Below are 72,089 nucleotides of genomic sequence, written 5' to 3'. Positions count from 1 at the left end.
CTCAAGAGATAAAAGTCTGATATTTGTGACTTGTTTGATTTAGTTCTTGATCTACTTTTAGGAGTTGGGTGAAAATCTGATGTAGTTTTAGTGTAAAGAATTAGATAATGGATAGATAGATAGATAGATAGATAGATAGATAGATAGATAGAAGATAGATAGATAGATAGATAGATAGATAGATAGATAGATAGATAGACAGATAGATAGATATAGATAGGAGATAGATAGATAGACAGATAGATAGATAGATAGATAGATAGATAGATAGATAGATAGAAGATAGATAGATAGATAGATAGATAGATAGATAGATAGATAGAGATAGGAGATAGATAGAAGATAGATAGGAGATAGATAGAAGATAGATAGATAGATAGATAGATAGATAGATAGATAGATAAATAGATAGATAATAGATGTACAAGAGATTATAGAGAAACATGTCATCTCCTCATCTTCTCTATGGTTAGGCAAAAAAAATCTTTAAAAATAATTGAATAAAAATGTAGAACGTTTCTTACTCTGCAGACAATAGATTATACATTTGTGTACAAAAGACTCCATCTCTCCTATATACATTTTACCAGTTGGATGGTATACAAAGTCTGTACAGGAAAGAACTGCATCTACACAACCATGTTTGGCGATTGTCAGTGTCTCACTCCAGGAGTTCTATAACATAAAAAGATTATAAAGTAACCACAAAGGCTACAAACATCAATTTAAAGGGGTTGTCCTTTTCCCATCTGTTTTGTTAGATGGGTGATTTATCAACCATGGTGTAAAGTGAAACTGGCTCAGTTGCCCCTAGCAACCAATCAGATTCCACCTTTTGTTCCTCACAGACTCTTTGGAAAATGAAAGGTGGAATCTGATTGGTTGCTAGGGGCAACTGAGCCTGTTTCACTTTACACCATGTTTGATAAATCTCCCATCTAACAAAACAAAGAGTTTTAAGAAAGTGATAACAAGTGTTGAATTCCCCAGCTGAATTCAGCGCCTCCCCAGGGGGAATGAAGCATTACACACCTCAATGGCCAATGCATGTAATGTCGAGTCCTCCAGAGGAAGAGACAGTCTTTGTAGCGGACATCCACTAAGACAGTGGACTCTTAAATTATTATGTAGTTGAAAGTATAATTTTTTTCTAGATTTGAGGCTCCCAAATACTTCCCATTTATGATAGTAGTTTATTATAGTTCTTTGCACTGTTACTACTATGGCGACTGGCGACTACTATGGCAATTTGTGGGGGTGCCAGATGTCGGACCCCTGCTGATCAAATATTGATTGTATTCGTTGGACTTGTAAAAGGACAGATAAACTATTAATTTATATCTTATGTAGAGAAAGTTTGCAGTGAATTCCTGCTTTGTTCCCGTGAAGTACCTGCCCTTGGCAGCAGCCGCCTGACACTAGTCACTCCAGTTCAGTTTGCTGTAATATCCCCAAGTCCTTTTCCTAGACTCCTTCCCTTCCTGATTCAGTCTATATATGAGACTCTATGGTTGTTGTCCAGAATGCTGCGACAATATCACACAAAGTCATATCGTTCTAAAGAATAAATTTAATAATAACCAAGTACGAGGCATTAGCCTATGATTCTGTACATATTGACCCCACATCAAACTCAACACGAGGAGTGTAAGAGTCAAGTACCCCAAGAGAGGAGGCGACGACAGCTTACATACATTGGGCGCGCAGTCATGTGACCTCACCACCTGTAAACAGGGGCGAGCACTCTAACATATCTATAAGGCGCGACCCTGCCTGAACCTCTCTGCGCAGGCATATGTTACCGGTAAGTGCCTGATCTGGATTCACGAGGCCTCTGTCTCATCTTCTGATTAGGGAGTGAGCCGGCATATTCAATCTGTGTTGGATTATTCCCTTTTGATCAGCGTAACGTGTCAGGATGGATCCCTGAGGAGGAGACGCTGCGGACCTCATCTACGCAGGGGGTGACCCCGGCTACGTGAAATTAAGATGCAACTGAGCATCAGTGTATTAGTGACGACATTAGCAGCTCCGAGGGCTGTAAATCATCTCTACACCCCCCACCCCCACCACCATTCATAAAGTCAGGCTAATATCTGACTGCTGAGATAAGTGGAGAGATCACCACTCACTTACTGATGGATGATCTTGGGGACGCCAGTAAATGGCCGTAAGGCCTTTCACTGCCATGATTAGTGGCGGGCTGAGTGATGTCTGGTAGGGCTGCGTTCATACATCTATAGGGCTGTATCATGTTTCCGACTGTTCCATAGAAGTGGATTGTCGATAAAGGGGTCGCCCTTAAAGGGGGGACTCATATTCATAATTTGTATCAAGTAGTTGGGGCATTGAGCATCTATCTGCCCATTCATTTCAATGGACATTGTGTAAATCTTCATCTCACCTCTGATGGCGCTGCAGCCTAACTAAACACTTTCTGGAAGTCCCGTTTCATATTACAGATGATCTCTGAGGGTCCCTGCTAAGGGCAACCTGTGAACAGCTTATCATTGGGGGGGTTCCCTCCAAGTCTATAAGGATTTCATCTTCAACATCTGACGCAACTTTTTTTTTTCCTTCAAATAAAGTTCTCCTTTGGAAAAGGTGATAGATAACATATCTGTTGGTGATATGTTGCATATGTAACATGTTAACACAGCCTAAGGCTATGTTCGCACTATGTATATTTTCGTAAAACTACTGCCGTTGTTGTCAATTGCAACAACAGCCGTGAATAATACGAAAATATTTGTTGCCGTCTATGGAATCCACCCTGGCTGTGATCCCTAGCGGCACAGCGAGAAACTGACATGTCAGTTTTTTGAGGCCGCTATTCATTGAATAGCAGCCGCAGAAAACCCTGTCAGTGCACACAATGGAGCGAACGGCTCCGGCCGCAAGCTCCATAGTGTGCTGTGGGGAGTTCTGAAGCGGACGCACACGGATTAGCCCGCATCAGAACTAAGCGGCGCTAAAGATCATCCGACCGGTACTGCAGTAGCGGCTGGGATGATCTTTTCTGATTTCAGCTGTTCCATGACGTCACGGAACGGCCGGTCTCTTACAAGGTCTAAACATGGCCTAAGATTAGATGAGATCTTCCCAAATGTACCCAGAATATCATTGGCTGGAAGTCTCCCTATAAGTATATAATTGGTGAAAACAATCCACTTTGCCCTTTAGTCCATAAAGAGTATTTACATCAGAAACGCTGTTGCAGGTGCAGATGCCAGCATGGCGATCAGGTAGACCAGTAACAGCTGTTTCACACTCTGACGTGCTTCTTCAGACCCGGCCTTCACTGTTCACGTCACTGTTGAAATACCTTCTATCATTGGATAATTTGGCTCATTGTTTATGTAACATAAGGAGGAACATCTCACCTCCATCTCCGGTTTTATAACTTAGCGAGGACATTTTCCGTCAGACAGGTCAAATTCAAAAATTGTAGAAAAATACAAAAAATACGGGAGGGTAAATTATTTTGCTGTATTTGAGATGTATTGTAATGGTGGCATTGCATTAGTTGATGGTTTCCTAGCTCTCTACCTTGATGAAAAAAATATTTTTATTCAAATGGAGAATTAATGGATTTCAGACCACAGTGGCTGTGCAAGAAAGCTCAGCACTCCATTTATTGCTGGGCAATTGCTTCCCTGTTCTTGGGATCTCAGTAGTCTTGGGATTCCAGCAACCTATGGATAGGGGATAACAAGCTGAGATGGGAATAACCCTTTTTAAATGCGTGTTAATCATGTACAGTGGTGCCTTGGATTACGAGCATAATTCGTTCCGGGGCTGTGCTTGTAATCCAAATCCACTCTTAAACCAAAGCAAATTTTCCCACAAGAAATCATTGATATGCAGACAATTGGTTCCACACCCCAAATATAATGATTTATTATTCTGAATAACATGTAAAACAGATGAAACAAACATTTAGAAACAGCTGAATATGTGATATTATAAGTTACTGTACAGGAATGGAGAGGATGGGAAACACAAGAGCTGAGAGAGACTGCAGGGGGCATGAAGGAATGAGCAGGGCAGATGTGGGCACATACATGCAGCACTCTCTGTCCGGGGAGAGAGGGGTTACAGCTATGAAGAGATCCCCTCCACAGTCCTGTCCCCTGATGTGAGCCGCAGCCTGAAGTGGATCTGCTATGATTTGGAAGGTGAGGGAGACTTCCTGGGTCAGAGTACAGTGCTGTAGACCACACTATGCAGACCATGCCCCTCCTCCACTCGCCCTCCAACCCAGTACAGGGAGCTCTTAAACCAAAGCAATGCTCTTAAACCAAGTCACAATTTTGAAAAACTCTGACCTCTTAAACCAAAACGCTCTTAAACCAAGGCACCACTGTATTATCTATTGGGGATATGCTGGGAAAGCTGACAGCGGTTGTCTGGCGGTGGTGGTGTGGAAAACCATTGTTGGCTAATGTAGGTAGGATGCATTATGGTTATTCGGCAATAGTGGCTGTTTTAATTATATGGTAATGTGGTAAATATTGTTGAGCGGAACCAGAACGTTTGGCATTTGACTTACCGCAGATGTAAAACTTGGAGTCTTTGATAGAAACATGGATACAGCCTATGGCTGCTCAACACTAGTGGTAAATCATGACGGTCTATTACTGTAGTGGCCTATTATGGTTTTATTGTTCGTATGGTAGTGGTGTAATGCTTGTAGGGTGGTAACATAATGAAAGGGATTCATGTTAAAATGGTGGTGATGCTGGTAATACCATGTACTGGATGGAGGTTGGTCGATATGGTGTAAAGAGTTAATGGTGGTCCTATGTGGTAATCCTGGTAGTGGTGTGTTAATGAGGCAATGGTGGTAGAAGTGTGGTTGTTCACTACGATGCTGGTGTATTGGATGGTGTTTAACCAATGTCATGTAAAAATGTTGATGGTGGTCTGATATGGTGATCCTAGTATTGGTGTGTCTGTGAGGCAGCTGTGCTACTAGTGTGACTTAACTTTGATAGGGGTGTATTTGATAATGTTTATCCAGTGTGATGGTAGCATGCTGATGGTGGTCTAATGGTAATACTCCGAGCTGTGTAATGGGGAGGTGACAGTGGTGGCTTCCTGTGGAAGATTGTGGGGCCCCAGTCAGATGTTATGGTGTTGGGGATTTGCTGGTTTCCTACTTCTGCCCCTACATGAAACCAGTTTTTATTACTTCAAACTGTCTCCCATTAAATAGGCAAAAAGTGCTAAACAAAGTGCAACCAATGTGCAGAGAATTGAACGTGAAATAATCAATCATTTTAAAGGGGACCTATTGACTTCTTCTAACCCTTAGGGCAAAACCTCAGATGTCTCCATCTTAAGGGGATCTAGCCTAAAAGTTTGCCCCTCTTCTTGTACTTCTTCATGATTCCAGCATGGAGTCTGGGCTCCTCGTAAAAAGTAATGACATCTGAGGCTGACGTCATCATGTCGCACAAGGTAATAGTTATTGTAACATTCATCAATCACATCGCCATTAAGTAGATAAATCTATAAATGATTAGAGGCAGTGAGAGATGGAAGCCGGCACACACACACACAATACAACGGGACAGATATATGTTCTCTGTATGACATCTACCTGTATTTTCTACAGATTCACATTATAATGAACAGTAGCTACTATCCCTAGTAACCACCTTGTGTAGCATGGGCATCAGCTAGATGGGCCAGGAGTGATCCTATAAGATCCTGGTAGGTGTCACAGGTATTGGGGGCCCATGCTGACTACATCCCACAGATTCTGGATTGAGGTGGTCCCACAGATACTCAGTTCGGTTCAAGTCTAGGGCTAGTGGCCAGGGTACTTGGAAGTCTTGTTGGAAGATCCCATCCTCCCAGGGACAACATGCAGCATGTATGGGTGTACATGATCTACAAGGATGGAAGCCCATCCTAATTGGCTTAGATAATGCCATGTGATAATACCAACAGTGGTTTCAGGGTGTTGGTCCTCTGATATTTCTCACCCGAATCGCCAACATCCATTCATTCCATTAAGCAGAGAAAGTGACTCATCGGAAAAGACAACCCCTTACCAATCAGTGGCTGTCCAATTCCGATACTATAGTGAAAATGTAAGCTTTGTAAGGTTAAGTGTCCATCCGTCTGCTCTGGAGCGCCATAGGGTTCTCTGACCTGTTGTGTCAGACATGTTTGGCAGCCCCCTGGTTCATTCTGGCACTGTAGCGTGTCGGTCTGCCTTGGCGCACCTTCATAGTAAACACTCACCCTCCACATTATGGTACTGTACATGGTGTTCTGCAGGTTTCGTAGAAAACCTTGTTCCCAATTACTGACGCCAGTAAAAGGGTCGCTGAGTGGCCAACAAAAAAGAAAATGCTCATCGTATTGTTTAGGCAGCTGAAAAAATATCGGTTTGCTGGTTGCAATTCAGCCACGTTAATAGGAGATGTGCAGCAAACAATAATAAAAATCAACTCCTGCTGCAACCTTCACTTGTTCATTGCCAACAATTGGGACAGGTAAATGGCGCTGTCAACAAACTGTTTATTCTTCTCTTGTCAAAGATGCTTGAGGGCTTAATTTTTTGTGGAAAAGCGCTAGTTTCTATTGATATTGTGTTCGGATACATGTGACTTTTTGATTGCTTTGTTTTCCCATTTTTTGGAAGGTAAAATTAAAAAAACACAGCAGTTCTGGCCTCAATTTAAAAATTTTTTTTTACAGTGTCCAGTGCACTGGACAAGTGATCAATTACATGGTTGTTATGGGTGTTTAATCAATTCATGTTTAATTTAAATGTATTATTGTTATATATATGTATATATATATATATATATATATATATATATATAAATATTTTATATATATATATATATATATATATATATATCAGTGGGTGATGGATTTTGTATTTAAAATTATATTTCTTATGGCAGACCTTGGGGTCATCACAAACACCCCTCTGCCAGGGGAACCCCTTGGCACTCGTCAATAATGTTGCCGGGCTGCTGATGTGGTAACAGAGCCCAGCAGATCTATTACATGCCATGGTCATGATTTAACACTGGCATTTTATGGGTTTCCCCAGTCCTGGTACTTAGGGTATGTTCACGCTGAGTAAAAGTGGTGGGCTCCGACACAGAATTCCGCCTGTTTTACTTTGTGTAAACAGGCCCTTAGTGTGAAGGCCTTGCTGCCATGTTGACAGCCGAGTCCCTGCAGTCCCGTCGTGAAAACACATATGTCTGGTCGTTAAAGAGTTAACAATCGGACCGATGTTAGTAGTCAATAAGAAACTCACCAATTGGTACTTCTACTACTGTACATCTTATAGAGATATAGGTATTCCATATGCCCCCATATGGAATTGGAGGCCTTTGAAAGTATAGTATGGATTATGTATGGATTTATATGGGTGCTGTATTCTAGATACAGTATATACAGATCCATAATCTTGTTGTGTGCATGGGCCCTTACTGTCTGGCTCCTACAGTCGAGGACTAGTCTTAATTCTAGAACCAGATGTCCTCAGACACGTATTCTCCAATATTCAAGCTCCTCAACTGCATCCAATAACTATAACTCTTTAGGTCGCTACTACTGCAACTAGTTGAACACATATTTGCATTACTGAGATGGGACCCACCAGAAGCAATGACCCTAAGGACCCGTTCTCCATCTATGATAAATGTTATCACAGGACACATCATCAATAAAGTCTAATAGGTTATTTGTGAATCATTCCATAAGCATGAGACCCTGGTGGGCTATGCCCATTATTCTCCTATGCTGTATATTCCTATGTGGACAATCATTGATCTCCATCCCCAGGAGAACGGTTTGCACTCTGAATTCATTTGCTATATGTACAGTAACTACCATGTGTACAAGGGTCCTCATCGTCTTGTCTCACTGCACGTTCTAATAGGCACAAAGCATATGTCTCTCATTGTCACATAGCCCTTCTCTCCGGCACTCCTCATTAAGGCGTCATTGTCTCTCTGGCTCCACCATAGGTTATGTCCATTGTGTGCGCGATCAAGGTTACAGCGATCATCTGATTCTTCTCCATGGGGCATATATATTACGTGGCCACTTCTCAATACAATTATGTACAAGCCTTTGTTGTCAGCCTTGGTGTAGCCTTGTTCATAATCCTTGGAAACAAAGTCTTATTCAGCTCTAGGGAAGCCTTCACCTGACAATGCTATACAGTGAAGGAATGCAAGCCAAGCATTGACAGGGGTGCACAGGATTAGAAAAACATAACGCCACAGATTGGATCAATCCTTAAAGGTTTCTGCCCTTCCTATGGATGGAGGAAAGTGGGGGGAGAGATTTTCTCTTCTATTCAACCAAATAAAATTGCTGCATTGCACAGACAACACATAAGATCATTTCTGTGTAATGCCTTACTTCACCTGTTGAGGCACTGCAGGGAAAGTGAACACCAAGGGGGAGATTTATCAAACATGCTGTAAAGTGAAACTGGCTCAGTTGCCCCTAGTAACCAAGCAGATTCCACTTCTCATTCCTCACAGACTCTTTGGAAAATGAAAGGTGGAATCTGATTGGTTGCTAGGGGCAACTGAGCCAGTTTCACTTTACACCATGTTTGCTGAATCTCCCCCTTAGTGTCAGTATTCCCTGCAGGATACAGCTGATTACTGGGGGTCCTAGGGCACCTTGGAGATCTAAAGGTCCCCATACATTTTCAATAAATAATCTTCGAACAATGGTTCGGCTATCAGATATATCTCCTGCTGCTTCCAGTCCTCCCCATACACAGGGACTTTTATTGTGGCCGAGCATTCCTGTGTTCACTCTAGGAGGGGTAAACTGCAGTAAGAGAGCTCTCGCTGTGGCTTTTCTCTCCCAGAACAAAGAGGTTGGGTTAGATTTTCCATGTCACCAGAGTCCTATCATCACCGGCATCATGTGTTGGTTGTTCTGGGGAGCCCTATACACCTCAGATTGACAGCCCCTGTAAGCAGCTGGCTTGGTTGACAAAAGAATAGGGTGTATGGGGATCCTTACAATCACAACTCGGTGAGACGTATCATTGTTCCATCAAAGACATTGTATGAATCTATTAGACAATTAAAGGGGTTGTCCAATGATACAAACATTGTGGCATAATGTAAAAAAAAAAAAAAAAAAAGTCATACTCACTTGCCCCAATCCCCCACCATATCAGCCTGAATGGTCCCCAGTCCCAGCTGAGTGACGCTTCCTGCTTTTGTACCAACATGTAAGAAATGACTGTTTAGCCAATCACTGGCCTTTTTATTGACCCTCCTTGGACAGTGATTGCTTGAGGATTTTCTAAAGAAAGGAGTTAATTGGCCGAGGATTTTCTGAGCCAGAAGGCTAATTTCCTGAGGGGTGGGGCTTAACCAAAGAGGCGGATCTTATGCAGACATGGGAAAGTGGGGGAGGCTCCTGCTGCTGCCAAGCGTCTTAAAGCTAGATATAGGATAAAAAGGGGGACATGGATGATCTCTGGGGACATTGGGGGAGATTTATCAAACATGGTGTAAAGTGAAACTGGCTCAGTTGCCCCTAGCAACCAATCAGATTCCATCTTTCATTTTCCAAAGAGCCTGTGAGGAATAAAAGGTGGAATCTGATTAGGCCGTGACTGGGATCGTGCAACCAGATACCACCTGTAGATTACACCTATTGCAAGTGTATGGGGTCCTGCTGTGATCCATAAATGACCACAACTGTGACCTCACAGTCTCTAGAAATTCATCATTCACTACCGCTTTGGGCCTACAACGTGACCCCATCCACTTGCATCTACAAATTGACATGGCGGTATCTGATCACATATCAGCCCAGTTAGCCCAGTGCTGATGCTGGTATTGTATTGGTATAACATAGCTTTATGCATATCGCTATTATTGGGTCACTGAATGGTGGTATTATTAAGCACTATATTGTATTATGGCATGCTTAGGCGCTGTACAGTGTATACAGTGAGTTGTGTCATCGTATAACTTTATTACTTAGGCAAGGTTATGGAAGTGGTAATCATATGGAAATGATACATGGACACCACACTATATGGCTCCTATAGCTTGTGTATATTATGTGTATGTCATCTGTATGTATGTATTGTAATATGTGTATATACACCACATATATATATAGTGTGCTCTGTATTATATTCTAACGATCCCTTGGAGGTTCTTCACTTCTGCTTGCTCATTCTTTTCTATATCCTGCTCAAGGTCTCTTCCAATGGTTTTGTGCTGTCTCCATTCACTATCCATACTATAAAGACAATGGAAGGTTCAAGGATACAGAGATGACACACACAGACCCCTGTATTATAGCCGCATCCTGTTCTATTGTGTCATCTCTTCTCGTCCGTGCGACTCTCATCAATAATGGGGGATACAGGTAGAAGAATAACGCCTCTCTTCCATCCCGCCTGTCATTGCTGCCCTTTAAATTGTCCTGTTAACAGTTTTTTTCTGAATATTTAAACCTAATATCATGTAAAATGTCTTGTTATTGAGGAATACACTGTCATCGGAGCTTTCACATACTTGATGCCGTATTACAAGATCAGGTTATGGTGTCCTTAAACGCAATAGAAACATAAGTGGCTGAGACGCTTGTTTGTTCATCGTCAGAATTGTTAAAGGGGTACTCCGGCGAAAATCTTTTCCTTTCACATCAACTGGTTTCAGAAAACTATATAGATTTGTAATTTACTTCTGCTTAAAAAATCTTCAGTCTTTTAGTACTTATTAGCTGCTGTATGTCCTGCAGGAAGTGGTGTATTCTTTCCACACTGTCTGACACAGTGCTCTCTGCTGCCACCTCTGTCCATGTCAGGAACTGTGCAGAGAAGTAGCAAATTCCCATAGAAAACCTCTCCTGCTCTGGACAGTTCCTGACATGGACAGAGGTGGCAGCAGAGAGCACTGGGTCAGACTGAAAAGAATACACCACTTCCTGCAGGGCATACAAAAGCTGATAAGTATGGGAAGACTTAAGATTTTTAAATTGAAGTAATTATAAGTATATATAACTTTCTAAAACCAGATGATTTGGAAGAAAAAAAAAAATTCACCAAAGAAGCCCTTTAACACTGTCTCCTAATTATAGAATGGATGCAGTTTATGGAGACTGAATACAACTGCCTTATAGTGCACATATAATGATGCTATACAAATACCCAAATATGCTATAAATCCGGTCATCTTCTAGAGATATGTAACAAGGCTCACTGGATCTAGAAGCATGCAGAATATAGCTACTATACAGCTATATAAGCGCTGTGGAATCTGTTGGCGCTATACAAATAAATATTATTATTATACAGCAAATAAATAGTATTGCTATGCAATAGCAACTGAAAAACTCAAGGCTTTCAATTGCTGCTGTTAAGGGGTTGTCCAGGATAACAAAAACATACTTGCTGAGTCAAGTTGCAATACCACTTGCAACCTGGTCACACAGGTGGCACTGTTTTTGGAAGAAAGGAGCTATTTATTTAGTTGTTTTTTCTTTTAAATCCTGGATATCCCCTCTAACTCGTGACCACTTGGAGAAGTCAGAATTCTCAATTTCTCAGTTAATCCAATGCACTTTAACAAATAGGAAAGTCCTTGCTATACAGGTTTCTATATACAAGCTTCCTCAGTTATTCCTATGTACAGAGCAGAGGAGAGTCTTTCACATTCCTTCCCTTTCATCATAGAAGTTTTACTTTTTTGCAACATATATATTATTCTTCTCTAGTGGCACAATTGGCTGTAGCACAACCCAACCTTGGAAGTTTCCATTGAATTGGGCTGCGCTGTGGTTCCTTACATAGCCGGTTGTTGGGAGCGCTGCTGTACGGGGAACAACTACAAAGACTCAGCTGATCAGTCCCTTCACTTTCAAGATGGTTGGGGTCCATCACTTGGACCCCACGGATCATAAACTAATGAGATATGCTAGCATGAAACATGACCTTGTACAACACCATATCACCCGTGCACTGATCAGGCCACAGTGTGAGTACAGTGCAGATTCATGTTCTTTACATTTCCTGAAGAGCCAAAATGTAAGAAGAAGTGGGGGCAGTGGGGACTGGGAACCATCAGAACATGAGCTGTGAAGGATCAGGGCAGATGAGTATGCCTGCACCATCAGAACAGCAGCTGTGAAGGATCAGGGCAGGTGAGTATGCCTGCACCATCAGAACATCAGCTGTGGAGGAACAGTGCAGGTGAGTATGCCTGCACCATCAGAACAGCAGCTGTGAAGGATCAGGGCAGGTGAGTATGCCTGCACCATCAGAACAGCAGCTGTGAAGGATCAGGGCAGGTGAGTATGCCTGCACCATCAGAACAGCAGCTGTGAAGGATCAGGGCAGGTGAGTATGCCTGCTACCATCAGAACATCAGCTGTGGAGGAACAGTGCAGGTGAGTATGCCTGCACCATCAGAACATCAGCTGTGGAGAAACAGGGCAGGTGAGTATGCCTGCACCATCAGAACATCAGCTGTGGAGGAACAGTGCAGGTGAGTATGCCTGCACCATCAGAACATCAGCTGTGGAGAAACAGGGCAGGTGAGTATGCCTGCACCATCAGAACATCAGCTGTGGAGGATCGGAGCAGGTGAGTATGCCTGCACCATCAGAACAGCAGCTGTGAAGGATCAGGGCAGGTGAGTATGCCTGCACCATCAGAACATCAGCTGTGGAGGATCGGAGCAGGTGAGTATGCCTGCACCATCAGAACAGCAGCTGTGAAGGATCAGGGCAGGTGAGTATGCCTGCTACCATCAGAACAGCAGCTGTGAAGGATCAGGGCAGGTGAGTATGCCTGCACCATCAGAACAGCAGCTGTGAAGGATCAGGGCAGGTGAGTATGCCTGCACCATCAGAACAGCAGCTGTGGAGAAACAGGGCAGGTGAGTATGCCTGCACCATCAGAACAGCAGCTGTGGAGGATCGGGGCAGATGAGTATGCCTGCACCATCAGAACATCAGCTGTGGAGGATCGGGGCAGGTGAGTATGCCTGCACCATCAGAACAGCAGCTGTGGAGAAACAGGGCAGGTGAGTATGCCTGCACCATCAGAACAGCAGCTGTGAAGGATCAGGGCAGGTGAGTATGCCTGCACCATCAGAACAGCAGCTGTGGAGAAACAGGGCAGGTGAGTATGCCTGCACCATCAGAACAGCAGCTGTGAAGGATCAGGGCAGGTGAGTATGCCTGCACCATCAGAACATCAGCTGTGGAGGATCGGGGCAGATGAGTATGCCTGCACCATCAGAACATCAGCTGTGGAGGATCGGGGCAGATGAGTATGCCTGCACCATCAGAACAGCAGCTGTGGAGGATCGGGGCAGATGAGTATGCTTTATTACCCACACTCCATTATAAAAGTTTTCCTTTGGGATTTCCCTTTAAAATGTACCTATCTCATAAAAAAATATATGACAGGAATGCTCAGACCCCGACTAAACAGTAGAACGAGCTGGGAGAAGTTTGCGTCTATGTCAGTGAGGCAGCCCCATAGACTTACATTATACAGCTGTTTTCATCATGTGACATTTTGCCAGGAGAGAACATGCTGAGCATGGACTTCTGTAGTGTCCCACTATGGGTGGTTCTTCTTGTCTTTACACACCCTGGTAAAACTAGTTTACTCAGGTGCCACAGCTAGTGCAGTTAGCTGCTGTGCCCAGCTCCAGCCACTCGGTGTCTCACTCCCCCTGTGCACAGCTGCAGTACATGTAGAAAGGTTTAGCCTGTTTTTGCACTCACTCAAACACACTTTCTGTGTATTTCAGTAGTAGTTGTGGTTCAGCTAGAGAAGAGACAACACCTGTTTCTTGAGAGACTCACAACAGCAGTTATGCACTGCTAGACCTAGACTTAGGGTAACCATTTTGATGCCCTCAAAACATCAGAGCCCACCGGCTGGTGCAACATCGGTATCCGGCGCCCTGGACCATAGCACTTTTACTGTTTTTTTCTTCTGATTGGTCAAGGTCTTAATACTCCAAACCTTTACCATGAGATATTTATGAGATATCAAATTAAAAAAAAAAATGTGGGGTTCCACTTTCAATTTAAAGGGATTTTCCTCCAGAAACAGTATCACTCCTGTCCTCAGTTTGAGTGTGGGTATTGCATCTCAGTTACATTAAAGTTTATGCAGCCTAATTGTAATACCACACACAACCTGAGGCCAGGGGTGGAGCTGTTTTTTAAGAAAGTAGCTGTGTTTTCATATAACAGAAACAAGGCCGAACGGTGTTACTGATGACCTGAACGGACAGATATATGATTTGATCATTAGAAATGTGATTAGATAGATACATAGATAGGCAGACAGTGGTACCTTGGTTTAAGAGTAACTTGATTTGAGAGCGTTTCGCAAGAAGACCTCTCAGTTTTTCAAAATTGCAACTTGGTTTAAGAGCATTGCTTTGGTTTAAGAGCTCTCTGTACTGGGTGGGAGGGGGAGTGTGGGAGGGGTATGGTCTGCATAGCGGGGTCTACAGCACTGTACTCTGACCCAGGAAGTCTCCATCACCTTCCAATCATAGCAGATCCATTTCAGGCTGGGGCTTACATCAGAGGACAGGACTGTGGAGGTAATCTCTCCATAGCTGTAACCCCTCTCTCCCTAGACAGTGAGTGCTGCTATACTGTGCTCACATCTGTCCTGTTCATTCCTCCCTGTAGTCTCTGTCAGCCCTTGTGTTTCCCATCCTCTCCATTCCTGCTATAATCTGCCTGCATTCACACTCAGCTATATACACTACTGCTATAATGTGCCTGCACTAACACTCAGCTATACACACTGCTACTATAATGTGCCTGCACTAACACTCAGCTATACACACTGCTACTATAATGTGCCTGCACTTACACTCAGCCATTCACACTGTTGTATAGAGAAGTTTCTGTCACTGTCCTCCTGCACAGCTGTTATTCTCACTTCCTGATTGGTCCATGCTGAACACCCCCTTCCCCATTGCTGTCATGTGACCACACAGACCTCTGACAGCAGCCCTTTTTCTCTATTCTACCCTGTTGTATTACGCTACTGCATTATGGGGATCTGCAGCTCCATTATGTATCTACAAACTGCTGCTGTTTTTCAGGTTTATGCTCTTATGGGAAAATTAGCTTTGGTTTAAGAGTGGATTTGGATTACAAGCACGGTCCTGGAACGAATTATGCTCGTAATCCAAGGCACCACTATATATATATATATATATATATATATATATATATATCATACTGGCAATCATCACTGAGCACACGATGCATGATTTCTCTACATTCTGTACATGTGACTGGAGACGTCTCTAGCTGCGTCTCGTGCTGCTATTATCTTCACTGACTCATCGATAGGACGTGTCATTATCTGTGATAATATGCATGTTATACTATTATATTGGACAGGTCCTGCACCCTAATATCTACACAGTGCCAGATATGTGTCACTATGTCCTAAGCCGGTGACAGGAGCGGAGCAGGACGCCCCGCTTATAGCTCATCATTATAAGGAAGAAGAACTCTCTCCTCATTGTAACTTCAGTTCAGCAAATTAAGCAATCTGTATCTTATTCTTCACATTGGCAATCTACGGTCACATTGACGACCCCTTACACGTAATTAGTTTGTCTACTATCTGTCCAGGAAGAGCGCTACTTTTTTGCATGGACTGTGTCTGGTCTGAGCTGCAATACCAGTCACCATAGATAATGGCGGGGCTGTTTTGGTGGGGAAAATAAGCTCAGAGAAGCTCAGAAAAAAAATCTGGTGATTTTTAGGTAATTTTTTTTCCTATTTTTCCATTTTTTCTATCTATATTATAAAATAATCCTGAGATCTTGCAGTTTCTTTCTCACCACTGGGGCTAAAACTAAGTTCAGACTTCCTGTTGTGTCTGTGGTGATAAGAGGAGGTCTGAGGTGATAGAGGAGACAATAGCAGCTCCTGTGGAATGGTTCCACATTTATCTCAAGCGGACAGCGTCTGTCTATTGTTGTCTATGTCCATGAGCCTAGCTGTAAAGCATGTCACTAAATGCTGTAAAAAAAGCCAAGGCAAAATGGCAGCCCCCATAACAATATACAAAAAATGAAATAAAAAACCCCACAGAAAATAGAAACAGATTAAAATAAAAGAACAAGTTTTAGTATCTGACTCAGTAAAAGAAAATCCATTTAATGGCATCTCTCCTCTTGTACAGTCTGTGAGTGAATCTCCCGCCCTTTTATGGCACTGAGGTGACTCTGCACATGCTGACCTGATATATACAGTAAAGCTGACAAATTATTTGGAGAAAATCTTAGTCTAGTGGGGATGTCAATAAGAAATTGATTCAAGTTTCTTTGCGACAATACTTCCCCTTTAAGAGCTGAGTATTATGGTCATTGAGAGGTTTATGTGGGTAATAAATACAGTAAGATGATGAAATCACGTATGTGCGTATTACATAAGAGTGATTCAAGGACAGGTCCCTTTGTGTCTTACAGATTGCTTGCACAGATATTTTATATATCGCGGATAATCAGGGAAATATAGACTCTGCGCTCAGATACATATCCACTCATTAGAAACATGTTGCCTGAGGTGATAATGTCTGAATATATGCATAGGAGCAGAACTAACAGTGCCATGTGTCTATTAAAGTCTAATACACAGAAGTATGAGCCGCCATTGATGAATCCAAAGTCAATATTTTAAATGTTAATTTAGAAAAAAAAAAAAAAGAATAGAAAAATTCAACTTGCACCCAAAGATAACCCATTGGGGACCTTACAGCTCTAGACTGTCCGTGCCCATCAAGTCTTTTCTATCCTCACCATAGGCAGCTGACTACTTTGCCCATTCCTTATGTCAGCCTTGCCGCTTCTTCCAACAAAGAGAACACTGATCCAACTGAGATTGGACAGGAGTGCCCTTGCCATGATGGATAGTACATTGTGATGGTCACTGTGTGGCAGATCTGCATCCACTGCTAGAATGAATCACCCAGAATGCCAGCCTCCTTGGTGGTCAGACATGGTCAGACTTACAAAAAAAAAAGCCAAGAAGGATATTTTCTGGGGTTTCTGTAGCTCCTATAAATGTTCCAGCTCATTCTGTGACTCCAATTCACTCACATGGAGGATACAGAAACAACATAGAATTGCCCGCTAATCTGTTTTCCTGATCCCAGCCACAACCATTGCAAGAACAGTTACACACCTATATAGTACCACCATATTACATACATTCACTGTACTCCTATATGGCACACATGCACATAGTACCACCATACCACACACAGTCACAGTCCCCCTATAAGGCACATATGCACATAGTTCCACCATACCACACACAGTCACAGTCCCCCTATACGGCACATATGCACATAGTTCCACCATACCACACACAGTCACAGTCCTCCTATATGGCACATATGCACATAGTTCCACCATACCACACACAGTCACAGTCCTCCTATATGGCACACACATACACATAGTACCACTATATTACATACATTCACTGTACTCCTATATGGCACACATGCACATAGTACCACCATATTACACACAGTCACAGTACTCCTATAAGGCACACATACACATAGTACCACCATACCACACACAGTCACAGTCCTCCTATATGGCACACACATACACATAGTACCACCATACCACACACAGTCACACTCCCCCTATACGGCACACATGCACATAGTACCACCATACCACACACAGTCACAGTCCTCCTATATGGCACACACATACACATAGTACCACCATATTACACACAGTCACAGTACTCCTATAAGGCACACATTCACATAGTTCCACCATACCACACACAGTCGCAGTCCTCCTATATGGCACACACATACACATAGTACCACCATATTACACACAGTCACAGTACTCCTATAAGGCACGCATGCACATAGTTCCACCATACCACACACAGTCACAGTCCTCCTATATGGCACACACATGCACATAGTACCACCATATTACACACAGTCACAGTACTCCTATACGGCATACATGCACATAGTACCACCATACTACACACAGTGACAGTCCTCCTATATGGCACACAATTAAGGTATTATTATGTTATAAGTGCCTGTTGTATCTTAAAGGGAACCTGTCACCCCCTGTGCCGGGGCAAAGCCCGGCTGACCCCCCGCTAGAGACCCTTATACTGTACTTACCCCGTGCACAAAGTCCCGCTCCTGGAGCCGCTCCCGTTGCCGAGATATCACCACCTGAAGCCCGGTCAGAGATGAGTGCCATGCTCATAGAGAATGACGTCTCCAGTCATTCTCTATGAGCGTCGGACTTATCTCTGATGTGCGTGCACCGGGCTTCAGACGGTGATATCTCGCCAATGGGAGCAGGTCCAGGAGCGGGACTTCGTGCACAGGGTTAAGTATAAGGGTCTCTAGCGGGGGGTTCGGCCGGGCTCTGCCCCGGCACGAGGGGTGACAGGTCCTCTTTAAGGGTATGTTCACACTGAGGAATAGGCGAGGAATTAAAGAGGAAAGTTTTCTGCTTCAAATTTCCTCTTCTTCAGCTCTGGCGGAATAGGCATGGAATTTGAGCAGAATTCGAATGGAATGTGAGCGAAAAGCAGAAATTCAAAGCTCCAGTGACTTATATAGGATTTTTCCAGAGGAATACGCCCAAAGAATTGTCATGTCAATTTTTTGGGCGGAAAGCGGATCCACGGCAGAACATTCCACACATAAATTCCATTGTGTGAACAACAGAGCGGAAATCCTATTGAACACAATGGAACATTGCTCTGTACATATTTTAAAATGGAATACAAGTAAAATTAAGCTCTGATTCCGCTTGAAATTCCTCGCCTATTTCTCAATGTGAAAATACCCTAAGAGAGCATTAAAGAGCTGATCCAGGATTTTTTTTTTTTTTTTGTAAATGACCACTTTCTTTCAGGAAAAAGTGCCACTCTTGTCTTCAGTTTATGTGTGGTATTGTAGCTCAGTTCCATAGAAATGAGTAGAGCAGAGATGTAATACCACACACAACCAGAAGACTGGAGAGAAAGTCTCTAGAAGAAAGCAACCATGCCTTCTTTTTAAACCCTCCGTAACCTCTTTAAAGGGGTTTTCCGAACATCAAAAATGATAACAGGATAGAGGATAGCTGAATGTTAGGATCCAATCACTAGGACCCCCAACAATTGCAAGAACAGAGGTCAGTTACCACCCAAGTAAATGGAGCTGCAATATGCATTCTGTACATAAGATGGCCGACATGTAGGAGCATGTGACCATGCCCCAACCCCTAGTGTCCTCCATAGGGATATACAGGCTCAGTGGTGGACACTGGGGGTGGGACATGGTCACATGCTCCCCCATGTCGGACATCTTATGGACAACCTCACCAGAGAGCATGGCAGCACAGTTTGGAGGAGGGGAGTCTGATTTTGGCCACTTTATAGTTTATATAAAGGTAGTTCACTGTACAGTATTAGTAATTGTACAGTGAACTATCTTACTATAAAGTGGCCAACCCCTTTAAGGGGCAATTAATCTCCAATTTCAAAACTGATTAATGGGACCCCTGCTGATTACTTAGTAATCCTGTGATCACAGGGTCATGTGACTAGAATGTCACAAGAGTCAGCAGCAACACCAGTAAAGCACCTTGCCACCACACATTGGTCAGTATAGTAGGAAAAGTAGAGAGAAAATTATGGAAAATTATGAAAAATTTGAATTTTGGTCAGAATGAAAAAAATTAAACTGAATTTCAAGATGATTTAACAGGCAACGACTGGCAAATCAGGATTGATATGTGATATATGTCTATGAATATATATATATATATATATATATATATATATATACACATACATATACATATCATGTTACATATGAGAATCTCAAGGAGTAAAGGAAGAATAGTCCATAGCTTCTCGCTGTCTTCACATCAGACCAGCGCAGATAGAAATCAGAAAGGCAAACTTTTCCCGAAGCGAAATGTCAAAAGCAAATTGGAGTGGCTGGCTGGCAGAGCATGCCTGGTCTATTTACCGCTGAATGTTAGCATTAACGCGGCATTAAATCAGAATAATCTGCATGTAAATCTACTTTGTGTCTGGAATGCTAACAGCTAAATATAACATTAAAATACAATTACACTTTTTTTTTTCTTAAAGTCAAAGAAGGTTAATAATCTGATTTCTCGAGTTGCCGTGGATTTGTAGACACATCGCCGAGAATCACTTAATGGAATCATGGGGGGACGGCGAGGGGAATGTGACATCGAATTGGTGGGAAGCGAATAGCGAAATGCGGCGTAACATATGATAAAATGAATGAGAATGTAATGACCTTTCAGGCTGCTGTCGGTCCATGTCGGTGCAGCTACATTTCCCATCCACAGGATGACGGGTATGTCCAGTCCCGGTAACTCTTATGTACAGGAACAGACTGGGGCAAAAAATCAGTCCGATGCACCAGCCATCAGGGCAGTTTAAGGGATTGGTAAAATGGGTAATGTCTCAGGGCCTCTGGCTGGACGTAATAGGTGTACAAAGATGGTAGAACTGGTGGATTTAGTAGTCCTCCGGGCTGCCGAGACAACCCCATAGTCACCCCCCTTGTCTAACCACCTTTGTTGACCAAGGAAATACCTGGCTCAGAGATCCCTTTCAGCAGAGTGCCAGTTATGGGTGTGTAGGCTCAGCTCTTGGGATATCATATCATAGTGTAAGGGTTCATACAGCGTATAACACTGGCCGTTCTGTGACCCCGCCGGGTCACAGAACGGCCGGTGTTAGTCAAGATCATCCCGGACGGTACTGCAAAAACGGCCCAATGATCTTAATTTCTGTTGAATTCGGATGCAGGTGCATTCATGTGGATCGCAATTCACATTGCACACAATGGAACATGCGACCAGAGCCGCATAGCTATCATTCTATTCTATAACCAGGGTGAGCACAGGTAAAGGTCCTTTAAAGTGATACTGTCTCCCCCCTTACTCATGCTTCATTTCATTGGTGGCTATTTTCAACTAGGCGGGGCTACATGGCAACTGCTGTGAAGCCACACCTAGGTGACACTGTCCACCGATAAAAATTTAAACAATATTAAACCCCTAATACAAGTGGGCCTCCATGGCTCAGTTAATCTCATTTGAAGGTGACTGTATTCAATCACCAATACCCTATAAGTTACCTTTGCTATACCTGTGATAACAATGGATGACGTGCTGTATACAGCTGTATAGCTGGGGTACAATCTCAACACTTTAGAGAGCCCATAGGACCCCGGTCTGACACAAGTTTCACCTTCCACCTAATATTTGGATACTGACAACCCTTCATTAAAAGGTGACAAGAGTTGTTGTCGTCTTTCTCTTTAGGCCCAGTGGTTTCTGGGTAATTGCTCTGCTATTATACAAATTTCCCCAGATTGTCTACAGTCTATGTACTTACTTTGAGATGTCAAAGGAGTTTGTCTTTTCTAAATCCAGTTTGTTTCCAGCTTTGTTCTCCTTGTTCTATTGTTCTAGTATTGTTCCTTTACTTTTATTACTGCGCCTTTGTTGTACAGATGATGTATATTGTTATATAGTGTTGTCTATAGTTTAGCATCGTAACTTCTTAAACTTTGGTTTAACTTTTCTGATTTCTTTGCTATGCGTCTCTTTGAGTTGTTCCTCGGTGTTGGCGTGTAGGCCCGCTGCTTCCATTGTCTTATAATCTGCTTGTTACAAATAAAACAACTAAATATATTTTCCTCTTGTATACTTGAAGCTTCTGATGAGCTGAGAGTGAATTACCCACCATACCTGTATCTCTTATGCTTCTTTTGAAGCCGCACTTGACCTTGACCTGGAGTTTCCATCCATAGTGTGCAGGCATTGGGGTATTGTAGTATAAGATCTCAGATTCTTAGGTTATAATTGGTTAAAACCAGTATAGGAATTTCTGGGCTAATTGATGCCAGGGAATCTGATTTTCCCAATTTTCTTATTAACAGAATATTTTTCTTGTGTCCACTGAACAACTGTGAGGAATAACCTACAATGCAGATTCCTTTCCCACAATGTAAGACCACTGTTGTTGAGCATGGCCACCAGGTTACCTTTGTTCTTTGCCATCAGGTCCATACTCCTCATTGCACTGCTTATGTCTCTTCTCATAGGGTGTGTGTGTGTGTGTGTGTGTGTGTGTGTGTGTGTGTGTGTGCCACCATCTTGCCTCTTAAAGGGCCACTGCCCACCCACATTCTTCCTCTCACACTTACACACAGTCATAACGATTATCGTTCGAATTCTCACGATGACGATCGCATTTAAGCAATAATCGGCTCCTGTTAACACAGTGAACGATCAAGCGACGAGCAAGAAATTGTTCATTGTGAACTTTCAACATGTTCTCAAATCGTCGTTGGTCGTTTGCTAAAATTAAGCAGATCGCTTTGTGTAAACAGTCTTTTACAGATTCACCCTGTGCGTAAGATGGGCTTAAGCGATCTTAAAACGATCGCAATAACGATTTAGCTCTTCGTCTAAACGCTGATGGTTATAAAAACCAAATCATTGCTTCAAAATCGTTAAATGATCGATTGGGCGAATTATCGCTTTGTGTAAATGGACCATAAAAGAAGACCCAAACTGGTGACAAGAGTGGCAATGTCTCTGAAAGAAAGTGGCCATGTTTTTCTAACACTAGATATCCCCTTCCTTCTGACACATGCTGCCTAAGAAATAATGTTTCTTATGCTGCTCACCCTGACCTTCTAAATATGCATGTGCACTGCCTGCCCAAGACCTCTGCCTGTTCCCTTAGTGTCTCACACCAGCGTTCCTTGCCAGTTATACTGGGACCACTTCCAGAGGTGGCAGCCCAGTATACCCCTGCAGCAAAGACCAGATTCTCATAGGTCCCAACACAGGTCTGTGTCGCCATGGTTACAGACTACACATTCTGTGTAGTCAGATCCTGCAGTCATGTGTCTTTTTCACTCGCTCCTTCTTCTACTCCTGGTAGATTATACATATATGTCTCGTATGGAAAACCTCTTTCACATTCCCTTAAAGGTTATATGGATGTCATACAGACAGGGGCCCTTGTGGGTCAAAAAAAAGCAGACTATATATTATATGGACAGCAATTACTGAAATAGAAATGTGACCACCCAGACCTTAGAGAAGCCAGAGTCATGGGATGGAGGATCTTCATTTTCATTCTTTAGGGGTGACAACCCATTTAGTAATATAAAGCAAAGTGGCCAGAGTCTGCAATTTACCAGTGAGTGAGATTATGTAAAGATTGTCTGTAATGGGATTAGTACTTCAACTCCTTTGATCATGATTGTCCAAGCTGCTCAACACTCCTTCCCCTAATTACTTCTTCTCACACGCCATTGTTCTTTGTCAGAAGACATTTCTACTGTGTATTTCCCCTTTCATCCAGCAGCAAAGTGTAAAATGATAGACAGGTAGAAAAGAGTGCGGAGAATGGTGCGGCGGGGTTAGAAGGATCCACAGGTATTAATCGGAAATGTCAGAATAAACCGGAAATAAGAAAAACAGATCGCTGATCTCAGGTAGACCAGCCAAACGACAACACTGCCGGCTGCTAGTGAAAGGCTCCACGGGCTCTTCTTTTGCATATTCAGAATAAATCGGAGACTTTGCCGAAACCTTATTGTACAATACCTGCAGCAGATGATGACATTTTAGAAGTACAAAGGAAGGAATAATGCTGTGGGAAGATGTTACTCCGCAGAAGGATAAAACCCGCTTTCCAAAACACTAAGAATTAACAATTCATCCAATACTGTGCAGAAATTTCAATCTACTGAGTTACAGGCAGTGCTGTGTACTCCCATAATGGTCAATGACAGGCCAATAGTGTTGAGTTAGCACTAAAATGCTCAAGTGCTCGTTACTCGAGTAATGAACCCCCATTGAAATCAATGGGAGACTTGAACATTTACTAGGTGTCCCCTGTTTAGCAGAATGGAGGGTGCCTGGTTAACCTTTTAGCAACCTATTGCATTTTTTTGTTATAATTTTTGTATATTTCGACCCTTAAAGGTGATATGTAAATATGTGAAAAATTGCATTAGGTTTCTACAAGACACATTAGAATTCTGGAGGTATGCTTGCAATTGCTGCTATACCGCCAGATTTCTAATATGTCTTGCAGAAAACAATTGCATTTTCTGGATGTTTCCTTTATACATCCCTTCAAGGGATAAAATATACAACAGGTACCTGTTTAAGCATTGATCTCCATAGAGAACCCTTGAATGAAAAAAAGAAAATCAGTCAGACTGGTATGAATTAAGGTCTGAACTTATTTTGGGGCTGATCTGAGATCTGAATTATTCTTGGTTTAATCTTAAACTAAATTTAAGGTCTGGGCTCTAAAAGACAATTGACAACTGGGTGTTACCAATAGGAATTAGCAAGGAATTAACACAACATAGAGCTATAAGGATATGTTTTCCAGAAATGTTATTACATGGGGAATACAAGTACTGTATGTAGTAAAGCAGATAAGAAATTAAAGTGGACAGATCCTCCTTGATAGATTTTCTGATTGTTGCTGCATTTTTATATATAGTCCAGAGAATGTTAATATTCTGCAGACTGTCCATGTATACTGCTATCCGACCCTTAGAGGGTCACTATATGGCAGTATTATTTGTTGTAATGTTATGGTGGTAGCAACCACCAGACTGAGAGAGTAAGTGGGTGTCTGTCCATGTATGAGGTCTTTCTATGTTCCACTTCTAGCTTTCTTCTTGTGTTGATGGCGTGGCTTACATATTTAATGGAACGGCCTGGGGTGTGACCAAATAAAGCAGATTTTGTCGTGCATTGCACGCCGCTATTTTTCCTCCCCCTCAAGTTTTCAGTCTTGGATCCTCCCCTGCATTATTTTCCACTGAATACACCATTTCACATTCTTTTCAGTACAGACAAAAATGAATGGCTGACGGCCTGGAGGCCTTTCTACTGCAGGTGGTAAACTTCCTTCCATGGAACCACCTGGCTTTAGAGTGACAATGAGAATCTTCATGTGTCTGCCATTAGAGGTTTTAGGGTAGGTAGTTTTCAAGTGACCAGTAAACGAATGCAGACTTGAGTAACAAACTATAACTAAGATACCATTGACTTCAGCAGACCAGTGCATTTAAAGGGGGAAATACACAGAAGAAAATACTGATAATGTTTAACATGGCTTAAAGGGGTTGTCCACGATAATCTTTTTTTTTTCTCTTTCAAATCAACTGGTTTCAGAAAGTTATATACATTTGTAATTTACTTCTATTTAAAAATCCAGTACTTCCAGTACTTCTCAGCTGCTGTATGTCCTGCAAGAAGTGGTGTTTTCTTTTCTGTCTGACACAGTGCGCCAGTTGGCGGAGGGCTGCAGGAGGGGCTCTTTACTATTGAACCTAATAGAAATGTGTATCTCCAGTTTGAACTGACCATGTAGACCATCTTACCCAATAATCGGTCACAGTACAACCTTTTGGTCTATCAATAAAACTTTACCTAGACGATGGTCAGAGTTGAACTGGTCCACCAGAATGCTAGAGAATCTTAAAGTGTTGACAAGTTTTGACATACTAGACCCTAAAGCAGACCCAGAAGAATAATTTCCTTTGACTGGCCCAAGTTATACTAGTGGTTCCCACCAAAAATTAATAAATTAGACTTAGAAGCAACTAGAAGTGTTTTCAAACATACATCAAGAAAAAAGATGTAGATGGTCGTAATTCCTAATTTTTACAACAGATTTATACGTTATGTCATACTTTACATCTACAATGCCCCTCGTCTTCAGCATCCTTCATACATACTACCCAATGTGTTCTGGAGACAAAGACTTCACACCTGGTTGTGCTCTCTCGCAATAACTACAGCTAGTGTGGACCCGCTGTAGTACTCAACCGCTTTGGGCCACACCAGGGAGTGGAGTCTAAGTGCCCTCTAAGTCTTTAGCCTTTTGGGGTATACATAAGCTAGAGAACACCATGTCGCTCCACAAGCGTGGTCCCGGTGTGAGCAGCAGTTGGTTCCCCAAAACAGGGCCGAATATACGTGGTCAGCAAGCTGGGTCGTCAGCAGGAGAGTCAGTACAGTACCAGGGATGAGACGGGTATCATAGTCAGACAGACGAAGGGTCAGGGCAGGCAGCTTCAGAGGCAGGTCAGGCAATCTGAGTCAGCAAAAAGAAAGGCAGGCAGTTCATACGAGAGGCAGAAAACGTAATCTGAAAACAGGCACAGGTCAGGATACACGATAATACAGCAGACACCTTCACTTGTCATGCTAAAACCTAACAATACTTAGACAGGGCAGTGCAGGTAGAGACAGTTTAAATAGGTGCAGGTGGCTCTGGATTGGCAGACAGCAGTAGCAGGTGAAGACAAGCAACCTCTATAAAGATGGCTAAGGGCAGATCTGAGAGACCCAGAATTATGGAAATTTTCATCTTAGTTCTCTTATGCCACATGAACAATGCTACCAATGACAAGAGAAAGCAATGGTGGAGGCATGATGTTACAAGGATGAGAAAATCCAGAGTGGTCACTTATCGTATTATATAAGTTCAACCAATATCTGGCCAGTATGGTCACTCAGTGGTTAGTACTGTTGCCTTTTAGCAGGGGGAGGCCATATCTGGGTCCATTAAGAGCTATGAGATAAGCAAAAATTGTGGGGCCTTGAGTCCTGGTTACCAGAAGGTCTGAGGTGTCGTCTAGTGGGTTCAGTTGTGTAGTATTCTAAGCAGAATAGACTAAGTTGTATTAGTAATGTAGTGTTAGTAGAGTGCTTTAAAACACGGCTGGGGGTCTGAGGAAATTATCACAGAGAGGACCTGTATACAAAAGTAGGACCTTGAAAACAAAAAGGCAGCCACAGTCTTAAGTTGCCTATATACTTTATACTACAATTGGCTGGACCCACCCCTGGCACTTGGCTTAGCAGACAATGTAAGTTGTATGGGAGCATGGGAGAGGGGTCGGCGTGGTGGATTTTCACTGCCCCACCTTTTCGTTCTCAGATAGATAAGCGAAATGGGAATAGCTTACACCTCCGATAGAGAACACATGAATGTTCAGCTGGACCAGTAGGGTCCAGTCCAGTGTCGGACTAGCCCACCAAAGGATCCTCCGGTGGGCCCCCAGCTTTAGAACCTGCACTAACACTGACTGACATGTCGTTTCTCACTAGTTCTTCATTGTTGGCCCCTCAGGATCGTTTCCTCTGGTGGGCCCCAGATACCCCAGTCCGACACTGGATCTATCAGTAATTTCTTTCTCTTCCCTCTGTAAAGGAGCCTAAGTGCTTAGTTAAACCAAGGTGTATGGGGGCCTCCCTATTTTCCTCTACAGACTCTGTCAGAGGAGAGCGGGAAAGGGCATGTTGTATTTAATCTGCCCAACCCTTTTGTTCTCAGAACGAGCGGCTACCCTTATCACTGTGTGGTAAGGCTCTACTCTCAGCATAACACAGCTCATCCGATCTATCCAGAGTGCTCCTATTTTCTGGAGTGGAAAGCTAATGTAAGTAATATGTTATATTACTATAATAACCCGTATTCATACGTGCTGTAAATTGCCTCCCGAATCAATGACTATACCATGATTACACTCCTCTATTCTCTGTGTACAAACACAATGAAGTCAAGGCGAGGAAGGACCACAAGAGAAAACACGAGAATAAAGCCATCAGTCACAAGGGCAGGTTATTATGATAATGAAGTTATTACAGGGTTTTCATATCTACTGTATTGCCCACTTCAAAGGAAAGTCCTGAAAGCAACCAACCCCCCCCCCCCCCCCCCCCCCCCCCAATGGTCCAAGATTTGGAGCAGTGGACGGAGAAAGGATAACACAAAGGATAAAGATTCTTCAAAGTCTATTCCCACCACTTATCCTCAATAACGCGGCGCTGGCACAATGATGCCATAATTTATGCAGTCATTACATGATGTTCTAATTTGATGACAGCTCCTGGAGATGGCTGAGGGCAGATCTAAGAGACGCAGAATTATGGAAATTTTCACCTCACTTCTCTCATGCCACATGCACAATGCCACCAATGACAAGAGAAGGCAATGGTGGAGGCGTGATGTTAGCGTCCCAGTTACAAGGATGAGAAAATTCAGAGTTGTCACTAATCGTATTATATAATTGCAATCAATGTATTTCAGATGTAAATATTATTCTAGCATCATTTCTACTCCAGGAAGCAACCCTCTGTACTTATTGTGTAATTTTGATTGAATTTAATTGAATATAGCAAAGTCCCTCGACCATTCTCCCAAATTGTTTCTTAAAGTGTTTATGCACCTTAATCAATGTAAATTTGGCAGGAATACATCTATTTGTCATGCCGGATTGTGGAGCTGCATGTTCTGGGCTCTTTGGGTGTTCCCCATAAAGCTGCTCTCTTGTCTCCCAGCTTGTACCTCCTCCCTCTCCCTCCTTAAAGTGACTCTGTACCCACAATCTGTCCCTCCCAACCCACTTGTACCTTTGGATAGCTGCTTTTAATCTGAGATCTGTCCTGGGATCCGTTCGGCAGGTGATGCAGTTATTGTCCTAAAAAAACAACTTTTAAACTTGCAGCCCTGTGTCAAATTGGTGTGGTCTAGAGTGTCTGTGCCCTAGGCCTGCACTGCCTCTCCATCCCTCATTATTAGGAAGACCCATGTGCAGTGAATAGGAAGTGAATAGGAAAAATTCTGCCTGGGGCACTCCTAATGATGATGAGGAGGGACGGAGAGGCAGTGCAAGGCTTGGGCACACACACTCTAGGCCACAACAATTTGACACAGGGCTGTAAGTTTAAAAGTTGTTTTTTAGGACAATAACAGCATCACCTGCCAAACAGACCCCAGGACAGATCATGGATTGAAAGCAGCTTTCCGAAGGCACAAGCGGTTTGGGGGGGGGGGGGGGGGGGTCAGATTGTGGGTACAGAGCATTACCGGGCTTCATCAGATCATTTATGACAAGAAAACACCTGAAATGAAGCCTGGCAATGGTAATCTCATGGCAAAGTCCAGACAGACAATTTAGGCAAAATTGTAGAATTAATAAAACTGTTAATTGCAAACTAGCTATAGGCTATGTTCACACATCGTCAAAATAACAATAGTTTTTATTGGACGGATGTCATTTAAAGGGAATCACTTAAAAAACGCGTTACGCTACGGGAATGTGCTGTTGCAGCACCCAGCACACTTCACAAACATGCTTTTACAGCCCCCTCCCTGGAATGTACAACCCAAAAACGTACTTTATAAACTTGGCGTCCTGCATGTAAATTGCTCCCAAGTAGTCATCTGGGCCAGCGTTTCCCAACTGGGGTGCCGCAGTACACTGAGGTGCCGGGAGAACCCGGCAGGGGTGCCGCGGGATCCCGGTGGGAAATGTGCGCTGTCACTTTAAGCATCCCAAGAAGCTGCGGCCGCGCAGCTTCTCGGGATGCACAGATAACTTTGATGTTCTGCCGGCACAATGAGCGGGCGGAACATTAAAGCGAGCAGAATGCAGGAGCAGGACCTGTCAGCGTCCTCCTCCTGTATTCCCTCCCATAGGCTGCCGGCACTTCATACCAGCAGCCTATGTGACGTCGGGACGTGACCTCTCCGGCAGGCGTGATGATGTGACGTCTCGCAGGTTCTGAAAAGATGAAACGTATCTGGAAGGAATCATCATGGAGGACTGGACTGGATGGAGAGGAAAAGGGAAAGTGACGCCTCAGATCAAAGAAGACGTCACCTGTGAGTCACCGTATGACGGTTTTCTTATTTTGTAGAACATTATTTAGGAGGGGTGCCCCGAGCTAATTTTTTTTCCCAAGGGGTGCCCCGAGGTGGAAAAGGTTGGGAAGCACTGATCTGGGCGGTGAGCCTCTGGCAAGTAGTCACTGTCCCCTGGACGTTCTGGAGCGGTAATCACAACCCTCTGGGCATGATTAGACTGCATAATTGTGGTGACATCACTGAGAGGCGCGCCGTCCCTAACATCATCCCGCGGACTGCGCAGGTGCAGAATAGCCTTGAACTCATTACCGGATCTCTAGCAATGAGTTCAAGGCTATTCTGCACCTGCGCAGTACGGCGCGGATTGGAACCGCTGTACTGTGCAAGTATGGCGCAGCAAGAACATAGGCACGCCAACGTTAGGGACGGTGTGACTCTCAGTGACATCCCGACAATTATGCAGTCTAATCACGCCCAGAGGAGTGTGATTACCGCTCCGGAACGCCCAGGGGACAGTGACTACTTGCCTGCAGCTCACCGCCCAGATTTACTGCAATTTACATACAGGGCGCCAATTTTATAAAGTAACTTTTCAGGTTGTACATTACAGGGAAAGTGTGCTGGGTGCTGCTACAGCACATTCCCGTAGCATAACAGGCATTTTTTAGGTGATTGGTTCCCTTTAATGGAAAATTAAAGAGGCTGTTGGGGGCACCTCTAGGGGCATTATTAGTTCATGGGGGCACCTCTGGGGGCATTATTAGTATATGGGGGCACCTCTGGGAGCATTATTAGCTCATGGGGGCACCTCTGGGGGCATTATTAGTTGATGGGGCACTATTAGTTCATGGGGGAACCTCTGGGGGCATTATTAGTTCATGGGGGCACCTCTGGGGGCATTATAAGTTCATGTGGGCACCTCTGGGGGCATTATTAGCTCATGGGGGCACCTCTGGGGGCATTATTAGCTCATGGGGCACCTCTGGGGGCATTATTAGCTCATGGGGGAACAGCAGGAGGCATTATTAGCTCATGGGGGAACAGCAGGGGGCATTATTAGCTCATGGGGGCACAGCAGAGGGCATTATTAGCTCATGGGGGCACAGCAGGGGATCCTACATACAGGGGGCACAGCAGGGGATCCTACATACAGGGGGCACAGCAGGGGATCCTACATACAGGGGGCATCCCACATTCCTACTCGCTTTACTGCACATAACACCACACAGCGCAGTTACTTTGGGAGCCGACAGAAGGGAGAAAGGAAAGGAAGTTGCTAGAAATGTGCGGAGCCTAAATTGTTTGTCTCGCAGGTTCTGAAAAGATGAAACGTATCTGGAAGAAATCATCATGGAGGACTGGACTGGATGGAGAGGAAAAGGGAAAGTGACGCCTCAGATCAAAGGAGACATCACCGGTGAGTCACTGTATGACGGTTTTCTTATTTTGTAGAACATTATTTAGTAGGGGTGCGCCGAGCTAATTTTTTTTTCCAAGAGGTGCCCCGAGGTGGAAAAGGTTGGGAAGCAATGATCTGGGCGGTGAGCCTCTGGCAAGTAGTCACTGTCCCCTGGGCGTTCTAGATCGGTAATCACACCCCTCTGGGCATGATTAGACTGCATAATTGTGGTGACATCACTGAGATGCGCGCCGTCCCTAACATCATCCCGCGTACTGTGCAGGTGCAGAATAGCCTTGAACTCATTGCCGGATCTCTAGCAATGAGTTCAAGGCTATTCTGCACCTGCGCAGTACGGCGCGGATTGGACCCGCTGTACTGTGCAAGTGCGGCGCAGCAAGAACATAGGCACGCTAACGTTAGGGACGGTGCAACTTCCAGTGACATCCCGACAATTATGCAGTCTAATCACGCCCAGAGGGGCGTGATTACCGCTCCGGAACGCCCAGGGGACAGTGACTACTTGCCTGCAGCTCACCGCCCAGATTTACTGCAATTTACATACAGGGCGCCAATTTTATAAAGTAACTTTTCGGGTTGTACATTACAGGGAGGGGATGTGTAAAAGCATGTTTGGAAAGTGTGCTGGGTGCTGCTACAGCACAAAATACCGTAGCATAACAGGCATTTTTTAGGTGATTGGTTCCCTTTAATGGAAAATTAAAGAGGTTGTTCAGCGAAAAAAAAATTTCTTTCAAATCAACTGATGTCAGAAAGTTATATAGTCTTCCCATACTTATAAGCTACTATATGTCCTGCAGAACATATTTACATTCAGAAACAGTGCTCTCTGCTGACACCTCTTTCCATGTCAGAAACCGTCCAGACCAGTAGCAAATATCCATAGAAAACCTCTCCTGCTCAGGACAATTCCTGTCTCGGCCAGAGATGTCAGCAGAGAGCACTGTGTCTGAATGTAAATATAACAACACCTGCTGAAGGACATACAGCAGCCTATTAGTAGAGATGAGCAAATATACAGTAAGGACGAAGCAAAGCGCTTCGTCCCTATCTGTATTCCGCTCATCAGGCTGCGGCGCTTTGAAGTGTGCTCCGCTCTGCCCCGCTCCTTCCCAGGTGCTGGGAAAAGATGAATCCCGTCCTGGGAATCTTCTCCCAGTTTCCGAGGATGGGATCAATATTTTTTCCAGCACCTGGGAAGGATCGGAACTCTTTTGTCTCCAACTTTTATATCTTTACCTTTCTACTTCTTTTCTCTCTTACTTAACTTATTAGGTTTTCTTAGGAATAGTAATAAAGTCAACGTTATAATTACATGCTTTGTGTGTATTGTAATTCTCGGCTTTCGTTACTAAATATATGCTACAATGGCTGTCAGGATTGGCCCGTTGACTGTACTTGACTGTTTACTTGGGCTCGGTCTCAAAAAATTTTCTTAATTTCTGTAACTGTTTCTTAGAAAAAAAAATCTGCAGGAATATCAGTCTACGTGACCAGGATCACTTCTCGTTGCCACACATTAGATAAAGCTCCTGCCATACTCTCTTCAACCTTGTGCCAGGCCAGACTTCTGTGGACTGTAAAGCCTGAGAAAGCAAGAAAAACTGTCATGTTCCAGGAGCCAATTCATGACTTTGCCACCTTTGTCGCATGGTGCATTGTCCAGCTTGAAAGTGTTCTTCTGCTACATGGTAAACAGCTAATATGACTGAATGAACATGGTCAACCACACTGCTTAGATAATTCCTACTGTCCAGAAGTCCATCCACAGGTATGAGGGGACTTGGAATGCGCCAAGAAAGCATTCCCCCTCCATTACATCTTCTCCAGCTTGAGCACATTCAGACCCTTCTATCAGCATGGTGCCACTGCAACCTGGATTCCTCCAACCACCATGGTTCTCCACTGCTCAGAGATCAATTTTTTTCATTCTTTTGCCCACTGGGGTCTTGCCTGTTTGCACAGGAGATGACCATCTGCTGTTATAGCCCATCCATGGGAGGGAGCCTTGAATCATGTGTTTGGACATATTAGCTGGACCCCCAGCATTGTATTTGGTTGCAGTTTTCTTGACTTGCACTTTGTGTTTATCAGAACATTTCTTGACATTGCAGTCGAGTCGCAGTGTTTTGTTTTATGTTATGGCTCATCAATATCAAGATGATAACTTTCTTTTCCCCTAGTCTACGAGATTATGCACCCACCTGCAATTCAGCTCCAGTACTTCTTCAACTATTCCCACTGTGGCAGCATTATTAAGGTACAAGTCGCACTGTTCCAGCAAAGCAAATTCCCGAAGCACCCCACCATGTCTGCAAGCGGCGTCTTCATATGAATTACATTTTTATTGTTATTCCAGTATAATAAGCCCCACGGGAATTAGATGTGTTCTCAGGACACGTTTATATGTGAATCTTGTATGATCTTTTCTCAAAAACATTGCATCTGCTTTTTTTTCTCTTTAAAGAACTATGAAAGCACGTAGAGACAATCGCTTCTTTCTACTTCTCAGAATTTGCAGATATCCAGCCTTAGGCTGGCTATACACATTAGATATGCTGTCTGCCATTTGCAGCAGGTCCCTAAAGGTCCCCAACATTGGGAAGAATAGGTTCAGGCATGTTGGATTCCAACCACCCAATGCTTTTGTTCTTGAGGACATAACCCCCACTTTTCTCCTTTCAGATCGTATGGATGCTCAATAAGGAGTACATTCATGTATATGGATGGATCAGCTTATGTTATGTCTATGTTTATGTCAAGGGTGTAACAACCAGGGAAGAACAGTTACTAGTGGGACCAAAAACTTAGAGGGATCAATCCCGAAGCAGTGGTACAGTAACATTAGCAATCACAAAGGATGATATTAAGTTACCACAAATAAATATTACAGACGGACCAGAAAAATAAAATATTAAAAGGCACAAGGGTCAGACTATAGCCCAAGGTAGTAATATACTTTGCCAAAAGATCTTTTACTACAGTAGATGATTATAACGAGAAATGGCCTCATTCTAACCTATACTATGGGGCCCAATTGTTACATTTTAGACTTGACACATGGTAGGTCCATGGGTATTGAAATGGATTGAAATTCAATGTAGATGCCATCAAAGTCACTACTGTCTCTGGGTGCACTTGAAGATAATCCAGTAAGTATCACAAAGAGCCAGGAAATAGAGGTGCCCTGCTGAGGCATGCCTGTTGCCTGGTCTTTATGTTGGAGTCTATGAGTTTGTTTCATTGACCATCTCTAATGAAGGTTTTTAAACTCAAAGTTACCATTTACATTATATAGAAGTAGGTTGATACAACCTTCGAAAGAACAATCAACTGGTAAACAACTGTTTCACGGTCACACACATTTAAACCATAATCACTTAAAACTGGTTATACATCAATGACACCAGGTGAAGGACGAACAAGCTTTGTGAGAAAGCTTTCAAAAGGTCAAATTTATCATAGTCAACTTTTTTCCCAGAAAGAGTGTGTAGCTGGTTAGCTAAGATGATCTAGTCTGATGCATATGGGCACATTAACTATTAACTTTTTGGCCCATATAGCACCCTGTCCTTGCATGTCTTGGGGACACCCTTTTTACAACTTCTGCTAATAATGCTAGAAACTCATTTATTAACTTATTTACACATGCTATCCATATTTAGAGACCTCTACTCAAGTTTACAGAAAAAAAGACAAATTTGGTCACCTCTCCTAGAACACCATTCACACTAGGCAAGAACACGTTGCTATGGCTGGAACTGCAAACACACAAAAACACAAAACTGCAACAGCACACTGCAGTGGCAAGATACAGACCCACTACAGACATGAAAATACATATAAGCAGCCCCCCCCCCCAACTGCTAAAGAAAATTCCCACAAAAATAAAGGTTACAATTTGCAAACAGTGTAAACCATCCCACCAGTGATAAGGTGGCCTCATGCTCAGGTGGACCATACACTGTACTCTGTAAGTTGAGCACTATGCAAGGGTCATGAAACAAGCAAAAAAAAAAAAAAAAAAAAAAGAAAAAAAAAAAGAAAATGGCATAAATGGGGGGAAATAGTTAAAAAAAAAAAAAAGTAATGTATTTTTGAAGGTAAATAAACACAACATTCACAAGTATTACCAAACCTTTAATGCTGCATACAATACAGTACATCAATGAGCTGTTATCCGATTTCAACTAGAATGTATTACAGGTTCTTACACAGATTATTCACCCATCAGTGGATTATTCAGATTGTGGCAAGACAAGAAGAAGAAGGTGCTTGTGAAAGTATTTGGCCCATGTTAACGTTGGCTTGAAACTTTACACAGTTTAACTTACACAAAGGCACAAGAAACAGGTAATTTCAGCTCCATTAGATATCCTGACGGTCACATTTAGGAACTGAACTAAGACCACTCATGATAGCTTTGCCGAATGTCTATCTATGTAATTCGACAAGTTTCACTTTAAGTTTCATAAAAAGGGCCATTAGAACATGGAGAGATCTGTAAACATTCACATTACAGGGGATACTTGATACTGCTCATAATCTTACCGAGTTAAGTTGGCCACAGATACAATCCGGGATGAAAAGTCCGTTTATCCTGACAAACGCGTATATTAAATCAAAGGTTGAAGTAGGTGGTGGAAGAAGGAGGCTGCCAACCAGTCCGATCCCCTCACAAATGGATGCTTCAGACTGTCTGAAACAAGAGCTTTTCTGGATCTTACAAAGGAAAAACATTTTTCTTTTGATTCAATTTACAAAAATTTCATACGGTTTTCTTTTCCAGCTGGATCATAAATATCTTACTATGATTATTAAAAGTTACAAAAACACACAGTAGTCTGCTTTACATTACCATGAGTCCGTCCATTCTGCCCAAAAAGTTGACAGCCCACTTTCAAGTACTGAATAGAGATGAGTGAACCGGGTTCGGGTCGATCTGAACCCGAACGTTCGGTATTTGATTAGCGGGGGCTGCTAAACTTGGATAAAGCTGTGAGGTTGTCTGGAAAACATGGATACAGCCAATGACTATATTCATGATTTCCACATAGCCTTAGGGCTTTATCCAAGTTCAGCAGCCACCGCTAATCAAATGCCGAAAGTTCGGGTTCGGATCGACTCGAGCATGCTCCAGGTGCGCTCATCTCTAGTAATGAACTATTTGAAAGAACACTAAAAGGTGGCCATACATTTTCAATAACCGTCCGCCAGTTATCGTTCTGATCCTTCCAATTACACATTTGTTTAGAACAGCCGAATATTCAGCCAGAAAGCTCTGGCACCAGAGTAACCCCTTCAAGAACAATAGAACTGGTGTTGGAAATCCAAAACCGACCCTTCTCTCCACCAACATCACCTGTCGAAGGAGACCGGTGACATACGTGGGTTCAGCAAACTTGAATAAGGTGTATAGGCACCTTTAAAAATAACAAATCTTTCGTTAAGGTGGGTGTCCATGTTTCTTGAGTTAAGTATGAAATTGTCCATACCATGTCCATTAAATTATTGTCTTCCAAATCCACCGATTTTGCAGCTACATTATAATGTATGATCGAAAAGTATAGTTGGAATAACTAACGCAGCCTGCACAGTGTTATCACAAGGTTATTAATGTTGTTACAAGCCCAAATTTACAGAGTGGCAAAATAAAAATATCTGTAATCATCCTACATTCATAGCCATTAAGCACAGTGCGGGTCATGTAGAAATGTCCGAATGGCTACTGAATCTTATTCAAAGAATAAACTGCAAACCAGTTTCTGTATTTAAAGGACAACTCTAGCCATCACATCATTTTACATCACCTCCCATAGGAGACCAAAGACTGTTGGGCAACAAAAAAAAAAAAAAGTCTATAAAGAAAAGGGAAAAGTGGTATTTTATATTGTATTTCATATTTTTTGCTCTATCTAGTCGCTAAATCTTTCCGAACATGAGCGAAGCTTAAAACTGCGCTCACCGATGTAAGCAAAAGGGAAGAACATTAGGGGTTTATGGCAATGGAAGAGGAAAAAAATGAAAAGAACAGCCATGTTCTCTCAAAACATAATAGCCATACAGTGACTTTGCATACAAGCCTTTCTAATATACCGTCACTTACAGCTCCACAGCAGAGACTCACACGCTGCTATTATACTCCCTGGAATGTTTTCCCACAAGCAAATCCGCCATATGTGATCAAAACCTTTAAGGGAATGTGTTATGTAGCTTTTATTTTTTCGCCATTAGAGAAAGATACTAAAATATGTTAATTTTTTCTGATCTTCCCATTTTCCGATTGTAATTTTTGAAATTTACATTTTAGTACACTATGGGGGCAGACGTATGGCTTGAGTTTTCTGCACAGCTTTTATAGATATACAAGTCCTGTGGCCACTGGCACAACAGATTAGAGAGGACTTCTATGGAAGAAACTTCTTGTCCTGCTTTGTGACTAGAGATGAGCGAACCTGGAGCATGCTCGAGTCGATCCGAACCTGAACTTTCGGCATTTGATTAGCGGTGGCTGCTGAACTTGGATAAAGCCCTAAGGCTATGTGGAAATCATGGATATAGTCATTGGCTGTATCCATGTTTTCCAGACAACCTTAGAGCTTTATCCAAGTTCAGCAGCCCCCGCTAATCAAATACCGAACGTTCGGGTTCGGATCGACTCGAACCCGGTTCGCTAATCTCTATTTGTGACCTGTACAGATGTCATTGTGCAGGAATGGGATAGGCTGAGCTCCGACCATCCTCTACTGTGAACGGCCTGACCATATCTTATCTATATTATCCATATGGCCTAATCTCATCTTTCATTGTAATACTGTCTGCACCATGGTTGGTAATCCTAAACCTTTTCTCAAATGTTCCTCCCCATGATGAAATTTGCTGTGCAAAGTCTGCAAATCACTTTACAATACATTTGGATAAAAGTTTAAAGATTGAAGTTTCCCACCCATGGGGAAAAAAAACATATAATTTACAGGACTAAAAAAAAAAAAAAAGTAACAAAAACCCTAGTATCATCCCAAGATGGGAGATTCCCCTTTCACGTTAGATTCCCTTTATCTATACTTGCATGTTCCATACATGACCATAATACTAACAAAACATATTTAGTTCTAGGAGACAGTCACAGCAACACCCCCCCCCAAAAAAAAAAAAAATGACCCAGGAATTGGATGATGAACAAGTACCTGAGATGTTTAATTATTGAATGGAGACGGCCATATTGCAAATCGTAATTGAATTAAAGACTACGTGACAAAAACATTATCCAGCAGGAATATCCACGGATCAATGCTATTGGTATTGGACAACCGAAGTCTGAAGTGAGAGCTCCATACCTTTAACTCAAATACGTTTAAAGCCAATTTAAGTAATATCCACATTGGTCGACTAAAGGAAGACAAGGGCGTTCTGTGCACAAGGGCATTATATTACTATTGAAATGCTCATGTAGGCAGCGGGGCACAATAGATGGCGGTACAAGGCCTGTATGCCATTACTAAATATATCAATTTACAGAAACCACGTGGGGAACATACCAGGCACCAAGGAAGGAAAGCATGGAGATCACGATACACAATTGCACTTAATTCCAAATCAGGTTCCATCACGTGTGCATGTTACTTTAACATAACACAGTATGGAATCCCATTGTAAACACAAAACCTATACGTTTTTGGGCTTTTCACTAGCACAGCTATGAGAGAGCAGAAGCGCCAAGGCTACGGCACCGGTTATATCTCCTAATATGACCTTTCTAAATAAATATGCAAAAGTCCGTAGAGATTAGCAGCAAAGGTTGTGTCCCGTTTAAGCGTTATACCCCGGAAGGAAGCTGAACGTGATTGGCTCCTCTGGTGTGTGCCATCTACAGGTGGACTCTCAGCACATCACGGGTGGCTACGGTCCGACTGCAATTCCTGCAGACCACAGAGAGTGACTTCTGAGTTTCAGCCAGGCAAGGGCGACACATAAGGTGGCCACAAGAAAGTTGGTAGATGGGTTCAGTTTTAGAGTAAGCTGAAAATGTCCTCATACACGATGTGCAGCCTTGGTCTGCGCCGCTCCTTGTGTGCTCTGTGAAATAAGACAAAGTGAAGGAATTTTATCCATTAACGGAAGATAGCAAGCCGCAATGTTGGTGCACATCAGTAGTCCAAGTGACTATATGGGAAAAAATTCTCATGTTTTCAACCCCCTAAAATGCTTCCTTGTTCCCCCTCCCATCCCCATCCTTATTTGGTTGAAAGTCATCCCAAGCATGGCCAGGGGTGGGGGTGGGAGCGAGGAGGCATTCCAGCTTGCTACACTTTAGAAGCTTGGGAACATCTGACACTCTGCACTGGAGAGTAAAATAATTTTCTATGTTTTGGAAGCATAGCTGGATATATGAACGGCACCATGTAGCTATCCAACAGTGTCAGCAGTTTGGAACGTGTTTTTTCCAGCTAAGGGTCCTATTACACGGAGCGTTTTTTAACACTAAACGACTAACGATAAACGATCGCAAACAAGATTATCTTTAACCTGAAATTGTTCGCCATATTACACAGAACGATGGTCGTAAGTTACGATCGTTTATTCCTTCATATCCCAACAAAACAATGAACAATGCGAAATTACACTGAACGATTAGTGAAAAAATGCAAAACTTGAGCGAACAAATGTGGAATTACAGCGAATGATTAGCGAACGATTAACGATCATTTTAGTTTTAGATCTAAATCAACATACGAACGATTTTTCGATCGTTGCCTGCAATTACACAGAACGATTATAAATTTAAATTCGAACGAGATAACAATTTTTTTGCACGATAATCGTCCCGTGTAATACGGCCCTAACAGATTCCCTTAAGTATCAGTGGTTGTCTAAAACAATACCAGTAAAGGTTGAGACAGTGTTCCAGGACGGGCTCCCGGCACCCTCCATGTGAAAGCCTTGCTGTTGACCTTTCACAAACTTTGCAGTGTAAGAGGGCATGGAGCCCAGAGCGGTGGTGAGAGCCTGGTCCAGGCTTTGCGTCAGTCTCTGTTCATGGGATAACGACTCTGTACAAAAACAAAAATGCATCTTAAAGTGAATCTGTCAGATTTAATTCAGGTTCCAAGCTGCTAACACTGTTAGTTAGCCGTTAGGTCAAGGAGACACATGGTACGTTTTATATATCCAGCTAAAGTGATTCCAGAACTTTAAAAACTACTTTTATTCTCCAGTGCAAATTGTCAAAGAGACTTCTCAAGCACCTGAATTACTAGTTCAGCTTCCAGCTGTCGATCAATAAGGAATAGGGATAAGACGGAGAGCAAGGGGGCAAGGCAGCCCTCAGCAGTTCATGTGCTTAGGAACTCCTCTGAAGTAGTTTTCGATATTCTGAAAGGGCAGATATATGAAAGGTATTGTGTCTCCTTTACAGCTACCAGCAGCATGTCAGCAGCGTGGAACCTGAATTGAGGCTTTCACTATAAACAGCATCATACAACAGCTTAAAGGATACAAATCACCCAATACACAAATCTACACAGCTTACCAGGATTTGTGTCTCTCTCAGTTATATAGGGGACAAAGCTGCATTGGAAAACATGGCCAAAACTACTTAAACGTGATATAAAGATGTTTTAAAGAAACATAAACCTTCCTCAACTGAAGTACAAAATACCCCACACCCACTTATGCTAGTTTGGTTTGCCCCAACATAGAAAACGTAGGGAGTACCTGAGTTAGAGCAATCCATCTGGGACGTGTGACTGTCGTTTTCAGTCTTCATCTTCTTCGTCCCGAACTCTGAGGTAGACGAGAGGCCACTCACTGCCGAAAAGTATGTGTCTACATTATCGCCATCATTGGCCGAATCCTCCATCCATTCCACTTTCCTTTTCATGGAGGACAAAGCTATGGCAGAAGGAGTCACTGCGGCACCAACACGGGCTCTTCCCAGGAGGGTGGAGCCGGGAATATTGTGCTGTAGGAGGAAGTAGTCTATCCTAGCTTTGAGTGAAGGATGGGGTAGAGGCTGGGAGTGTGGGGAGTAAGGAACGCCCGTAAACGGGTCACTTGGCATCCTGCCCCATGATGCTTCACTTTGGTTGCATTTATCGAGTGTGCTTTGGTCAATGACTTTCCCCGATGGAAGGATTATGGGGAAAGTCATGATCTCCAGGGTAATAGGGTCCAAAAACTCCTCTGGGACATCTTGAAGAATATTGGCGAGCTCGCTCAGACTGTGCTGTGTATTTTCTGAGTTACTATAAGACATGTGGTTACTTTCCATAGGCGATGTTGGACGCTGCTGCCCAAAGCCATGGGGAAGACTTAGGCAAGCAATTTGGTAAACATTCTCCACCACTTCCTTGGGGCAGGTCTTTGCAGGTTGTCCCCATACCTCCACCCTTTTTATACAAAAAGGTGTCCCCCCTGCTACGTGCGTTATACAGATCTTCAGGTGCGTAACATTACTTAGAGAGTGCTGCCCCTTATTCCATAGATCCTGGCACGACGACCCATGGTAAGACATGACGTTATCGGTCTGATGGAACGGGTGTCGTGGTTTGAAGCCTCTGTTATTAAACGTAGCCTTGCTTTGATTTTTTAGCACAACTTTTCCCACCAAAGCAAAGACCTCTTTGTCCAGCGCTGGGCCGACCAAAGCTGGCTGGCTCACCTCATGGTTATTCCAAGACATTTTGTTGGCAGAGGTAGCTGTATAAATGTCCATTCCTGAAAAGTGCTGGTGCCCCCCAGAGGAGGTGTCTATATTAATCCTACATATATCTATATTAAATGGAAAAGAGAAGGTGATGTGTATGGGAGGCTTAATGAAATATTCGCAGCGGAAACCACGATTTCTCTTAGCGAGGTCTTCAGAGACCAGATTCTCCACTTCATACCCATCGGCACTGATCTGAAAAGATAAAATAGATTTGTGCTTCATGGTCTGTCAAAGGAAAACCTAAAGGGCTTTGAGTACGAGGCACAGATAAAAATTTTAAAATCGTCTAGCAACCCCTAAACGACGCTTGACCACCCACCCAGCATGCACAAGATCAAGTAAAAAATTCCATGAAGAAAAAAAAGAGTAGACAAAATACCGGCACTACTGTGAGGGATTTACACTGTTCATATGTAACCACTCTCCCTTTTAGGGACAAGACACAAAACACACGCTGGTTGTTTCTGACCACTGGTTGGTGCTCACTCCCTTGAGAAACAAAGTTCATAATCTACACAATACGAGGAAAGAAGCGTAGGGAGGGCACTCACCCTTTTGTTGTGATCTTCTTTATTGCAGCATGATGATTAAAATTTACAGGACATATTCAGGGCTTAGCCGTGGTACGCCGAGCACCTAGTTGATCGGTAACAGCTGGTTCACGCTTGCGCGCTTCGTCTGACGAAGCGCGCAAGTGCGAACCAGCTGTTACCTATCAACTAGGTGCTCGGCGTACCACGGCTAAGCCCTGAATACATCCTGTAAGTTTTAATCATCATGCTGCAATAAAGAAGATCACAACAAAAGGGTGAGTGCCCTCCCTACGCTTCTTTCCTCGTATTGTGTAAAAAATTCCATGAGAAACAGGTGTGTATTCTAGAAAGCTTCAGTAGTAATTGTCAGTACGGTACATCCTAGTATATCTGTGGGAACAGAAGGATCAGGCAGCTGAAATCCAACATGCCCGATCCTTCTCTGCCCCACCATGGGGAAATCAGTGGGTATAGCTAAAATGTCTACCATGTACAGGCAGCTTAATGCTATGGGACAGCTCTAGGTCCAACATATTCAGTCTATCAGCCCATGAGGTCACAAACACATAGTAAAGAAGAGGCCGAAAATTACCTTGTTGCAAAATACCCGTGGCTTAAATTGAGGAAGGCAGAGATTGACAACCATTCTGGCGTATATTCTGTAGGGTTTCCACACAGCAACACCTAGAAGGGCAAAGCAATACATAGTATATCAGGGCACTGGCCTAACACTGGGGTACTCCGCATTGACTAGGCACATCACAACCACTAAGACAAAATGACTTTTACTATCCCAACAAAATCAGAACTTTCTTAATGTGGAGAAAGTGTAATAAAACAATTCTTGACATGATGGGCACCCTGCTCCTGGGATTTCATCAAGTCAGCCTCCATCCTCAAACCCATCATGTCACTAAAGATGCCCAACTTAACTGCTGCCTCATCTCATACCTTATACCCAGTGCTGCAGTATATGCCAAGTCTGGAGACCAGACCCAGAATAACTATTCTATGGACCTTTGTATTACTCCTTTCAGCCATTGCTTCAGACTGGTACTGTATTTGGTTGGGTTTGTTATTATACAACGGTCGCTTCTGTTATTTTTATGGATGGCTTTAATGCCACTGTTTATTACAGGGAATAAATGCAAGTGTATACATCAAGCCTGACAAGCCTAAAGAGTCCAGATACTTTTGAAGACCAACAGCGCCACCTGGTGGTCAACAATGGACCAAGCAGATGTAAATCTCAAAAATAGAGATTCTCAAGCAGTCTGATTCTCACATCTTACAAGGGCAAATGGCGACACTTGGGGATTTAGGCTGCAGTCTTTATGTCCAGTGCAAAATTTACCTTGCAATTCTTTATTGACACTCATTTCTATTTCATACACATTTTTATCCTTTACAAGAATAGGGATGTCACAATAACAGAATTTTGAGCTTCAAATAGGTTTGATTGGCTGAACAGGACGTCCAGACGCCACGAGCCCCTGAAGCAAGCCAGATCGCGGACTGGTAATGTATGAACCAGGACGCCGGGGGTTAAGGGGGCTTACTTATACATATTCGCAGTGGGATGACAATCCTGCTATGACTATGGAATCTAATTGAAAGGGAAAGATATCCGCAGCGGATTTTGCTACAAACTTGAAGAGTGAAATCTGCTGCAGATGCGTTGTGTTAACCCACCCTAAAATTGCCCTATTTACACTTTTTTTTATCTTTTAGTACCACGCTTGCATATATGTGACTTTTTGACCACTTTTATTCTTTTTTCTGGGATGTGATGTGACTAGAGATGAGTGAGTTTACAGTAGGAACAAAACAAAGCGCTAGAAGTTTCCCAGGACTGGATCCAGCTTTTTCCAGCACCCAGTGTGTAGCGGCAGGGAGCGGAGCAGATTCAAAGGCCGCAGCCTGATGAGCAGAATGCCGATAGGAACGAAGCGCTTCGCTTCACTCCTACTGTAAGGTGGCTTATCTCAAGTTGTGACAAAAAAAAAAAACTTTTCCGCCGGGGAATACTATGAGCAATAACGTGATTGCTCATAGAGATCAATGCAGTTCATATATGTACTGCATTGATCCATTATCTCAGCACTCTGTTGGGCTCCCAACAATCTGGGGGGGGTTTCAGTTATTGTCTACTGGTGTCACCTTTCACTGTAATGCTGATCAGATCAGTTTCCAGCAGCCTCCTCATCATCACATACAGGAACTCTCGTCTTAGTTTTAGGCCTAGTTGTGAGAGTGAAAACTGAAAGATTTTTAGGACTAATTTAAAAAACATAATAAAATGGAAAGTTAGAAAATACATCATTAACTATTCTTTTAAATAAAATGATAAAAGGCCTGCATTAATACCCGAAACTAAACGTCTCACGTTTATGACCCACCTTAGAAATAGTTATTTCAAATGTAGAAATGGTGACTTAGCCATTCAAGACAGACAGGACAAGCAAAACATCATAGAAAGACTAAAAATTCCAGTATAACTACAATGACCTCCAATACCATCCTCCAACGTACGGTGAATAGGCTACAAGGGTCTTCAAACAAGCACCTGCAGCTCTCCATTGGTTTTATATCCTTTCAATAACAAAGAGCAAACAAAAGTAACAAGCCCATTCCTGATCTTATAGAAAGGACCCTACACACTCTCAGAAGACTATCAGTTTGCTTTGGGGGACATGTAACATTGCACAGGAAATGCCATATGCATGGGTGTGAGGCAACATAAACCTTCCACCAATGTTCCATCAGTAATGGAGACCTAAGAGGCTACGGGGGGCATTCACACGTTCCGTGCATCATGAATGATGACGCCGGGAGCACTGAACTCCGCCCGTATTTACAGACCCCGAACAGGACATGGGAATAAGCTCTAAAACTGGCCATACCCATGAAGTTATACATCAGTCCCTATGTCAGGTACTGTGTTATTTTGATGTACCCTAAACTGGTGCAGGGACAAGGGCCGGCTTTGGGACACAACTCTATAGTATCATTTTTATTTTCTTGCAGAAGGTCTCGCAAAGGAAAGAAGATAAATCAGGATCTAAAAATGTAAAGAAATTTTCCTGCTTTTAACATCTTTATATGTCCCTTTTTCACCAGAAATTATCTTATATAAAGACGAAACTTTTAATTAAAATTAACTAGAGATGAGCGAACCTTGAGCATGCTCGAGTCGATCCGAACCCGAACTTTCGGCATTTGATTAGCGGTGGCTGCTGAACTTGGATAAAGCCCTAAGGCTATGTGGAAAACATGGATATAGTCATTGGCTGTATCCATGTTTTCCAGACAACCTTAGAGCTTTATCCAAGTTCTGCAGCCCCCGCTATTCAAATACCGAACGTTCGGGTTCGGATCGACTCGAACCCGGTTCGCTCATCTCTAAAATTAACCTAAAAAATATAAACACTAAAGTTTTTGGCCTTCGTTTGTGTGTCATTACATTCAGGACTTAACAATTATTCACTGTCTCATTCAGTAAATAACAGGCTCTGTTTTAGAGCTTGTTCCTTGCAGGATGAGTTGAATTCACTGTGCGGCATAGACTACACATTGCATTCATTCTATGGATCGGTACATTTAGGTTTTTTTATGTTTTGCACGGTTAATTTTTTTTAGATTGGCGCATTCCACAACCTTTTTTTTAAGGGCATTTTCTGTGCTAAAAATATTATTACACAACCCTTTTCGTGAGGATATGTAATTTTATTCTTTAGCTTTTTAGATATGTTTAAATAATGTGCTAATGGGTTAATTTCTGAATAATAAAAACTGGAACAGAAAAAAAATAAAGCGGCCTTTTTTTATTCACATAGTAGTTAACAAAGAGCATTGTATGGAAGGATAGATGGAACATATTGATGTCCAGTTAACATTTGGGGTTGTATTGCTTCTCAATGAAATCTGTGCTGGAAGGTCACACTAGGATGGTGATGTCATCAGCACAATAGACGCAATCACTGATTATTTAACAGGTTCCAGAGACCCGAACACTTTGTAATGCAGATATGAAAGTTTTTCCGACTGTGAACGTTTTGAAAGAGGATACCACTCCCAATATGGCAGCTCCACCACCACATAACCCAACTTCTGCAGCTGCCTCCTTTTCATGTCATGGAGACCCAACAGCCGTTTGCGTCCATAACAATAGTGATTTCGGTTCGTAACCTGGATTGCCAGTTTGGTAACCTTAGCCACAGGTTTCTTAGCTTTCTTTCCCATCGTCAACTGGGACACCAAATCTTCAGTGATTTCAGCAGAGCTCTTAGAACTGGGGCAGGACCTTGGACCATCAGGGGTATCGTCAGGAGTCTGGCTCTGGCTTTTATTCAGTAATCGGCTTAAGAGATCATCAGTGACTTGTACACCAATGGTTTTTTTCTTAGGTTGTTCGGCTCTGACGACATTTGCATTGAGAGGGATGGGCTTATTGTTGACATCAAAGTGGACCTCTAGGTCTTTTGATCTGGTATGAGGCAAGATCATATGATGCTTTACAAACTCCGCTCCTCCCAACAATATCTCCAACATGGAGGCAGCTTCCAGTGCCTCCTCCTTCACGTATATGTCTTGGTTTGAGAAGTTTATAAGCATTTCAGTGACTTCTTGTCGGAGCTCGGGTGAAATGTTTTTTCCAATGTACTCAGGGCATTCGATCTCAACAGTGCCAGCTATGGTGAAGAGATCCTTCTTCAGCTCATAAGTGCTTATTTTAGTGGACTGTATGATGAACTCTTCACTTAAGGCCACCTGGATAAGGTCTAGAGGGAACCTCTGACAAAAAGCCAGGGCCATCAGACAAGTCAAGAAGTGTTCAGGAAACGTCTTGAATTCTTTCAGATTCTTGTAGATTTCCTTAATCAAAGCAGAATAAAAAACATTGGCATTGGGTGGATTATAGGTTAGAATGCCAAAAGACCATAGCAACTTGGCAATGTCTTTACTTCTACAGTAAGACACCCGATCTGGAATAACCAAGGCTACAGTATCCATGAGGTTCTCATCCAGAATATGCATCGAGGCAAAGGAAAGAGTCATATGCATGATACCCTGAATGCCCATGTTAGGTATACGATCACAAGCCACTTGTCCAACCTGCTTAAAAAAGTCCATATGGTCAACCCGGGTGAATCTGAACATCTTGAGAACATTCACCAAAGAGTAGTTGCTTATGTCATCTATATTTTCTACAATCCTACTGCCAAACTTTCTCATTAAGTACTCTGATAACCCATGACCAGTCTTGAAATACCCTAAACAAACCGTCCCAATTTCTTCTAGGTTGATGGCCTGGAGATATCTTAGAACCACAGCTTCAAGTTTCTCCAACAGCTCCTCAGGTGCATGTCTTCCTTCACCCATAATGTATATTAACTGGATGGCCTGAGCTAAGTTGAGGTCCATACAACGCAAGTGCATATAACTGTACATTATGTCTAAAAATTTGGGGACGCTATATGATAGGCATCTCCACATATCTGCCACCAGCAGCAACTCATTAGTAGACAGGTACCACACCCGACGACTAAACTCTTTTTCATAAGCTTTTAGTACTGGGTGACTACAGGAAGTTTTTAGTCGGACAAAGGCACCAAGGATACGAATTAGATCTATGTGGGTGTACAGCTGAAGGGATTCAATGCTACGGCTACAAATTTTCTCAAAATGACTATTAGATTCTAACCTGTCCATAAGGTCTTGAGGTAGATGACTTAGTTTCTCTAAAAATTCTGATATTTCCACAGGAGACAAATCATCATCGTAAGCTAATTTCTGTAGAAGGGTCTCCCCTTCATCCATGGAAATAACCATAGACTGTTCGGAGCTGTAGCACAGGGGTTTGTATTCTGGTCTACTTTGTTGAAACCCTCGAGGATCGGCCATACTATCGTAAGACTCTATATCATCATATACAGTCTCTGTTTTGCTTCTTCTATAAATCTTTGCAAATTTCTCTGACGTTCTCACCCGAGGCAAAAATAGCTTTTTAGTTTTTGGATGATTATTCTGTTTTGGATATTGTGGCCTGTAGTCATGTTCTTCTTGTCCCTTCTCGAGGTTATTGATGGTGGAGGCAAATTTATTTATATCTTGAAGTTCCCCAGCATTGACTACTTTCTTGAAATAAGCAACAGGCTGAATGTTAATTCTCCTATGTTTATCTGGAGTTTTAGCATTCGTCCATCTAGTAAAAGATGAAAGTGAAGCTGTACGGAAAATGCCGCCTTGCAATCCTCGACAAAGTGCAGTCGCCATGGGTCCAAATCGAAGGTGGTCATGAAGTACTGAAAAAAGGGGTAGATGAAGAATGAGGATGAGTCTTCTTGCTATATAAATTTTAAGTGCGCAAAAAAAATCCAAAAAAGCTAAGTGTAAAAGGAGCAGCAAAACACCAACAGCTGGAAAATAGCGCGCCACACTGGTCTACCAAAACCAGCAGGAGCTTTAATATATATCATGCATCTCACGATACCGGACGTTCAATGTAAACTTAGTAGTCAAAAAATCTTCCCAGAAGACAATTCACAATAGAGTTACGTTGGATAGTCGCATCCCTTACACTGACAATCATTATATGAAATTGTGATTGCAATCTTTATGGTCCCTAGTCTAACAAGCACTGGGAACTTAAGATGAGAGCAACTTGAGCATGCTTGAGTCAGATTGTTCGGCATTTGATTTTAGCTGTCTAAAGTTGTTGGATGCAGCTCTATGGCTGTATCCATGTTTTCCAGGACTCCCTAGGGCTGCATCCAGCTTCTTCAGCCACCAGCATTAAAATGCCAAATGATAGGACTGAAGCATTCTTGAATTGTGCTCATCTCTACTGGGGACATCATACAAATGTGAATAGAATATTCTTTTAGAAAGGATTTTCTTACAGCCAAGACCATGACATAATAGGGCTCCCTTTTTTATCCCCATAACTCTGGAAAGAACCATCTTGCCAACCAATCACTGACTGGTTAATGAAGCTGGATCGGGGGGCCCAGTTATCCCCATAATTTTCAGTCCTTACTAAGGGATATAAATGTCCATCGCAAAGTTGTTCATGGGGTTAACAAAGTCTTAAACAACACTTCTACAGATATGTTGGTCAGTGACTCCTACAGTCTAGAAACTGGAAGGAAAAACTAAGCTGCACCAGCCACCTTTGGCTCTCCTATGGCCAGAAACAGGAACTGCAGAGGTACAGTACCAAACCCAGGGCTGTCAATATGGTGACCCTCAAGCTGTTGCAAATCTATATTTCCCATAACGCCTGGACAGTTTGAGTTTTCCCTCTCTAAGCATGATGGGAGCTGAAGTTTTAAAACTGGAAGGCAGCCAGTTTTACCTAACATATGCGTTCTAGGGTTCGGCAGGGGTCTTTTGTACTCTGGACCCCCAGTAAAAACTGGAGACGTGTCTCTAAAAGCTCCGACCTTTAAAGTAATGGTTCTCATTTATACCTACCAAAACTATCCTAAAACTATGACTCTCAGCATATTGCATTTTAAAATCCCACTGAAGTTTAACTAAAATGTGCACAACTTTCTGTAAAAAAAATTAAATATTAGTACCCTCTCAAGAAGGCTGCATACAGCATCAGTGTCAGACCGGGCTGTGCAGGGCACATAAGACGACAGAACCGTATTATCAGCTACAAAAGACGAGCAGGGGGTCCGACCCAAGGGAGGTCTATTCATCCTAGCTGCCACAATGTCCATACACTTCTATGGGAAGTCTCTGCTGATCTGTATGGAGGTGGCGGGGACTGAGAAGAGGGTCTTTCTATAGATGAGGGTCCCATTATTAGCCTACCACCCTTTTAGGTATATACCCTGTAGTATAGAGTATAGTATAGTATACAACTCCCAGCAAGTTTGCAGTTGTCAGGTCGTGCTGGGAATTATAGTTCCCATCGCAGAAGAAAGAGATGCCCATCGTCAACAGTATGTGAGGAAATGGTATGGCGGCCCTCAGCACCCTCATAGACCTTTCATACAATTATATAGGTGTCCCCAGAGCAGCCTCACTGTCTCCACACAGGGACCACGTGCTCCTAATCAGCCAATCACAGGCCTGCGTTCATTTCCAAACCTGCTCTAGGAAAGCTAGTGCTGAGCATTGATTGGTTGCTGGGGGCAACAGTAAGACTATGTCAGAAGCAGGTACCATAGATGAGTCCCTCTGTGTATAGAGCGTCTCCCCTCTCCTCCCCCACGGGCAGCTATGGGGGAGGGGGGTTGCGTACACCGGTGTCGCCCATAGACACATAAAGTCTCATCAGCTCATAGTGTGAGGCGGCACATACAGCCCAGTGCCCGCGCTACCGGCAGACGTACACAGCAGTCACACGGGACATACCCGCTTCGCTCTCCTCTATCACCGCCTGTCCATGCACTGGGAAGAGACGCAATCCGGCGGCGCACACTGATGACACGGACAATGTCACAGCCGCAGTCAGCCGAGCTAGAAGGCGTGGTCAGTTCCCCAGTGACGTCAGTCGCAAAACGTGCTGACAATAAGTGGGACTATACTTGACGCAACGTCTCCAGTAAGTGGGCGGAGCTAGGCGGTATCCCAAGGTGGGCTGAAACTGTCAATTATAACATATGGGCGTAGCCAATAATTATCTGTCAGTGTAGTGGTGTGTGCGGAGATAGACTGCAGTCACGCTATCAGCACTTCACTGAAATGGAGTCACACTATCAGCACTAGGAATTACAGTGCTCCTATATACCATGTTTTACGGTAATAGCCAGGACTAGTTAGTTCCAGGCTGCAGAATGTGCCAGGAAGATCATAGGGTTACACCTACATGTGAGACTAAAGAATGTCAACTCTTAACCCCTTCAGGTCCATTCACCCACTGTTAACCCCTTCAGATCCACAACTGTTCAATTCCCCCACTGTTAACCCCTTCACATCCACTACAATCTAATTCATCCACTGTTAACCCCTTTAGATCCACAACACTTCAATTCATCCACTTTTAACCCCTACACATCCACCACAGTTTAATTCATATACTGTTAACCCCTTCAACTCCAGGAATATTTTTTTTTTTCTAACTATATGTAATTTTTAACACCTGAAAACCAGGCTGATTTTAATTTATTTCTCTTATTTGTCTTAGATATAGAAAAATAATTTTTACTGTAGGGATTTGGATTAATGTGATGGTAAAGTGTCTATTTGGGGTTATATGTCGCACTATTTGAAGTCCAATAAAATCACGAAATCAAATTGTTATCCAATCACACTACCATATCCTAGAAGAGCGCTTACCCTCATACAGGTTCTGTAATTTTTAGACATTTTTACTGTAGTGATTCGGAGTAATGTGATGGGAAAGTGTGTATTTGGGGCTATATGTCCCACTATTTGAAGTCTAATAAAATCACGAAATCAAATTGTTATCCAATCTCTTTACCATATCCTAGAAGAGCGCTTACTCTCGTACAGATTCTGTGATTATCAGACATTTTTACTGTAGGGATTCGGAGTAATGTGATGGTAAAGTGCCTATTTGGGGCTATATGTCCCACTATTTGAAGTCCAATAAAATCATGAAATCAAATTGTTATCCAATCTCGCTACCATATCCTAGAAGAGCGGTTACTCTCGTACAGGTTCTGTGATTTTCAGACATTTTTACTTTAGGGTTTCGGAGTAATGTGATGGTAAAGTGTCTATTTGGTACACTTGATAATTTGAAGTCCAATAAAATTACGAAATCCAATAGTTCTCCATCTTGTTCTTGTTGTTGGACGCTCTTGGTAGACGACTTCCAATCCCAGGAGGGACCAGTTTCATGGCTGATGGAGGATAACCATTAAGAGACTTTTTTCAGGACTGTTCTTCTCTTCTAGTTTAATAAGTCTATGTTCCTTTTAGGTTTAGGCTAGGGACTGGCAGGAGAATGAGGACCCTTGATGTGGCTTGCGAGCTTACGATATTTCTTGCCTATTTTTTTCTTCTAGTTTTCAACGGTAAAAGATATCTACTAATACCTCATTGAAGATTGGACATCGAGCCATCAAGGAGCCCCACTAGACTAAAGCTGCTTTCACATGCTGCAGATTTTAGGCAGATTTTCTGCAGCAGATTGTCTGTTGCCAAACCAAAGTCAACCTGAAGTTTCAAATCTGCTGTAGAAAATCTGCATCAAATCTGCAGTGTGTGAAAGCACCCTCAGGGGCGCCGCAATGATGAGGCGACCTGAATCGTCTGCCTCAGGCGGCGCCACCAGCTATCTTCATGGGGGCGGCATTCAGTGGCAGATTATAATATGAGCGGTTCGGGCGGCCGCCCACATTATAATCCGCCACTGACTGTACCCAGGGCCGCTTTAACCAGAGGGCACATGGTGCACGTGCACCGGGCCCACTGGTTAAAGGGGCCCCCCGAGCAGGCCGGCCGTTGCTATGTGCGACCAGTGCGGTTGCACAGGGCTCCAGCCACCAGCCTGTCATGGGGGAGCGCCATGGATGGGTAATCTACTTACCCCTCCATGGCGCCCCCTGCAGGGCCCCCCCGTCCGCCGCTGCCCCCGTCCGCTGCTGCTGCGGCGCTTCAGCGCTGCAGCAGCAGCGACACTGACAGAGAGAGAGCCATTGGCTCCCTCCCTGTCAGTCACTCTTGTGGCCGCACTTCCTGCGGTCACAAGAGGCCGCACTCTCCCTCTAGCGCCCGACGTCACTGAAGCGTCGGCGCGAGGGTAAGGGGAGTGCAGCCTCTTGTGACCGCAGGAAGTGCGGCCACAAGAGGGAAGAGAAGAGGAACGCGTGGACCCAGGTGAGTAAAAGTGTTTGTTTTTTTCAATGTTATATGGGAGGGGGAGCTATATACTATTGGGGAGCACAGGGGGCTATATACTATGGGGGAGAACAGGGGGCTATATACTATGGGGGAGAACGGGGGCTATATACTATGGGGGAGGACAGGGGGCTATATACTATGGGGGAGCACAGGGGAGCGCATATACTATGGGGGAGCACAGGGTGCTATATACTATGGGGGAGGACAGGGGGCTATATACTATGGGGAGCACAGGGGGCTATATACTATGGGGGAGCACAGGGGGCTATATACTATGGGGGAGCACAGGGGAGCTATATACTATGGGGGAGCACAGGGGAGCTATATACTATGGGGGAGCACAGGGGGCTATATACTATTCGGGAGCACAGGGAGCTATATACTATGGGGGAGCACAGGGGGGCTATATACTATTGGGGAGCACAGGGGGCTATATACTATGGGGGAGAACAGGGGGCTATATACTATGGGGGAGCACAGGGGTCTATATACTATTGGGGAGCACAGGGGGCTATATACTATGGGGGAGAACAGGGGGCTATATACTATGGGGGAGAACGGGGGCTATATACTATTGGGGAGCACAGGGGGGCTATATACTATGGGGGAGAACGGGGGCTATATACTATTGGGGAGCACAGGGGGGCTATATACTATGGGGGAGAACGGGGGCTATATACTATGGGGGAGAACGGGGGCTATATACTATTGGGGAGCACAGGGGGCTATATACTATGGGGGAGCACAGGGGGCTATATACTATGGGGGAGCACAGGGGAGCTATATACTATGGGGGAGCACAGGGGGCTATACACTATGGGGGAGCACAGGGGAGCTATATACTATTGGGAAGCACAGGGGAGCTATATACTATTGGGAAGCACAGGGGGCTATATACTATTGGGGAGCACAGGGGAGCTATATACTATGGGGGAGCACAGGGGAGCTATATACTTTGGGGGAGCACAGGGGGCTATATACTATGGGGGAGCACAGGGGGCTATATACTATGGGGGAGCACAGGGGGCTATATACTATGGGGGAGCACAGGGGAGCTATATACTATGGGGGAGCACAGGGGGCTATACACTATGGGGGAGAACGGGGGCTATATACTATTGGGGAGCACAGGGGGCTATATACTATGGGGGAGCACAGGGGGCTATATACTATGGGGGAGCACAGGGGGCTATACACTATGGGGGAGCACAGGGGAGCTATATACTATTGGGGAGCACAGGGGAGCTATATACTATTGGGAAGCACAGGGGGCTATATACTATTGGGGAGCACAGGGGAGCTATATACTATGGGGGAGCACAGGGGAGCTATATACTTTGGGGGAGCACAGGGGGCTATATACTATGGGGGAGCACAGGGGAGCTATATACTATGGGGGAGCACAGGGGAGCTATATACTATGGGGAGCACAGGGGGCTATATACTACTGGGGAGCACAGGGGGCTATATACTATGGGGGAGCACAGGGGGCTATATACTATGGGGGAGCACAGGGGGTTATATACTATTGGGGAGCACAGGTTAGCTATATACTATTGGGGAGCACAGGGGCTATATACTATTGGGGAGCACAGGGGAGCTATATACTATTGGGGAGCACAGGGGTCTATATACTATGGGGGAGAGCACAGGGGGCTATATATTATGGAGAGCACAGGGGGGCTATATACTATTGAGGGGGAGCACAGGGGGGCTATATACTATTGGGGGAGAGCACAGGAGGCCTATATACTATTGTGGGAGAGCACAGGGGGGCTATATACTATTGGGGGAGAGCACAGGGGGCTATATACTATTGTGGGAGAGCACAGGGGGGCTATATACTATTGTGGGAGAGCACAGGGGGGCTATATACTATTGTGGGAGAGCATAGGGGGGCTATATACTATTGGGGGAGAGCACAGGGGGGCTATATACTATTGTGGGTGAGCACAGGGGGCTATATACTACTGGGGAGAGTGCACAGGGGGGCTATATACTAATGGGGGAGCGCACAGGAGGGCTGTATATAACTGGAGGAGCACATGAGGGTCTATATACTACAGGGACACCTTAAAACTATGGAGGCATAGAGGGGTGTAACTATGTAGGGGTACAGAGGGGTGTAACTACTGTATAGGGGTACAAGGGACCTAACTACTGTATGTGTTGGAGCCTAAAATATTTGTCTGGCAGATTCTGGAGAGAAGATTCACAGCCAGGAGAAGACTTCAAGGTGGCCCAGGCTGGATGGAGAGAAAAAGAAAAGGTGACAGACTCTGATCGGAGAAGACGCCTCCGGTGAGTCACTGGATGTAACTTCACTCTGTTATAGGCTTGTACTGATAGGGGTCATGATGTGGCGGTATTATGTAATGGTATCATTGGTGATATCTTTCTGTTTTGTTTAGTGCAGTTTTTATGTAATATGTAATCACTGAATGGTGGAAATAGTGTTATAAGGTAACTACTGTATGTATTGGGGCTCTTGATACAGTGTGGGGGCAAATTCAGTACATTATACAATGTGCAGAAAGGTAAGGGGGGGCCCACTCTTGAGGGCTGTGCACTGGGCCCACCAATGTATTAAAACGGCCCTGACTGTACCATGTACTGGAGCCCCCCCGCCCCCGGGCAGTATCTGTAATGAGATGCTGTGAGCGGGGGAGACTGTATTCATAAGCGCCGCGCTGTACTAAATCAGCCGCGCGGTGCTGATACTACAGCGCGGCGCTTATGAATACAGTCTCCCCCGCTCACAGCATCTCATTACAGATACTTCCCGGGGGGCGGGGGGGCTCCAGTACATGCATTCCACGTCCGTGATCCGTCAGGATCACGGAACGTGGGAATGCAGCCTTAGTCCCCCGGCTGATGTGCGGCTGCCCGGGGTGTCCCGTCCTGTCCCCGGCAGCGCGCGCATCAGAGAGCTCCCCGTGCGCCGGAAGTCACAGGCACAGGCGCACGGGGAGCTCTGTGATGCGCGCGCTGCCGGGGACAGGACGGGACACCCCGGGCAGCCGCACATCAGCCGGGGACTAGACCAGAGAGGCTCGACGGGGGAACGGATGGCAGGTGAGTTGTGTGCTGTTTTTTGTTTTTGTTTTATCTGCTGTGCAGGGGGGGGGGGAGAGGGGGACCATCTATAAGGTAGGGGGGGAAGGGGACCATCTATAAGGGAGGGGGGGAAGGGGACCATCTATAAGGTAGGGGGGAAAGAGGGGGACGATCTATAAGGTAGGGGGAGAGGGAAGAGGGGGACCATCTATAGGGGGGGGGGAAGGGGACCATCTATAAGGTAGGGGGGGGGAAGGGGGCCATCTATAAGGGAGGGGGGAAAGAGGGGGACGATCTATAAGGGAGGGGGGAAAGAGGGGGACGATCTATAAGGGGGGGGGCCATCTATAAGGGAGGGGGAGAGGGAAGAGGGGGACCATCTATAGGGGGGGGCCATCTATAAGGGAGGGGGGAAAGAGGGGGACCATCTATAAGGGGGGGGGGCCATCTATAAGGGAGGGGGGAAAGAGGGGGACCATCTATAATTGGGGGACCATCTATAAGGGAGGGGCGGGAGGGGGACCGTCTATAAGGGGGGGGAAGAGGGGGACCATGTATAAGGGGGAGAGGGGGACCATCTATAAGGGAGGGGGAAAGAGGGGGACCATCTATAAGGGGGCATCTATAAGGCAGGGGGGAGAGGGGGACCATGTATAAGGGGGGGAGGGGGACCATCTATAAGGGAAAGGGGACCATCTATAAGGGAGGGGGAGAGAGGGAAGAGGGGGACCATCTATAAGGGGGGGGAAAGAGGGGGACCATCTATAAGGGGGGGAGAGGGGGACCATCTATAAGGGGGGGAGAGAGGGAAGAGGGGGACCAACTATAAGGGGGGGGGAGAGGGGGACCATCTATAAGGGGGGAAGAGGGGGACCATCTATAAGGGAGGGGAAAGAGGGGGACCATCTATAAGGGAGGGGGGAGAGGGGGACCATCTATAAGGGAGGGGGGAGAGGGGGACCATCTATAAGGGGGGGAGAGGGGGACCATCTATAAGGGGGGGAAGAGGGGGACCATCTATAAGGGGGGAAGAGGGGGACCATCTATAAGGGGGGAAGAGGGGGACCATCTCCTAAAAGATCAGCACCCTCCTCTCCTGACATCCTCTGTGCTGCTGGGACTTCTCCTATAGGATTAGCACCCTCCTCTCCTGACATCCTCTGTGCTGCTGGGACCTCTCCTATAGGATTAGCACCCTCATCTCCTGACATCCTCTGTGCTGCTGGGACCTCTCCTATAAAGTCAGCCTCCTCCTCTCCTGACATCCTCTGTGCAGCAATTGACCAAACATTATGTTTATTGGGGACAGCAGTGGGGGGGGGGGGCAGTAGTGGATTATAATGTGGGCGGATTGACGGGGGGGGGGGGCGTCATTCTATAGTTCGCCTCGGGCAGCAGAGAGGCTAGAATCACCCCTGAGCACCCTTACTATTCTGCAAGTCTTCCCCAGTGCATTATAGGGCCATGCAGCTGCCACTGACTGACAGCTACTTACCGCCCTAGCAGTCTTGTCTCTGCCACCTAATAAAGAGTGCTGAGGGGCCTGTGTGAGCTGCTGGCGCCTGCTGATGCCCCTCCCCCGTGCCAACTTCTATGCTTTTATAGAAGAAGTCTGGATAAAACATTTTTGTATTGTTATTGTATTGTCACCCAAAAGTTATACAAATCACCGATATACACCTATTACGGGAAATGCTTAGAAAGCGCTTTTTTCTCTGCACTTACTACTGCATCAAGGCTTCACTTCCTGAATAACACGATGATGTCACTTCCTGGATAACATGGTGATGTCACTTCCTGGATAACATGGTTATGTCACTTCCTGGATAACATGGTGATGTCACGACCCGACTCCCAGAGCTGTGTGGACTGTGGCTGCCGGAGAGGATGATAGCAGGGGGACACTGAGGGATACAGGGCACTGGAGGAACACTGAGCATCCCCCTGCCATCATCCTCTCCAGCAGCCACAGCCCGCACAGTTCTGGGAGTCGGGTCGTGACATCACCATGTTATCCAGGAAGTGACATCACCATGTTATCCAGGAAGTGACATAACCATGTTATCCAGGAAGTGACATCACCATGTTATCCAGGAAGTGACTTCACTATGTTATCCAGGAAGTGACATCACCATGTTATCCAGGAAGGGACATAACCATGTTATCCAGGAAGTGACATCACCATGTTATTCAGGAAGTGAAGCCTTGATGCAGTAGTAAGTGCAGAGAAAAAAGCGCTTTCTAAGCATTTCCCGTAATAGGTGTATATCGGTGATTTGTATAACTTTTGGGTGACAATACAATAACAATACAAAAATGTTTTATCCAGACTTCTTCTATAAAAGCATAGAAGTTGGCACGGGGGAGGGGCATCAGCAGGCGCCAGCAGCTCACACAGGCCCCTCAGCACTCTTTATTAGGTGGCAGAGACAAGACCGCTAGGGCGGTAAGTAGCTGTCAGTCAGTGGCAGCTGCATGGCCCTATAATGCACTGGGGAAGACTTGCAGAATAGTAAGGGTGCTTTCACACACTGCGGATTTGATGCAGATTTTCTACAGCAGATTTGAAACTTCAGGTTGACTTTGGTTTGGCAACAGACAATCTGCTGCTGAAAATCTGCCTAAAATCTGCAGCATGTGAAAGCAGCTTTAGTCTAGTGGGGCTCCTTGATGGCTTGATGTCCAATCTTCAATGAGGTATTAGTAGATATCTTTTACCGTTGAAAACTAGAAGAAAAAAATAGGCAAGAAATATCGTAAGCTCGCAAGCCACATCAAGGGTCCTCATTCTCCTGCCAGTCCCTAACCTAAACTTAAAAGGAACATAGACTTATTAAACTAGAATAGAAGAACAGTCCTGAAAAAAGTCTCTTAATGGTTATCCTCCATCAGCCATGAAACTGGTCCCTCCTGGGATTGGAAGAAGTCTACCAAGAGCGTCCAACTACAAGAACAAGATGGAGAACTATTGGATTTCAAATTATAAGGTGTATAGCCCCAAATAGACACTTTATTATCATATTACTCCAAATCCCTACAGTAAAAATGTCTGAAAATCACAGAACCTGTACGAGAGTAAGCGCTTTTCTAGGATATGGTAAAGTGATTGGATAACAATTTGATTTCGTGATTTTATTGGACTTCAAATAGTTGGACATATAGCCCCAAATAGACACTTTACCATCACATTACTCCGAATCCCTACAGTAACAATGTCTGAAAATCACAAAACCTGTACGAGAGTAAGCGCTCTTCTAGGATATGGTAACAAGATTGGATAACAATTTGATTTCATGATTTTATTGGACTTCAAAATGTGCGACATATAGCCCCATATACACATTTTACCATCACATTACTTCGAATCTGTACAGTAAAAATGTCTGAAAATCACAGAATCTGTACGAGAGTAAGGGCTTTTCTAGGACATGGTAAGGTGATTGGATAACAATTTGATTTCGTGATTTTATTGGACTTCAAATAGTGGTACATATAGCCCCAAATAGACACTTTACCATCACATTACTCCCAATCCCTACAGTAAACATGTCTGAAAATCACAGAATCTGTACGAGAGTAAGCGCTCTTCTAGGATATGGTAGCGAGATTGGATAACAATTTCATTTCGTGATTTTATTGGACTTCAAATAGTGCGACATATAACCCCAAATAGACACTTTACCATCACATTAATCCAAATCCCTACAGTAAAAATGATTTTTCTATATCTAAGACAAATAACAGAAATAAATTAAAATGAGCCTGGTTTCAGGTGTTAAAAATTACATACAGTTAGAAAAAAATAAAATATTCCTGGAGCTGAAGGGGTTAACAGTATATGAATTAAACTGTGGTGGATGTGTAGGGGTTAAAAGTGGATGAATTTAAGTGTTGTGGATCTAAAGGGGTTAACAGTGGATGAATTAGATTGTAGTGGATGTGAAGGGGTTAACAGTGGGGGAATTGAACAGTTGTGGATCTGAAGGGGTTAACAGTGGGTGAATGGACCTGAAGGGGTTAAGAGTTGACATTCTTTAGTTAGTCTCACATGTAGGTGTCACCCTATGATCTTCTTGGCACATTCTGGAGCCTGGAACTAACTAGTCCTGGCTATTACCGTAAAACATGGTATATAGGAGCACTGTAATTCCTAGTGCTGATAGTGTGACTCCATTTTAGTGAAGTGCTGATAGCGTGACTGCAGTGGAGATAGTACAGGGAGGTTTATGGTGCTGTCTAATGCTGGGTTTACACGGAACGATTATCGTGCGAATTTGCACGATAATGATCGAATTCGAACGATAATTGTACATGTAAACGCAGCGAACAATCGAACGACGAGCAAGAAATCGTTCATTTTGATCTTTTAACAGATTCTTAAATCATCGTTCGTCATTCGCAAAAAATTCGCCGATTGTTCCGTGTAAACAGTCGTTCACTGATTTTTCCTATGTGCGAGATAGGCTTAAGCGATCGCAAAACAATCGGAGAACGAATTTTCTGTACGATATATCGTTCCATTTAAACGCTGATCGTTATAAAAGAAAAATCATTACTTAGAAATTGCTCCGATTGCCCCCCGCTGCCGCCACTCCGGTCGCCACCCCCCGCCTCCGCTGCTCCAATCGCCCCCGCCAGCCCGCGAGCATACGTTACCTACTCCGCGCAGCAGGTCTTCCGACATCCCCGGTTCCGCTCTTCAGTGCACTGATTGGCTGAAGAGGGGAGCCGGGAATTTCAAACGCCTCCTCTTCAGCCAATCAGTGCTCCTCTTCAGCACTGATTGGCTGAAGAAGAGCCGTTTGAAATTCCCAGCTCCCCTCTTCATCCAATCAGTGCTGCCTTGCATTGATTGGCTGAAGAGGGGAGGCGGGAATTTCAAACGGCTCCTCTTCATCCAATCAGTGCTGCCTTGCATTGATTGGCTGAAGAGGGGAGCTGGGAATTTCAAACGGCTCCTCTTCAGCCAATCAGTGCTGCAGAGGAGCATTGATTGGCTGAAGAGGAGGCGTTTGAAATTCCCGGCTCCCCTCTTCAGCCAATCAGTGCACTGAAGAGCGGAGCTGGGGGATGTCGGAAGACCTGCTGCGCGGAGCAGGTAACGTAGGCGATCGGAGCGGCGGGGGCGTGGCGATCGGAGCGGGGGTGGCGATCGAGCCGGCGCTGGGGGCCAGGCTGCGAGCGGGGGGCCGGGCTGCGAGCGGGGCTGCGGGCGGCCGGACTATCGTGCGATGACTGTTTACACGGAACGATCGGCGAATTTTTTGTGGACGACGAGCGACGATTTGATGACATGTTGAAAGATCAAAACGAACGATTTCTCGTTCGTCGTTTGATCGTTTGCTGCGTTTACACGTACGATTATCGTTCGAATTTGATCGTTATCGCGCAATTTCGCATGATAATCGTTACGTGTAAACGCAGCATTATAGTTGCCTATAGCAACCAGTCAGAGCTCAGCATTCATTGTACCAAAGCTATGACCAGTAGCGGTCTTTGGCATCAAGCACCCCAAGCAATCCCTTGGGGCCCCCAACAGCCAGGGGGGCCCCCACGCCCTGCTCTTCTCTTGTACTCAAGACCGCTAGACAGGGCTGCTGCCCCGCTCGCTGCTGTGATCTGAACTGTAACTATGAGCACTCGTAATGAGCGCTTACAGTTACATGCAGCAGCAGCACTGACAGGGCGGGAGCCATTGGCTCCCTTCCTGTCAGTCACTCTTGTGGCCGCAGGAAGTGTTTTCCCTGGGGTCACAAGTGGCCGCTCTGTCCTTGTTGTGTCGGTGCTCCAGGGAAAACCCTTGCGGCCACAAGAGTGAAGAGAAGAGGAGACGCCCGGACCCAGGTGAGTATAAGTGTTTGTTTTATTGTGTTATATACTATATGGGAGGGGGAGCACACAGGGGCCTGTGTAACTGGGGCAGCGCACAGCGGGGGTCTATATAAATGGGGCGAGCACACAGTAGGGCTATATATAACGGGGAAGACACAGGGGGGCTATATATAACTGGGGGAGCACACAGGGGGGCTATAGACTACTAGGGCTTCACAGAGGGATCTATATACTACTTGGGTCAGCACACAGGGGGTCTATATACTACTTGAGGCAGCAGAATGGGGTCTATATACAACTGGGGGAGCACACAGGAGGTCTATATCCAAGTGGGGGAGCACACAGGGGGGGCTATATACTACTGGAGGAGCACACAGGGGGTCTATATACTACTGGGGTAGCACACAGGGGGTCTATATACTACTGGTGGGGCACACAGGGGGTCTATATACCACATGGGGGAACACACAGGGTTCTATATACTACTGGTGGGGCACACAGGGGGTCTATATATTACTGGGGGAACACACAGGAGTCTATATACCACTGGTGGGGCACACAGGGGGTATATATACTGCTAAGGCAGCACTCAGGGGGTCTATATATAATTGGGGGGCACACAGGGGTGTATTTACTACTGGGGCAGCACACAGGGGGTCTATATACTACTGGAGGAGCACACAGAGGTCTATATACTACTGGTGGGGCACACAGGGAGTCTATATACTACTGGAAGAATACACAGGGGGTCTATCTACTACTGGTGGGGCACACAGGGGGTCTATATACTACTGGGGGCAGCACACAGGGGGTCTATATATAACGGGGAGCACACAGGGGTTCTATATATAACTGGGGGCAGCACACAAGCGGTCTATATACTGCTGGAGGAGCACACAGTGGTCTATATAATACTGGGGGAGCACACAGGGATCTATATAATACTGGTGGAGCACACAGGGGGTCTATATACTACTGGGGGAACCACACAGGGGGTTTATATACTACTGGAGGAGCACACAGGGGTCTATATCCAAGTGGGGGAAGCACACTGGAGGTATATACAAGTGGGGGAGCACACAGGGGGTCTATATACTAGTGGGGGAGCACACAGGGGGTATATGTAACTGGGGGCAGCACACAGGGGGTATACATGACTGGGGGCAGCACACAGGGGGTTTATATACAACTGGGACAGCACACAGGGGGTCTATATACTTTTGGGGGAGCACATAGGGGGGCTATATATAACTAGGGGAACACACAGGCGTCTATACACTACTGGGGGAAGCACACAAGGGGTATATACTACTGGTGGCTGCGCACAAGGGGTATATACTACTGGGGGCAGCACACAGCAGTCTATTGTGAGTGCGTGTCGAGGGGGGGGGGGGGCCAGACATAACTTCGCTTGGGGCCCCAGAAATGCCAAGACCGCCCCTGGCTATGACTGGTTGCTATGGGCGATAAACCCTTATAAGGGCACACCTAGACTCAGCAGTAATGGAGTGTGGTGGCTGCCGCCTCTAATAAGTGGGAATTGAGCCACTAGTGAATGGGCGGAGCCAGTATATTTATGCCTCTATATATGGTATGTAGGTGGAGCCACTACTAAGCCAACGGTGTGTGGGCGGGCTAGTATTTGTCAGGCAGAGGTATATGGGTGGGTCAGGGCTCTCCTGCTGTGGACAGTTCCTGACATGGACAGTGGTGGCAGCAGGGAGCACAGTGTCAGACTGGAAAGAATACACCACTTTATGCAGGACATACAGCAGCTGATAAGTACTGGAAGACTGTAGTTTTTTTTTTTTTTTTTTAAATAGAAGTAAATTACAAATCTATATAACATTTCTCACAACAGTTAATTTGGTACCGGAGTACCCCTTTAAAATAAAAATAAAGGGGGAGATTTATGTGTTATAGTAAGAGTCCCCTGGTTTCCTGTCACAGCTCACTTTAATTTCTCACACTGTCCCGGTAATGTGAGAACTGAGCTGTGATTGGTTGCTATGAGCGACAAAGAATTCCTTAAAAAATTGTTTTACAGTTTTTTTTACACCAGAATACCCTTTTAATGGGTGGAGCCAGTATTTAAAGGGGTTGTCTAGAATAAAACAGTTGATAGCCTATTCACAGGACAGGCTGTCAGTAGTTCTTTGGTCGGTTGCTGACACCTGGTTCCCTTGTCGAGGGAGCTGAGAGTGGTTAGAGACAGTACTGGTCAATGGTAAGAATGGGGGTGGAGTCTAATCACCAGTATGTTAAACATGATTGTCACAGTCACTAGTATGATAAACATGACTATCACATTCCCCAGAATGGTAAACATGACTGTCACAGTCACTAGTATGGTAAACATGATCGTCACAGTCACCAGTATGGTAAACATGATCATCACAGTCACTAGTATGGTAAACATGATCGTCACAGTCACCAGAATGGTAAACATGATCATCACAGTCACTAGTATGGTAAACATGATCGTCACAGTCACCAGAATGGTAAACATAATCACATTCACCAGCATTGTAAACATGATCCTCACAGTCACCAGCACTGCAAACATAATTATCAATGTCTACCGCATTATATACACACATCACAGTCACTAGCACTAGAAACATAATTATCAATGTCACTTACATTGTATATGTGATCAGAGTCACCAGCAATGTAAACGAACATACAAATCCCAGCCACCAGCATTGTAAACATGATTATCACCCGAATCACCAGCATTAAAAACATCATCATCTCAATCACCTGCATTATAAACATGATCATCCCTATCACTAGCATTATAAACATGATCATCTCAATCACCAGCATTCGAAACATGATCATCTCAATCACCTGCATTATAAACATAATCATCCCTATCACCAGCATTCTAAACATGATCATCCCAATCACCAGCATTGTAAACATGATCATCCGATCAACCAGTAGTCATGCTCTGTGTAAAAATGATTGATCCAACAATTTTCTGGGTCTTGTCGGTCTTTGTACATCTTGATTCTTGGCATGTGGCCCCTGCAACCATAGCGATGACCTGCTATAACCAGTGATTGCCGCACGTCCTATAGTTACAAACACTTTAATAAACAAAATGAGGACATGTAAGCCCCCCCATATTACTGATAGGGAATGTCCCTGAAATGTCCCACTTGATCTGCAAGCTTCAATAATTTTACAGGAGACTTCAGTGCTGCCAGCAGGTGGCAGTGTAACACAGAAAACCTGGCAGTAGAAATAGAGAATTGAATACAATTCACCTCACACATTTGCAGCTTTAAGGGGGCATCTATGTCCTTTGGAGGGGATTAGGTTGCACCAGGGTGTGCCGCATTGTCCTACCTTGTGGGCATGGAGCTGGTCTATTTCTCAGGGAGGTGACTGCAGTTAGAGCCCTGGTGTGCCATGGGTCGTCCACCACAGCGCTGTACAGAAACTTCTTGAGCTCCCCCTAGTGTTGGGCAAATTTCCACATATTTTTCATATTGCATGTTCCATGTTATGCCCATCCCAGGCCTTACCTAGTAATCTCTTTTCTGCTGCCCCACTGCTGCATACATCATTAGCTCGTATTCCAATAACCACACAATAGTTTATAACCTGTGAATTTTATTTTACGATGCCCCATTTGTAACCCCACAGCGTCATCTAGCCAAACACATTTGAAATTATTTCTGAAAATCTCAGGAAAATACAAAATGCAAAGTGAAGAAGTTGGCGACGATGTATGGGAAAGAATCACAGGTACCTGCCATTAGCGGTTTATAATACAAGAACAGAAAAATAAATAAATCTCCCTGGTTACAAATACTGGATCCCAGAATCTAAGGAATGTGTAGTAAAACCCCCATACAGAAATAAATGGTATTGCCCAGGATGGTGTGTGATGCCCGCTCATTGACTGGTGTGAGGGGGATGTTAAACAAGGCATGGCTTCAAAACAACACAGGAGTCCGGGATGAAAACGTGTAGCGTAATCAGTAATAACGTCACTTCACTTCTTCTGCAGCTGCCGCGCCAGAACATCAGCCTGCAAGAGAACAAGATGGAGGAGGGTCAGTATACAGCACGGTTATCAGCTTTTATTATTACTTCTATTTTTGGTAATAGACATAGTTTTATAGGGTTTTAGGTGGAATCAGATCTGATAATCCATAAAATAGGTAACCTTACACTATTTTCACCAGAAAGCATTGTAAACATGATTATCCTTGTCACCTGCATTTTAAGCATGATTATTCCAGTCAACAGTATTGTAAACATGACCATCCCAGTCACCAGCATTGTAAACATGATCATCCCAGTCACCAGCATTGTAAACATGATCATAAGAGTCAATAGCATTGTAAACATGATCATCCCAGTCACCAGCATTGTAAACATGATCATAAGAGTCAATAGCATTGTAAACATGATCATTCCAGTCAACAGCATTGTAAACATGATAATCCCAGTCAACAGCAATGTAAACATGATCGTAAGAGTCACTAGCATTGTAAACATGATCATCCCAGTCTCCAACCTTGTAAACATGATCATTACAGTCACCACAATTGTAAACGTGATCATCCCAGTCAACAGCACTGTAAACATGATAATTACAGTCACCAGCATTGGAAACATGATCATCCCGATCGCCAGCATTAGAAACATGATCATCCCAGTCACCAGCATTGGAAACATGATCATCACAGTCACCAGCATTAGAAACATGATCACCCCAGTCACCAGCATTGGAAACATGATCATCACAGTCACCAGCATTGGAAACATGATCATCACAGTCACCAGCATTAGAAACATGATCATCCCAGTCACCAGCATTGGAAACATGATCATCACAATCACACAGGGGCTAAAGTCAGTGCAGTGATCTCCCAGCACAATGAGCATTTGTGACAATCATATTTCACATTTTGTGCAGCAGCGAGCTGCACATAGGACAGGGCAGTCTTTGACCTCTCCAGGTAGAATCAGAATACATGGCAACGTATTTCACCAGATAAGAAAACAGGAAGAACCATTAAAGGGGTAGCCTCTCCAAGATGACACTTGTCCAAGTGCCCTACGTCATAGAGGGGATCCCTGGCTCGGAACCCTTATCTATGTTTCACAACAGCTTGAGTGGACCCAGGACATCCATGATTTCTGATAGATGCCTTGTAATGTGTAGCCAGACAAAGGGGATGTGTAGACATCCCCTTTAAGAACTTCCTCTTATGATATCGCAAACCGGCTTTTATAATAACATTTTGTCTTGTTTCACCACTTTATAAAGAATCTCTACTAATATACAACCAAATGTTATAGAAGTTTCTATACTATCCAGTAATCCAGAATATCTGATAATCTGGCATGTCTTACCAGTATGTTCTTTAACAAGTTTTTCCTGGAGTTCCTGAGATAAGCGCATTCCTCTCCTTCACAAAGTTTAATTTCTTCTGAAATCTGCTGAAAATATTATTATTAATAATAATAATATCACATAGTAAAACGTTCACTCATGTTTCCTATGGATAAAATAGTCAGTGTTTATTAAAGGGGTTGTATAAGATAAAACAGCGCCATTCCGGTCCAAGTATTACAGCTTGCTTAGCCCCATTCCCATTACTGTAAATCCTTACTGGAGTAATGTGCTTATATGATTCTTTAATTACTTCCTATTTTAAACAGCTATAAATACTCAGACTTAGCAGCCAATGCCAGGCAGCTGCTGTCAAGCCCCAAAAATTACACAATATTGCAAAGAAAACTGAAAATTCATATGATAACAAATGCAGTAATAGCTACTGCTATTCATTGCTACTACTGAGATGAGCCTTGGTTCCAATATTCTGCCCTATCATAAGTCCTGGGGGTATCTGAGTACTGGCAGTCATTGTCAGGACCCAGGAAAGGCAACTGGTACTATAAGGTAAGGTGCGGTATATAGATGACATACCTCTGGGGATGAAGGCATATCCAGCTCTCTCTTTCCTCCAGGGTACCAACCATGAGACCAGTGCTGTCCCTGTGATAGCTGTGTACTGACTGCTATCAGGACGAGGAGGAGGAGTACCAGGTGGCTTTGGCAGGCCATGAGTCTGTTTATGGTCGCAGTTCACAGAACTGGGTCTGCAAAGAAAAAAGTAATTAGTGTAAAATATCCACCTGTTAAATATGACGGACATAATACAAGCAGGCATGCTCTTATAGCTGAATAGAATCCCAGGCAGGGAGAAGTAGCGGTATGGTTGGGGATCACTGTTCTGGGATGCTGACGTCTTCACTTACAGTCGAATTTACAAGATATTGTTTACTGGCTGCAGTGTGATCTAAGCCTTTCTGAGACGAGAAGACCTCCTGACCCCCCATGGATCATCCCCCCCCCCCCCCCCCCCCCCGACAATACAATAATTTATGATTGGTTTCCTAAGATATTTGGCGCCTAAATGTCTTCTTACGACCCCCCAGGCCAGAAGGGGACATCTCGCTGTAGACTGCAGTTTGCAATATATCATTGACTCACTGATTTAGTCGTCTGCTACATATTTATCCAAAAGTTTTTCTCTACATAACAAACTCAACTCTGCTACATCGGTTACATAATGATGTCACCATTGTTCTACTGCAGCTTATGCTTTGCAGCTTGTGTCATCCTATCATACATGTTCCTGCACCTAACCTGAGGCGTCCATGTATTCTAGTGCTTACAGTGAAGTCCTGATTGCTGATTCTGAGTCCAAGACTTCTGGCCTGTAAGAAAATATTTGATCCTGAGTTACATGCTGTATTATTCCCCAGAGCTGCACTCACTATTCTGCTGGTAGGGTCACTGTGTACATACATTACATTACTTATCCTGTACTGTTCCTGGGTTACATCCAGTATTATACCCCAGAGCTGCACTCACTATTCTGCTGGTAGGGTCACTGTGTACATACATTACATTACTTATCCTGTACTGATCCTGAGTTACATCCTGTATTATACTGCAGAGCTGCACTCACTATTCTGCTGGTAGGGTCACTGTGTACATACATTACATTACTTATCCTGTACTGATCCTGAGTTACATTCTGTATTAAACTCCAGAGCTGCACTCATTATTCTGCTGGTGGGGTCACTGTGTACATATATTACATTACTGGTCCTGTACTGATCCTGAGTTACATCCTGTATTATACTCCAGAGCCGCTCTCACTATTCTGCTGGTGGGGTCACTGTGTACTGTACATATATTACATTACTGTTTCTGAGTTACGTCCTGTATTATACTCCGGAGCTGCACTCACTATTCTGCTGGTAGGGTCACTGTAAACATACATAACATTACTTATCCTGTACTGATCCTGAGTTTCATCCTGTATTATACCCCAGAGCCGCTCTCACTATTCTGCTGGTGGGGTCACCGTCACTGTGTACATATATTACATCTCTGATCCTGTACTGATCCTGGGTTAAATACTGTATTATACTCCAGAGCTGCACTCACTATTCTGCTGGTGGGGTCACTATGTACATACATTACATTACTGATCCTGAGTTACATCCTGCATTATACTCCAGAGCTGCACTCACTATTCTGCTGGTAGGGTCACTGTGTACATACATTACATTACTTATCCTGTACTGATCCTGAGTTACATCCTGTATTATACTCCAGAGCTGCACTCACTATTTTGCTGGTGGGGTCACTATGTACATACATTACATTACTTATCCTGTACTGATCCTGAGTTCCATCCTGTATTATACTCCAGAGTTGCACTCACTATTCTGCTGGTGGGGTCACTATGTACATACATTACATTACTTATCCTGCAAATATAATAATTATTAATGAACTATAGCGCTATGGTCGGTACAGGGATATTCAGTTGTGAAGCAATAATTGTAAAGCGATGGTAAAATGTATATATCTTATACTGGAAGAACCAGTGAAAAAAGTTAGCTGTGAATGAATAAACAATCACAATCAGGTGGATGCTAGGTGTGTGACTTTGTAACAATCTCCAATAGCGGTATACCGTTATCACACGTAGTGATACTAAAGTAATTTCATATGCTTAGTGACAATGTCCTACCTGTGTTTGGCAATAAGTGCTCTCTGCGTTGGTTATCCTGTAAAGTTCATCTTGCAAGGTGTAGTAAGGGAGGATCCTTGCTGTCGGGGTTGGGAGCGAGCCCCGGCCGGCGGCTCTGCTGCTACCAAAAACACCCGGCACAATAGAGTAAGTTCAAAGGAGTCCACGTTTGGGTGACGTCACTCTAGTGGATACGGAGGCCGATGTATGGCAAAAGAACATCTAACGCGTTTCAGCGAACTTGCGACCGCAAGTTCGCTGAAACGCGTTAGATGTTCTTTTGCCATACATCGGCCTCCGTATCCACTAGAGTGACGTCACCCAAACGTGGACTCCTTTGAACTTACTCTATTGTGCCGGGTGTTTTTGGTAGCAGCAGAGCCGCCGGCCGGGGCTCGCTCCCAACCCCGACAGCAAGGATCCTCCCTTACTACACCTTGCAAGATGAACTTTACAGGATAACCAACGCAGAGAGCACTTATTGCCAAACACAGGTAGGACATTGTCACTAAGCATATGAAATTACTTTAGTATCACTACGTGTGATAACGGTATACCGCTATTGGAGATTGTTACAAAGTCACACACCTAGCATCCACCTGATTGTGATTGTTTATTCATTCACAGCTAACTTTTTTCACTGGTTCTTCCAGTATAAGATATATACATTTTACCATCGCTTTACAATTATTGCTTCACAACTGAATATCCCTGTACCGACCATAGCGCTATAGTTCATTAATAATTATTATATTTGCAACATATTGATGTAGAGGATTCGGAACCCTCTGGATCTATAGAGCGGCATAGTGGTTCGGTATCTGCAGTGCAGCGCCGCACAGTGTGAACTAGCACGGAACACACGTTTATTATTTAATCACATTACTTATCCTGTACTCATCCTGAGTTACATGCTGTATTATTCCCCAGAGCCGCACTCACTATTCTGCTGGTGGGGTCACTGTGTACATACAATACAATACTGATCCTCTACTAATCCTCTATAAGCCAGAGCAGAGAGCACCCAAGTAACAGTGTATCCCACTATGACTGATTTGGGGGTCCCATGAGCTGGACCCACTTTGATCATCTGTAAATGTTGATAGACAAGGATGCAAATATAAGGGGGGGGGGGGGGGGGGCACTTAGACCCTCTTGCCTCTTAGGTAGACTAATGGCTGTAACACGTTTTGCATTGGGGCCAGAAACTACACGTTCAGTTTTTCTACAGCGCCACCACAGGAGAAATGAAGTAATACATGGTTTCTGTTGAAATAAAGGCATAGGTGTGCTGGAACCTTCAGAAGCCTCTCCTCTCTAGGTAATAGGTCAGGGCCTTGGGGGCCACCCTCCACCCTAAAGTTTATACCTTTGAGGACATGTTTGGACCCTCCAGATCCTGCCCAAGTGTCTGCTCTAAAAATCTACAGGCCAGGATGAGTATAGGTATCTTTTTATTCTGGGATTTATAACTACAACTCCCAACTGGCAGAGAATGTTGGGATTTGTAGATAACCCGCAGATGGTTGAAATCCTAGCAGTGTTATACTGGGAGCAGCTGTCATTACACTGGATACACCGGGGTAGGAGCTGCCCTAATATTTGCCCACTATAATTTCAATTCATATGAGGATTATGTCTTGTTTGCAGGTCCTGACATCCCGATCACCAGAGATTGTGTAATCCGGTCTCCCAGGGGCCACATTATCTAGGCCCCTAAATAGTATTCATGGAGGCTGAAGGAGGAGAAGACTGAAATACCCGTCATTTGTATAGAGCTGTCATTCATTGAAATGAATGGAAACTCTACAAGGTACAGTTGTATAGATAGTTCATAATGCATGCGGGCTGTCATG

General features: G+C 44.1%; 4 protein-coding genes across 8 annotated transcripts in view; all 4 read right to left on the bottom strand.

Annotated features, from left to right (window-relative positions):
* The window catches only part of LOC138796697 (vasotocin-neurophysin VT), a 12,351-nt gene extending 11,593 nt beyond the window's left edge, over nucleotides 1-758 (bottom strand). The window contains exon 1 of one of the 2 annotated variants that reach the window (XM_069976338.1): nucleotides 525-758. The gene's annotated coding sequence lies outside the window, so the exon portion shown is untranslated. The remainder of the gene's footprint in view (nucleotides 1-524) is intronic. The other variant, XM_069976339.1, reaches the window with a different exon arrangement.
* A 37,037-nt stretch (nucleotides 759-37,795) lies between these two features.
* UBOX5 (U-box domain containing 5) lies at nucleotides 37,796-50,880 on the bottom strand. Of its 4 annotated transcripts, XM_069977215.1 has the most exons (6): nucleotides 50,445-50,478; nucleotides 44,597-44,696; nucleotides 43,029-43,120; nucleotides 40,910-42,095; nucleotides 40,078-40,245; nucleotides 37,796-39,271 (listed from the first exon to the last, which is right to left on the bottom strand). In XM_069977215.1, the coding sequence occupies exons 2-6, from the start codon at nucleotides 44,643-44,645 to the stop codon at nucleotides 39,063-39,065; spliced, it is 1,704 nt and encodes a 567-aa protein (XP_069833316.1). In that variant the 5' UTR covers nucleotides 44,646-44,696; nucleotides 50,445-50,478; the 3' UTR covers nucleotides 37,796-39,062. The 4 variants fall into 4 exon arrangements, with proteins under 4 accessions (XP_069833316.1, XP_069833317.1, XP_069833318.1 ...); XM_069977216.1 differs by lacking the exons at nucleotides 44,597-44,696; nucleotides 50,445-50,478 and adding an exon at nucleotides 50,807-50,880; XM_069977217.1 differs by lacking the exon at nucleotides 44,597-44,696 and having other exon boundaries at nucleotides 50,445-50,454.
* Nucleotides 46,088-50,884, bottom strand: FASTKD5 (FAST kinase domains 5). Its single transcript, XM_069977213.1, has 2 exons — nucleotides 50,807-50,884; nucleotides 46,088-48,741 (listed from the first exon to the last, which is right to left on the bottom strand). The coding sequence occupies exon 2, from the start codon at nucleotides 48,710-48,712 to the stop codon at nucleotides 46,421-46,423; it is 2,292 nt and encodes a 763-aa protein (XP_069833314.1). The 5' UTR covers nucleotides 48,713-48,741; nucleotides 50,807-50,884; the 3' UTR covers nucleotides 46,088-46,420.
* Nucleotides 50,885-66,161: 15,277 nt separating this feature from the next.
* LOC138797280 (progonadoliberin-2) lies at nucleotides 66,162-68,246 on the bottom strand. The gene is made up of 3 exons (XM_069977219.1): nucleotides 68,109-68,246; nucleotides 67,532-67,615; nucleotides 66,162-66,197 (listed from the first exon to the last, which is right to left on the bottom strand). The coding sequence occupies exons 1-3, from the start codon at nucleotides 68,244-68,246 to the stop codon at nucleotides 66,162-66,164; spliced, it is 258 nt and encodes an 85-aa protein (XP_069833320.1).
* Between the last annotated feature and the right edge of the window lie 3,843 nt (nucleotides 68,247-72,089).

Source organism: Dendropsophus ebraccatus, chromosome 7 (assembly GCF_027789765.1).
Source record: "Dendropsophus ebraccatus isolate aDenEbr1 chromosome 7, aDenEbr1.pat, whole genome shotgun sequence".
NCBI lineage: Eukaryota > Metazoa > Chordata > Amphibia > Anura > Hylidae > Dendropsophus > Dendropsophus ebraccatus.
The sequence above is the reverse complement of the archived record's forward strand: the minus strand, read 5'-3'. Positions and strand labels throughout refer to the sequence as shown.

Bases quoted from the DNA above. Each gene is read 5' to 3' on its own strand.
- UBOX5 (XM_069977214.1), bottom strand. From the start codon at position 44,759: ATGATGTATTTTCTAACTTTCCATTTTATTATGTTTTTTAAATTAGTC. The intron at 43,121-44,596 runs GTGACACCAGTA...TTGCCCTTCTAG, and splicing joins GATCAGCATTACAGTGAAAG to GTGTTGCTGTGTGGAAACCC. The intron at 40,246-40,909 runs GTACTCCCTACG...GTTTTTGTACAG, and splicing joins GATGGATTGCTCTAACTCAG to AGTCGTTATCCCATGAACAG.
- FASTKD5 (XM_069977213.1), bottom strand. From the start codon at position 48,712: ATGGCGACTGCACTTTGTCGAGGATTGCAAGGCGGCATTTTCCGTACA.
- LOC138797280 (XM_069977219.1), bottom strand. From the start codon at position 68,246: ATGGCCTGCCAAAGCCACCTGGTACTCCTCCTCCTCGTCCTGATAGCA. The intron at 67,616-68,108 runs GTATGTCATCTA...TATTTTCAGCAG, and splicing joins ATATGCCTTCATCCCCAGAG to ATTTCAGAAGAAATTAAACT. The intron at 66,198-67,531 runs GTAAGACATGCC...GTTCTCTTGCAG, and splicing joins ACTTGTTAAAGAACATACTG to GCTGATGTTCTGGCGCGGCA.